General features: G+C 33.9%; 3 long non-coding RNA genes across 3 annotated transcripts; 2 read left to right on the forward strand and 1 right to left on the reverse strand.

Moving 5' to 3' along the window:
• The first annotated feature begins 22,254 nt into the window (after positions 1–22,254).
• On the forward strand, positions 22,255–22,956 carry LOC108475851 (uncharacterized). The gene is made up of 2 exons (XR_001870023.2): positions 22,255–22,614; positions 22,728–22,956. It is a non-coding gene; the product is annotated as an uncharacterized LOC108475851 (long non-coding RNA).
• A 9,356-nt stretch (positions 22,957–32,312) lies between these two features.
• LOC128290094 (uncharacterized) lies at positions 32,313–33,674 on the reverse strand. Its single transcript, XR_008279736.1, has 2 exons — positions 33,559–33,674; positions 32,313–32,645 (listed from the first exon to the last, which is right to left on the reverse strand). It is a non-coding gene; the product is annotated as an uncharacterized LOC128290094 (long non-coding RNA).
• Positions 33,675–55,225: 21,551 nt separating this feature from the next.
• LOC128290356 (uncharacterized) lies at positions 55,226–56,869 on the forward strand. Its single transcript, XR_008280119.1, has 2 exons — positions 55,226–55,407; positions 56,609–56,869. It is a non-coding gene; the product is annotated as an uncharacterized LOC128290356 (long non-coding RNA).
• Positions 56,870–59,839: the final 2,970 nt, after the last annotated feature.

A 59,839-nucleotide genomic window follows, 5' to 3' on the forward strand; every position in this document is an offset into this window, starting at 1 on the left:
TCGCTTCGCCCAAAATAACTTCGGTAAGTTGGCATTTGACAACATACATCGAACCTTCTCCATGATCGTTCGTTCATTCGCTCGCAACGCCGTTTTTTGTGGAGTATGACGAATCGTCAAGTGTCTCATGATCCCTTCGACTTGCACAATCTATTAAACTCATCGAGCGTAACTCTAAGCCATTGTGCTGCACGGAGGTATTTTATCTGCTTTTCCGTCTGCTTTTTCAATCATAATTTTCCAAGACTTAAATGTGGAAAACACATCGCTTTTCGCTTGTGAAGAACGCCCAAACTTTTCGGAAAAATCATCAATAAAGGTTAGCATATAATTAGCTCCACCTCTCGAAGGCACTCTGGACGGCCCCACGATCGTAATGGATATACTCCAACGTTTCCTTCGTGTTATGGATTCCTCTAGTGAATCGAACTCTTTTGCTTCCCAAAACACAAGCTCACAGAAATTCGGTTTGCAAATTCCTTGCCCATTAAGAAGTCCTCTTTGCTTAATTACGCCATGCCATTCTCACTCATATGCCCTAGGCGCATATGCCAAAGTTTAGTAATATCATCATCGACAAGGAAGAGGAAGCGACAATGCATCACCAATAATAAGAGAGAACCTCAGAAAACATATAACTTGGCAATCTTTCTTTGCCCTTTCATCACAACAAGGGACCCTTTGGAAATCTTTAAAACCCCACTTTCACCGTGTATCTGCACTTTTGAATCAAGAGTACTCAACGAAATTAAATTTCTTTTCAATTCGGAACATGCCGCGTCACTAAGTATTCGACAACTCCATCAAACATCTTAACTTTAATTGTTCCAACACCGCGATTTTACATGAAGCATTATTTCCCATCAAAACAACACCTTCAGACATCTTGTTTCATAAGTTGTAAACCAATCCCGATTGGGACTCATGTGGAAGGTGCAACTGAATCAAGTATCCACTCTCGCACTTTAGAATCATTGATGAAGCAACTAGAAGTTCACCATCGCGTAGTCTTCTACAACATCGCCTTCACCGAATTTTCCGTTGTTTTCCTTTTGATTCGCACCTCCCTTTTAATCTTATTTTGTAGCTTATAGCACTCAGATTTAATGTGCCCTTTCTTCTTGCAGAAGTTGCAAGTTTTACCTCTGTTTGAAGATTTCGATCTACCCTTAGATTTACCACAAGGATTCCGTTCCTGTGTTCTACCACGATCATCATCAACATTCCGGTTTTGTCTCCCACGAACAATGAGACCCTCTCCACGAGAGTTGGGTTTAACCACAAGATGCTTTATCTTATCATACGAGGTTAAAGAATCATAAACCTCATCAACCGTGAGAGACTCAGGCTATATAAAATCGTGTCTCTAAAGGTTGAATAAGACGGGGCAACGAACAAAGTAGAATCAACCCTAGATCTTCCTTATCATCTTGAACCTCCATGGCCTCCAAGTTTGAGAGAATTTCTTTAAACACCATTAAGTGTTCGTGTCTGACGCACCTTCCTCCAAGCGATGAGCATAAAGACGCCGCTTCATATGCAACTTGCTTGTTAGAGTTTTCGACATACATATTTGTTCTAGCCTCTTCCATAATGCGTGGCGGTTTTCTCTTTCATCACATCCTGCAAAATTTCGTTGGACAAATGCGATGTAATTGTGTTAATGCCTTCGATCCTTACGCTTCTTCTCTTCATCTGTTAATGTCAAGGCATCTTATCTATCCTAGCGGGGCATCCTCTAGATCCATCTGCAAGAACGCTTGCATCTTAATTTGCCACAACGCAAAATCTGTGTTGCGATCCAACAATGAATTTCATACTTCAAAGACGCCATTACCGTGATCGAGATGAATAACCGGAAGCTCGATACCAATTTGTGAAAAATAAAATAGAATAAAATAAATAAAAATAAAGAACACATAAATTTTACGTGGAAACCCTTTCGGAAAAAAACCACGGGCGAGGAGAAGAAAATTCACTATGTCGAAAAATTTTTTACTCAAATACAAGAGGAATAGACTATGTCTATTTATAGGCTTGCAAAGCCATATTCTAGTAGGATTGAAACACCTTATCCTAATCAATATAAAATAGATGGAGTTTAATAAGGTTTAAAACCTTATTCTAAAATAAAATAAAAGAAGTCTAGTTCTATATGGATTTTACTTTTATTTTATTTTCCATCGTATTTTATTTAAATAAAATTTGGGTCACTTAATTCTAACAATTATTATTATTATTATTATTATTATTATTATTATTATTGTTATTGAAATACATTAGTGTATATCTTCATGTATGTATATATATATATGTAGTAATGTTTCTATTACTTTATTTTAATATTTTTATTATAATGGCTTTTGTGTTTCAATATTATTATTATTATTATTATTATTATTATTATTATTATTATTATTATTATATATCCTTGTTAGGTGTATACATATGTATATTACTGTTTTTAATACTTTTATTTTAATATCATTTTATTATATTTACCTTTTGGTATCGTATTACATGGTTATTATTATTATATTTATTAGTGTATGCCGCTTACCCCGTATATATTTTTAGTACGTATTAATAGTCAATTTTTTAATATATATTATATGAATAATTCATATATAATATTATGTATATATTTTAATATTATCAGTTATATATACTATATGATTTCTAATACTATTATTTATATATATATTTTTTTTCTTAGTACCACATTATGTATATATCATGTATATATTTATTTTTACCCATATTGTATTTATTATTAATTTTAATACATTTATTTTATAATCCGTATTGTAACGCCTCAATTTTACGGAATTACGTGAATGTTGACAAAATTTCATGCTTTGGTTTTGTCATTTGTGAGTGAAATTATGAAATAGGACCTATGTGAAAATGTTTGAAAATGCTATAGGCTAAATTGAAGTGGCCAAATAAATAGGAGTGCAAAATAGGAGGATTTGCATGACAAACCTCCCATTTTACATGAAGTGGCCAACCATCATGTTGTTGTAGACAAAATGTACACTTGATATCCATAATTTATGGTACAAATTGATACAAATTGATAATAGGTTAGGTAAATGTTCCATGATAATGGGTTAGGTAAATGTTTCATGATAATAGGTTAAGTAAATGTTCCATGATAATGGGTTAGGTAAATGTTTCATGATAATGGGTTAGGTAAATGTTTCATGATAAAAATATCATGTCTTTTGTATTAAAGAATTAAATGGATGAAATATGAAGTTTTATTAAAAGAAAAAGGGGTGAAAAGAACAAAGTTTTGTCCATCTTTGTTCATCATAGCTGAAAGTTAGAGAAGAGAAAGGAGAGGAGAAAGCTCTTGAGTATTCGGTCATTAGGAGGAGGAAAATTGAAGGTAAGTTCTTGGTACCTTGCTTCTATTTTGAGGTTCATGAGTTCATCTTGATTCTACCTTAACTCTTGAAGTATATTTTGATTTTTAGTTGTGTTGTGAGCATTTAGTCATGAATTAAAATGAAGGAAATGGCTGTTGTTTCATGTTCTTTTGATGAAAAATGGAAGATAGGTGAAGTTGAGCCAAAAAATGAACATGCATGTGCCTTAGATGCTAAAGGAAAAATCGGCTAACATGTTGTGCTTTAAAATGATGAAATGGAGATTATGCTTAAGTAAAAATCATAGATATGTGATGATTGATTGGTGATATACATGTTTAAATAACATGCATGCAAGATAGGTGTATGAAAGAGTGATTTGGTAATAAATCTGCTTGGGACAGCAGCAGTAATGTGACTTTGGAAAATCACCATAAATTGTGGGAGATGAATTAGAAGCTGAATAAATTATGTAATTAAAGCTTATTGAGTCTAGTTTCTAATGAAATAAGCAAGAACATATTTTGATTCTGTACAATGAGAAATTTGATTCGTAATGAAGAGTGGTCAGATTAGTCAAACGGTGAAACATGGAAACTTTAAGAAAAATCTGGTATTGATTGGCCATAAAAAAAATTCTGAAAATTTTATGGATAGAAGATATATGAGTCTATTTTCAGGGAAAATTAACGGAACTTGATTTGGAGTTTCGTAGCTCCAGTTATAAATGATTTAGTGACTGTTGCTCAGGAAGACAACTTTCAGTGAAATTATGTTTATGTGGTAAACATTGACAAAAATTTGTTAATGAGTTGCTTATTGATTTCTTATAAGCTTACTATGATCTGTAGGTGTGGTTGGCCGAATATTGTAAGGGGTTAATAGTAGTTTGTATTTGAATAGTTAGATTAACGTGTTAGTAATCCAATTGTAGGCGGTTCATGTGTGGATCTCGTCAAGATATCGTCAAACAAATGTGTGTAACTAACACCCTCTTTCTTAGTCTAGATCGGCAAAAGCCGAAAAGCCGAAATGTTGAAAATCGGTATTTTGTAGATTTGCGAGTGTGCGAATGCTCGTGAGGTAAATCGATTAATGTTTTTGGTAAGCTGCAAAATTTGGACTGCAAAGTGTATGATTTCTGTGCCCTCGATATTTTTGGGCTTAATGGGCCAAAATTTGAAATGATGGGCCAACGGCCCAATTCAGTAGAACCCTCGACGTGATTCTGTTAGTACGTGAAAAGTAAGAATATGCATGAAAAACCCTAAAAGCAGCTAAATTACTATAATACCCCTATGTATAGAAAATTACTGTTATACCCCTAGGTGCAAAATTACCGAAATACCCCTAGGGTTAAATTGACCTAAATGCATGTTTGATTTGTTATTTATTGCATGCCATGTTGTTATTATCGATGCATGGGATTGGGATATTGACGAGGAAGTATCGAAAGTGGCTTGTCCACGTCTTGGAGGCTTTGCCTCAATTTATGATAACTGAGCAAAGCAAGGTTTGCAAGCTGTGGAGTGTTAATGGGTGGGTTGAACTATTCCCCACATGGAGTGTATGGTGATGCGGTGGAGTGTAGTGGTTGGTGGGTTGAGTAGTCTCCCAAATGGGCTTGCATATATTATTGATGTTGCATGTATTTTGAAATGGGCCTATGGGCCATCTTGTTATCTGAATAAGGGGCTAAGGCCCGTTTATTATAATCTGAAAAGGGCTCGCCTTAGTACCACTTTTTACCCAAATGGGCTTGCATATGTTATTGATGTTGCATGTATTTTGAAATGGGCCTATGGGCCATCACATTATCTGAATAAGGGCTAAGGCCCGGTTTATTATAATCTGAAAAGGGCTCGCCCTGCACCACTGCATTACTGAATGGGCTTAGGCCCAATAGGCTTGAGTGACTTGGGCTTTGAATGGGTTTTCCTTACACATCGAGTTTCCCCAAACTCACCCCTTTTACTTTCATCCACGCAGAAATCCCTTACCCATAGTGGGCTTCGAAATGAGGGAATTGAGTGGCCACCGCTCAAAGTTTGATTTTCTTCCGTGAACTGGACATCCTTTTAATTACGTTTGAGGTTTTGGGCTTTTAAATGTAATAAGGCCGCTTATTTATTTTTGATGGTTTTAATATGTATTACTAAGATAGGTATTACTTATTTTAACTGTTGAAACTGGATAGCTTTAGGGCTCGTTTTCAAAAACAACAGTTGATTTCAAAATAACACGACAACAAGCAAAGCTTCCGCAATGAAAGTATTTTCCAAAATTAATCACTTTTCTTAAAATGACTTAATCAAATCGGTTTCCTAGAAATATCCATGACGTTAAGGTGTGGCAATGGCGTATGCATGTCTAGGATTGGATCCGAAGGAGCTTGGTACTTAAGCGATCCGATGGACTCACCACCTCTTTCCTGGTTTCCTACCGGTGCACGACTTCCATTCACTTTAACCCTTAATGAATTAATCTTTTGAACATTAAGTACGATTTTCGGACTTAGAATGGAAATTTTTTTTTACGTTTTGATGTGGCGTGCGGATCCTACCATAACTTCTGGGCTGGGTTTAGGGTGCTACATTTAGTGGTATCAGAGCCTAGGTTACAACAACTCGGCTGTGGAATGGGTTTACAAAATTTAGATCTTTGAAAATAAAATTTTTATAAAGATTGCGAAAAACGCGATTTTCAAAATTTAGATCTTTAGAAGGTGGCATTCCGAATCTCCGGCCCAAGCCTGTAAGTATTACTCTGAACTCTTCTGAATATTTTTTTGACTTATCTGTCTGTACTAAAATCCTGCTAGGATACTCTAGATAGGATGATACTGAAACCATAGGAAAATCTGATAAGAGACTGAAATTGTAGCTAGACTTCTATTCTGCGAAAACAAACTCTGAACTACTGTCTAATTCATAAAACATCTATAATAAACACTGGAATATTAATTGATGCATAAAAATTCAGAATCAAGATAATACGATATGAGTACAAGAGGCCGTGGACGGAGCCGAGGAAGTGCTCGAGCGAGATCTTCGTCTTCGAGACATATGCCGGCGGTGGATGCACCGGTACCACCGACAACAGAGGTAGAGTCTCATGACCGCGATGCCGAGGATGATGCCCTATCACAGGCAATGCTTCGTGTTCTGGAAAGGGTTGCCGGAGCAAGTTCGGGCAACGAAATTCAGGGATCTATTTCTGAATGATTTTGGGACTAACGGAACGGAGATCTTTAAGGGTGTGTCTAGTATAGCCCCGAATGTGGCAGAATATTGGTTGGAGGCCACAGAACGGATTATGGACAACTTGGACTGCTCTGAGGAGATTGTGAGTGGGGTATCTGTACTAAGTCATTTGAGTCACTTTGGTTAGGGTAGACAAACTGTATAGGGATGTACCCTTAGAAACTCAAGGTAAGATTTTCCCTGGAGATCTGATGGAGTTACCGTTCGGAGAGTTTGATCTTATTTTGGGAATGGACTGGCTTGTTAAGCATAAAGTGACTCTGGATTGTACTGCTAAACGAATGGTGTTAAGGACCACAAAGGATGAGGAGGTTATGGTGATAGGTGAGCGAAGGGATTATTTGTCCAATGTGGTGTCGACATTAAGAGCCGAAAAGTGGATTCGGAAAGGTTGTGAGGTCTATTTGGCATTTGTAAGTCAGTTAGAAGAGGAGGGGCTGACAGTGAATAAGGTTAGGACCGTAAAGGAGTTCCAAGATGTTTTTCCGGAGGAGCTTCCAGGATTGCCTCCGAATCGAGAAGTTGAGTTTGGAATAGATTTGTTGCCTGGAACGGCGCCCGTGTCCATCGCACCGTATAGGATGGCATCGAAGGAGTTAGTGGAGTTAAAGGCTCAAATTCAAGAGTTGTTGGATAGAGACTTTATTAGGCCAAGCGTGTCTCCATGGGGAGTACCGGTGCTATTCGTGAAAAAGAAGGATGGTAATGCGGATGTGCATTGATTATCGCCAGTTGAACAAACTGACGGTTAAGAATAAGTATCCACTGCCAAGGATTGATGATCTGTTCAACCAGCTTAGAGGAGCTTCTGTTTTTCCAAGATCGACCTTCGATCTGGATATCATCAGTTAAGGGTCAAGGAGGCAGATATCCATAAGACGGCATTCAGGACTCGGTATGGTCATTACGAGTTTCTGGTTATGCCATTTGGACTGACGAAAGCTCCTGCAGCGTTTATGGATCTGATGAATCGTGTGTTCCAACCATTTTTAGATCAGTTCGTAGTCGTCTTTATTGACGATATCCCGGTATATTCGAAAATGAAACGAAACATGATGAGTATCTCCGTATAGTCTTTGCAGATTAAGGAGAAGGAACTCTTTGCGAAGTTCACAGAAGTGTGAATTTTGGTTGAAGGAGGTAACCTTCTTAGGACATGTGGTCTCTGCGAGGGGATTAAGGTGGACCCTCGGAAAATTGAAGCGATTTTGGAGTGGAAGCCGCCTAGGTCAGTGTCAGAAATACGGAGTTTTCTAGGACTGGCATGATACTACAGAAGGTTTGTGGAAGGTTTTTCTGTGATGGCAGCACCTTTGACAAAACACATAAGGAAAGGAGTACCGTTTGTATGGACTAAGAAATAGCAGGAAGCTTTTGAGAAGTTGAAGAAAGTTCTGACTGAAGCACTTGTGTTAATTCAGTTGGAGTCTGGGAATGATTTTACTGTGTATAGTGATGAATCACACGTGGGTTTGGGCTGCGTGTTAATGCAAGAGGGTAAGGTGGTTGCATATGCATCACGATAGCTTAAGCCTCATGAGGGAAACTATTTGACTCATGATTTAGAGTGGCAGCAGTGATATTTGCACTTAAGATTTGGAGATATTACTTGTACGGAGAAAGGTGTATTATATACACTGACCATAAGAGTCTTAAGTATTTGTTGACTCAGAAGGAGCTGAACCTTAGGCAAAGGAGATGGATTGAGTTGCTTAAGGATTGTGACTGCTTCGATCGAGTATCACCCAAGTAAGGCTCTTGTGGTAGCCGATGCTCTAAGTCGTAGAGTCAGATCGATCCGAGAGCAATGTTTGCTCGTCTGAGTCTCAGATGATGATGGAAGTCTGTTGGTGAGTTGCAAGTGAGGCCAACCTGGGTGGATCGATTAAGGAAAAATAGCTGAACGATGAGTCTTTGGTCGCTCGTTCTCAACAAGTTAAGGAAGGAAACTTCGAGTTTGGGAGCCGAAGAGACGATGCAACAAAGAATACCCTCATCTGTTTGGATTAGGTAAATTTCGAGGACGAAATTTCTTTAAGGAGGGTAGAGTTGTAACGCCCCAATTTTCTGGAATTCTGTGAATATTGACAAAATTTCATGCTTTGGTTTTGTCATTTGTGAGTGAAATTATGAAATAGGACCTATGTGAAAATGTTTGAAAATGCTATAGGCTAAATTGAAGTGGCCAAATAAATAGGAGTGCAAAATAGGAGGATTTGCATGACAAACCTCCCATTTTACATGAAGTGGCCAACCATCATGTTGTTGTAGACAAAATGTACACTTGATATCCATAATTTATGGTACAAATTGATACAAATTGATAATAGGTTAGGTAAATGTTCCATGATAATGGGTTAGGTAAATGTTTCATGATAATAGGTTAAGTAAATGTTCCATGATAATGGGTTAGGTAAATATTTCATGATAATGGGTTAGGTAAATGTTTCATGATAAAAATATCATGTCTTTTGTATTAAAGAATTAAATGGATGAAATATGAAGTTTTATTAAAAGAAAAAGGGTGAAAAGAACAAAGTTTTGTCCATCTTTGTTCATCATAGCTGAAAGTTAGAGAAGAGAAAGGAGAGGAGAAAGCTCTTGAGTATTCGGTCATTAGGAGGAGGAAAATTGAAGGTAAGTTCTTGGTACCTTGCTTCTATTTTGAGGTTCATGAGTTCATCTTGATTCTACCTTAACTCTTGAAGTATATTTTGATTTTTAGTTGTGTTGTGAGCATTTAGTCATGAATTAAAATGAAGGAAATGGCTGTTGTTTCATGTTCTTTTGATGAAAAATGGAAGATAGGTGAAGTTGAGCCAAAAAAAATGAACATGCATGTGCCTTAGATGCTAAAGGGAAAAATCGGCTAACATGTTGTGCTTTAAAATGATGAAATGGAGATTATGCTTAAGTAAAAATCATAGATATGTGATGATTGATTGGTGATATACATGTTTAAATAACATGCATGCAAGATAGGTGTATGAAAGAGTAATTTGGTAATAAATCTGCTTGGGACAGCAGCAGTAATGTGACTTTGGAAAATCACCATAAATTGTGGGAGATGAATTAGAAGCTGAATAAATTATGTAATTAAAGCTTATTGAGTCTAGTTTCTAATGAAATAAGAAAGAACATATTTTGATTCTGTACAATGAGAAATTTGATTCGTAATGAAGAGTGGTCAGATTAGTCAAACGGTGAAACATGGGAAACTTTAAGAAAAATCTGGTATTGATTGGCCATAAAAAAAATTCTGAAAATTTTATGGATAGAAGATATATGAGTCTATTTTCAGGGAAAATTAACGGAACTTGATTTGGAGTTTCGTAGCTCCAGTTATAAATGATTTAGTGACTGTTGCTCAGGAAGACAGCTTTCAGTGAAATTATGATTATGTGGTAAACATTGACAAAAATTTGTTAAGGAGTTGCTTATTGATTTCTTATAAGCTTACTATGATCTGTAGGTGTGGTTGGCCGAATATTGTAAGGGGTTAATAGTAGTTTGTATTTGAATAGTTAGATTAACGTGTTAGTAATCCAATTGTAGGCGGTTCGTGTGTGGATCTCGTCAGCATATCGTCGCAAATAGGTGTGTAACTAACACCCTCTTTCTTAGTCTAGATCGGCAAAAGCCGAAAAGCCGAAATGTTGAAAATCGGTATTTTGTAGATTTGCGAGTGTGCGAATGCTCGTGAGGTAAATCGATTAATGTTTTTGGTAAGCTGCAAAATTTGGACTGCAAAGTCTATGATTTCGTGCCTCGATATTTTTGGGCTTAATGGGCCAAAATTTGAAATGATGGGCCAATCTGCCCAATTCGTAAAGAACCCTCGATGCGTGATTCTGTTAGTACGTGAAAAGTAAGAATATGCATGAAAAACCCTAAAAGCAGCTAAATTACTATAATACCCCTATGTATAGAAAATTACTGTTATACCCCTAGGTGCAAAATTACCGAAATACCCCTAGGGTTAAATTGACCTAAATGCATGTTTGATCATTTGTTATTTATCGCATGCCATGTTGTTATTATCGATGCATGGGATTGGGATATTGACGGAGGAAGTACTGGAAAGTGGCTTGTCCACGTCTTGGAGGCTTTGCCTCAATTTATTGTTAATTGAGCAGCAAGGCTGCAACTGTGGAGTGTTGGGCTGGGTGGGTTGAACTATTCCCCACATGGAGTGTATGGCTGGTACGGTGGAGTGTAGTGGTTGGTGGGTTGAGTAGTCTCCCAAATGGGCTTGCATATATTATTGATGTTGCATGTATTTTGAAATGGGCCTATGGGCCATACCGTTATCTGAATAAGGGCTAAGGCCCGGTTTATTGTATCTGAAAAGGGCTCGCCTAGTACCACTATTACCCAAATGGGCTTGCATATGTTATTGATGTTGCATGTATTTTGAAATGGGCCTATGGGCCATACTGTTATCTGAATAAGGGCTAAGGCCCGGTTTATTATGTCTGAAAAGGGCTCGCCCTGCACCACTTATTACTGAATGGGCTTAGGCCCAATAGGCTTGAGTGACTTGGGCTTTGAATGGGTTTTCCTTACACCGAGTTTCCCAAACTCACCCTTTTACTTTCATCCACGCAGGAAATCCCTTACCCATAGTGGGCTTGGAGCTGTGAGGGAATTCGGAGTGGCCACCCGTTCTGAAAGTTTGATTTTCTTCTGGTGAACTGGACATCCTTTTAATTACGTTTGAGGTTTTGGGCTTTTAAATGTAATAAGGCCGCTTATTTATTTTTGATGGTTTTAATATGTATTACTAAGATAGGTATTACTTATTTTAACTGTTGAAACTGGATAGCTTTAGGGCTCGTTTTCAAAAACAACAGTTGATTTCAAAATAACACGACAACAAGCAAAGCTTCCGCAATGAAAGTATTTTCCAAAATTAATCACTTTTCTTAAAAATGACTTAATCAAATCGGTTTCCTAGAAATATCCATGACGTTAAGGTGTGGCAATGGCAGTATGCATGTCTAGGATTGGATCCGAAGGGAGCTTGGTATTTAAGCAGTCCGATGGACTCACCACCTCTTTTCCGGTTTCCTACCTGGTGCACAGCTTCCATTCACTTTAACCCTTAATGAATTAATCTTTTGAACATTAAGTACGATTTTCTGGACTTAGAATGGAAATTTTTTTTTTTTTACGTTTTGATGTGGCGTGCCGGATCCGGCCATAACTTCTGGGCTGGGTTTAGGGTGCTACACGTATGTATATACCTTTTTTTATTTGTATTATTTGTGTATGTTGCATTATTGATTTTGTATTTATTATTTTCCCTATTGCTACTTATTATATTATTATTTGGTGTATATATATCTTTTACTATTATTAGTATAAATGTATTTTCCTTGTCCATAGTATTCCTAATATTATTGTATATGTTGAATTATACTATGTGTATTTGTATCTAGTATTTATATATTTAGTAATATTGCATATATATGTCTATTAGGCATTATATTTTCATACATCATGTATATATGTCATATATTATATTTTTGCATATTATCTTATGTATATATTACCTTATATTATTATTACTAAATGTACTTTATATTTGTTTACGTTTGGTTTTTATTTCTCTTTAAATATTATTATTGTTTTGCTACTTGCTCTAGTATTATGTTAATATTTTCATTTGAAAATGTCATTGTTTGCATATTTGATTTATTTCAAATTCTTATTTCATGAATAGTTTTCATGTTTTAATTATTAGTCGAGGCAATACACGATTTAACGTTAAGTCGTAAATTTCATCGCTATGTTGGATGGAATTTGTCTTTCGTGTTAAAACGGTATATCCTTCTCAAAAATCAAAATTGAAAGTTCTCGTCTTTTAAATTGGATCACGATTGGAATTTAAATTGAACTAGCATTTTTTGAAAATTAAGACAACACATGTTTAAAAGATACCAATTTTGGGCGTCACGAGGGTGCTCATACCTTCCTCGCGCGTAACTGACTCCCAAACCCTACTTTTTCTCTGATTTTAACGTAGACCTAAACTCGGCCTTCTTTTTTAAAAAAAAAAATAAATTTATTAGGTGTCCGATCATACCTATAAAAAGGATCGGTGGCGACTCCCATCTTTATTTCTGTTTTTTTCAGTTTATGTTTCAAAAAAATCAAACTTCAGTTTTAAAGTTCTCAATAAATTGCCACAATTAGCTACCCCAAAACAAATAATTTTTTTTTTACGTCGCTACAGCCGATTTTTCCCTTTAGCATCTAAGGCACATGCATGCTCATTTGTTTGGCTCAACTTCACATATCTTCCATTTTTCATCAAAAGAACATGAAACAACAACCATTTCCTTCATTTTAATTCATGACCAAATGCTCACAACACAACTAAAAATCAAAATATACTTCAAGAGTTAAGGTAGAATCAAGAAGAACTCATGAACCTCAAAATAGAAGCAAGGTACCAAGAACTTACCTTCAATTTTCCTCCTCCTAATGACCGAATACTCAAGAGCTTTCTCCTCTCCTTTCTCTTCTCTAACTTTCAGCTATGATGAACAAAGATGGACAAAACTTTGTTCTTTTCACCCCTTTTTCTTTTAATAAAACTTCATATTTCATCCATTTAATTCTTTAATACAAAAGACATGATATTCTTATCATGAAACATTTACCTAACACATTATCATGAAACATTTACCTAACCCATTATCATGGAACATTTACCTAACCTATTATCATGAAACATTTACCTAACCCATTATCATGGAACATTTACCTAACCTATTATCAATTTGTATCAATTTGTACCATAAATTATGGATATCAAGTGTACATTTTGTCTACAACAACATGATGGCTGGCCACTTCATGTAAAATGGGAGGTTTGCCATGCAAATCCTCCTATTTTGCACTCCTATTTATTTGGCCACTTTAATTTAGCCTATAGCATTTCCAAACATTTTCACATAGGTCCTATTTCATAATTTCACTCCATTTTTCTTATGGAACAAAAATTAACTAAAATTACCAGGTTCTATCTTAAGCTTGGGCTTTCTAGAGGCCCACTAATATAATTAAACCTATGCCAACATTCACAGGATTCCTGAAAATTGGGGCGTTACATAGGTTTTGTTTTAATTTTGGGCCATGTATTGGACTATTTTTTGTTTATTTGGTTTGGGTTCTTTTTAGGCCAAAATTGACTATTACAAGTTGCAATTTGTGTATAATTATTATTCTAATACCTCTTTTAATTTAAACCGGAGATAAATTTTCAATTTTTGTCTTCTCAATCATTAACAATTACAAAAAAAGGTCATAGAGAATCCAAACTATTCCAGTCTCAAAAACTTGCAGCACACAATAAACTCTACCAAAGCCAATAAAAATCAACTCTGCAAAATCCCTATACATAGTAGCAGAAATAAAACAACTCCCATTCTCTTCAACACTCTCACCACCATGCTTTAAAGGTATCCGAATGCTTAACCCTTGCTATTGTCATTGCAAAAGCCATTTCGTTCCCCATATGTTTTGCTTTCCCAAATGACAGATATGATCTTCTCCCAATTTCAGCAAAAAAATAGAATAACTTTTCCGATCTTGACTCTGTTTCTGAAAGCCATTTAAACCAATTTCAATCAATAATGGACAACATAAGAAGGAATTATAGATCATTATATTGATTTTACATAAAGTAAAATAACTTAGAAATTTTATAATTTTGCTGCGTTGGTGTAGTGATTGATTTGGGAGAAATGTCATTGTGTAAAATAAATTGTTAAATATGAAAATATTAGCAACATCCTTAAAATGTTGTTACGTAATTTAATTTCTACTCACGAATCACAACATGTTTTGTTGGTGCGTATTCTTAATAAAATTTACACCGATAAAGTAAATTGTTATTAAACATTAAAATATTAACAACAACCTTAAAATATCGTCACATACTTTAATTTTCTTATTGCTAATTACAACAAAACAATTTTACCATTTACCACATAACAATTTGTAATTAATTACCTAGCAACAATACAATTTATTGTTATGAATTTTTAATCAAATACACACTAATAAAATGAGCTGTTGGTAAATATAACTATATTATCAACAATTTTAAAATATTGTTACAAAATTTAATTTTATTAGGAATTTACCCTTTTCACCCTAACCCTAAATTCAATTGAACTTTGAATTATTCTAAATTCAATGTTCAATGGAAAAATTACTTTATGGCTTCTTTCCAAAATGAAAAGATTAAATTTAATCTTATTTAACCTTTAATTAAATAAAATAAAAATAAATTATTTTAAATATTTTTAATTTAAAACTTAACTTTAATCCTTCAAATTTTATAATCTTATTTTAAGGTCCTTAAATAAAATTTCTTACTTCTTCCCTTCTTGCAAAATAGCTTGTAATTTCCACTGGTGTACAAGGGCAGAAGGCATCACATGAAGATGCTTACAATACATACAACATTCAATTTTTCCAACTTAGAAATGCTTACAATACTTGGGCTCTAATGCATTCTTGGGATACTTGGGATGGTGCAAATATTTGTCCTGGCTTGATATTTCCTGTGGGAGAATTTCCTTTTACGAATACATATAATCTAACAATAAAATTACTTCTTTTTATGAAAATTATATTATAGGTATTTTTTTACTCCATCTCTCGAACTTTCAAGACATTAAAAATAATAATGTTTTATGAGATTATTTTAATTTCTTCCAATATCTTACTATGATAGGCTATGAAATTCATTTAATTGTGAAAAATATTTTGATAAAAAATAATTTTTAAAAAGTAGCAAAGAAAAATGTTTATAAAATTTATGTTGTCTATCATAACCATGAAAATAAATTTATAAACTAAAATCATGCAATATTACCCTACTAATTAATTCATGTTTTCTCCATTATTTCACCTATATGGCATTCCTTCATTTTATCATTGAATTTTTATACATGATATTGATGTTTCAAAGTTCAAATAAAGTTATTGGAAGACTTATCAGCTAAGCAACAAAAATAAAATTGAGGTTTGTGATCAAATTTTTAAAGCCCAATTATTGGTATCAAATTTAATGATGATACATAAGGGTTTTTTTAATAAACTTGCTTAATTGTGTATAAAAAAATTAACATAATTAGGAGTAACAAATTTACTCCATGCAATTAAAGGAGTTGTAATTTTGTATAATTATTATTATTTAATATCTATGAGGCTGTTATATTTTACGTTGTTAATGGCAGTAGGAATAATCGCAAAACAATAAGAAAGAAAAATAAAAACATGTAGATTTTATGTGAAAAACCCTTATCGGGAAAAACATGGGTAGATGAGGAGAAACTCACTAATGTTGAAAAAACCACAATACAAGAGGTTTTTGACTACACATATTTTAAGGGTTAAACAACCATGTTATAATCAATGTTTAATAGAAGAAGTATAGTCCTATACGGATTCAACTTGGATCAGGATTTATACCGGGCTATGGCCTCGGGCCCTCTCTATTTTATTTATTTAAGAAGTGAGTTGCACCTCAACATTTTCAGGCCGGATCAAACAGGATTTCGGTCACACAACTCTAATACAAGCTTTGTCTAAGTTAAATTATAAACCAATGTTTAATTGAAGAAATTAATAATTATATTGATTTTAACTACTTATTAATTTTTGATTCAATTCAATTAGCGTCTACACCACTAAGTCAATTTGAGTTGGTTAATTATATTAAATTAGAAATACTCCCAACGTCACAACGACGAATGACTTCGTGACGAGGTGATTCGGAACATTGCAACATGTTTTCACATAAATCAAATTTTTTTCTAATTAAACTCTAATTATTTTAAGAATATTTAAGTCATATGTACACGAATATTTTCCATAACCATAAAAAGTTTTAAGAATATTTAAGTCATATGTACACGAATATTTTCCATAACCATAAGAAGTTGGTTCGAGCCAATACAAACATTGCTGGATACAATGTCTATCATTTTCCCTTCAAACATGGCCACATTTCGGGCCACCCACATCGACCAAACAGCCTCATTTGTAAACTTTGCGCGGCTGTTAGGTCTTGAAAGCAAGCAATCATGGTTAGCAAAGCATGGCAGACAGAATGAGCATTAAGCAACAGATGGATGACAGATTTTCAAGTGAATGCAATGCAATGCAGATAGTGATAGGATGGAACAAAGATTCATTTTAATTATCTGCTTCAAAGGTTGAAATATAGTATTACAAATTAGCTAGTGTTTAATTATTATATCATTACTTAATTCTAGTTGATTTACCAGCCTTTGGAGATATTTGACTGCTATCATCCACAAATCCATTGACATCTTATAAAAGTACATTGATTTGTGACAGATAAAATGCCCCATGTTTCATACATAACATAATCAAAACCACTACTAATATCTCAAAAACAAACTGAAAATAGTCATTTTATTAAATATAATAAATTTAAAATGAAAATAAACAAAAATAAATAAACAAAATTTGTGAAAAAGTTTCGATAAAAAAATCATTTAAAAAAAATTGTTTAATATGAAATTGATGTGCTTATTATGATTATGGAAATAATTTTATAAGGTAAAATCATGCAATATTGTCCTACTAAATTCATGTTATCTGCATTATTTCTAAACAAATATGATTTCTTTTCACCTATAACACATTCCTTTGTTTTATTATTAAATTGGAACAAAGGTAATTATGTATACAAAATTAGTTGAATAACCTTTTAAATATTTTTTTTATAATTTTTAATAATTTATTTAATTAAACCCCATGAATCAATCGAACTGTACAAATTGATCGAATCAGTAAATTGGTGATTTGACCGGTTTGTCTATTAGTCTAATTCTGAAAACCTTGATTACAATGACATATTTTTTGTTACATAACTATTAAATTAATATTTTATAAATTTTAAAATATTACACTAACTTAATCTTAAAGTATAATTTTAATAATTAAACCTGAATTTTTAAGTATTTTTAAATATAAAAATATAAGAAAATTTTTAAAATAAAAATAGGATGATTAAATTCTAAATATTAAAAATAAAATTTTATTTTTCATTTTTGTTTGTCGGCGAAACGAATTTTTATATATATTAAAAAATTGAAGGAACAGAATCTTATAAGCGTTGAGATTGAATACCAGCTTTTTTAATAACCGAATAATTTGATTTTTTTAATATTTTAATATGATTATATATTCCTTTCATATTTAGTATAACTTATTAATAATAATTTTAAATTTTAACTATATTTCAATATCTTATATTTTGTATATTTTATCATAATGGCATGATTAAAAAATTATGTATTTATATTCTATTTATCGTATCATTTCTTTGCGTAGCCAAATAATTATCATAAAAATAAGAGAATATATAATTTTTGATACATAATAAAGGTATATTTTAAAGGAAAATATCGGATAGTGAAGTTTTAGATATCACAAATAGAATAAGAGTTTGACAAGTGTCGTATAAAGTACAGTAAAATATTTTTTAAAATAATTATTTAAAAAAAACACATAAAATTTAAATTATTTTCAACATCATATACGCAATTTTGAAGGGTTTTTTTTTTGTAGCTCAACAATTTTGACCGTATTTAGTCAAACTCAAATAGTTTCGTATGTATTTTGATTTGGGTTCTGTAGCGACGTAAAAATTTTGGTTTGGGGTCGCTAATTGGGGCGATCTAGTGAAAAAGTTTGAAAACTGAAGTTCAATTTTGAAATAAAAAGGAGTCGCCACCGATCCTTTTTTATAGGTGTGATCGGACACCTATTAAATCTATTTTAAAACAAAAGAAGGCTAAGTTCGGTCTCACGTGAAATCCGGAGAAAAAGTAGGGCTCGAGTCGGTTCTGCGAGGAAGGTATTAGCACCCTCGCGACGCCCAAACTTGGTATCTCATAAACACGTGTTGTCTTGATTTTTTAAAAAATACGAGTTCAATATTAAAATTTAGTTGTGATCCGATTAAAAGAAGACGAGAAATTTTAGTTTATTCTGGTTTTTGAGAAGGGTATATCGCTTTAACACGAGTCAATTGACGTTCACCCAACATAGCGATGAACTCGATGACTTAATGTTAAATCAGTATATTGCCTTGATTGTTGAAATTAATTAGAAGGACATGGATAAGATTCTTGAAGTAATGTAAAACAAAATTGAGATGAACTAAAAAATAAATAAATGGAAAAATTAAAAATATGCTGAAGCAAATAACATATAGGGCAATAATGCAAAAATATTGAAAATATATAATATATATAACACATAGATGATTTATGCATATACATTAGAAATAACAACAATATAAAATGGACTTACTAACATACTACGTGAACATATACATTCATAGATATAAATAATAAGGATATTAGAAATACTAAGTATATAATGTTGGACTAAATACATAATATAAAAATTTGTAGAATGTAGTATTAAAATATGCATACGATATATATACTTATTTAAAAATAATAATAAAACTGTTGATAATATTTCACAAATATATATATATATATATATAACTAAAATATACATAACAATATATAAAGTATAATATATTAAAAAACGTATATAAAGCATATAAAACGAAAATACACATGTTAAATAATATTAAAATGTTTACATAATGCATACATATAGGGAACAAACAGTTAATAATACATGGATATGTACATAGGCATATTAAATATATATACATAAAATCGATATAGAAATATTAGAGTAAAGTAATTAAAAAGTAATGCTATGCACAAATAGATATATACATATATAACAAAATATATACTATGGTTAATGATAATAACAATGACGATATAAAGATGTATACATACAACAACACGTTCACTACATTAACAACCATAATAATAATGGCATTAAAATACGAAGAACAACAATGTGACACAAAAATACTATATATATATAAATCTATACACATAAATAAAAATATACACTATTGTAATAAAGATAATAATAATATATTATTAAAATATATAAAAGCAAGCATAACATTTAAATATTAAAATAAAGTAGCTAAAATACTAAACATAAATACATATATGTATATGCATATAATAAAAATATATAATAATATATAATAATAATAATAATAATAATAATAATAATAATAATATAAAAATACAAGAAAATTTAAATAAGAATTAAAGATAAGCGAAAAAGGACCAAAATTGGATTAAAATCAAGTTTTGGGGCCAAATCTAAAATAAAAATAAGCCACGGGGCCGCTTGCAACACGCTTGAAACATGGGGACTGAATCAATAATATTCCCGTTCTACCAGAACGCAGCGCATCAACAGGGAGTATATTGCAAGTCAGATTAAATTTTAGGGCCAGATTATAAACAAAAATAAACCTGATTTAAAACATTGAAAATGCGGAAGGATCTAATGCAAAATATACCATTGAATTAAAAAACACGCGGATCTGACCTGGTGCGGGTCGGGTAGACCCGACCCGCGTTCAAAACGACGTCGTTTTATGTATTATGGGGGGACCAAAACGGTGCGTTTTGGTCCCCTATAAAAGATAAAAAAATTTTAAAAAATTCATTAGGGAAGGGGAGAAAGAAAAAAAAGGAGAGGAGAAGAGAGAAAAGGGAGAGGAGAAAGGAGAGGGGATTTTCGGCCGGGGGTCGCGTCGGCCGGGGTTGCTGGTCATCGGAGGCTCATGGCCGGCCTTGCGTAAGCCCACCGCTGTGATGGCGGAAAGGTAAAATCTATTTTTTAGTTTTTTTTGCTTTTATTATTTATATTATATTTGTATATCTAAGTAAAAAATAGATTTTTGCGCGTAAAATAAAAAAGAAACAGAACGAAAAAATCAATAATCACCTCAGTTTTAACTTTCGATTTTTAGCACCTCGTATCTTCTGATTTGGTGCAATGTTTTGGTTTTTCGTTTGAGATTGATTTTGTATGCTTGCTGCTTTGAGGATTAACCACGTTTCTATTTTTGATTTTCTTTTGAAAAAATTTCCAAAAAAAAAAAAACCCCTTTTACAGTGTTTTGTTCGGCTTCTTTATAGCCCATTTGGTTACACATTTATTATTCTTTTTTGCTATTCTATGCTTCTGCTTTGCTTCTGTTGTTTTTGCAGGGTATGGGGCGTGATGGCCGAGGTCGGGCGTGCTAGTGGGGTTCGTCGCCGGTCAGACGGCATGGGGCGTGGTGGGTGAGTGGGGTTCGGCGCAAGTGGGCAAGTGGGGGGTAGGTGGCTAGGGTTAGTGGGATTAGGGTTTCTGAGTGCTGGGTTTAGGTTGTTGGGCTGGGGTAGTTGTTTAGGCTTAGTGGGCTTATTGGGTTAGGGGTTTTTGATTAGGGTAGGTTAGTTTAGGGTATTTGTAAAAGGCCCAAAATTGGCCTACAACAGGTTCATTGTGATTTTTGCAAGTTTTAAAGAAATATTTTTAATTTGTTTGATCAATAATTGAGATTTACAAATAAAAATAAAAATAAATAAGACGTGAAATGAACAACTAACTTTAGAAATTTTAAACCTTTTCTGTTTGCAATTCAATCCTTCTTGTATTTATTATTTTTCTTAGATGAAATTATGTTTTTCGTTTATGAATTATGTTATAGTGATAGCCATCATCCGTCTTGATCTGACCCACTATTTGGTTAAGATCAACCCGACATATTCTTGCTTATGATTATGTAGTTCTCATGCTATGCAGTTCATCTATGAGCTTCACTAACATGCAATTCTTCAACATGTTGGTGAACTCATGTAAAGAGGATACGTGTTGATCTTAGAAGAAGATACGTGTTAGCATACATGAGACTTATTTACATCTAGCACATTAAATCAAAGGATCATACCTTATAAATACAAGAAAATTGACCCTAAATAAAAAAGGGAGAGAAACAAATTGTATTTAATTTATAGGTTTAATTTTCATATATTTTCAACATCACATCACGTGTTAAATTGTATTTAACTTGTTCTCATGGATCACAACAGACGAGATCCTCTAGGTACAACCAGTGAAAGCATGTATATAAATAAAAATTCATTCTACTTTCTTTGAAAGTAATACTGGTGATAGTCTGTTGTGCTTTTTTAAAAAGTCGCGGTGGTTTCCCTAATTTTAATTTTAGTTTCTTTTCGTTGTTTAATTCTAATATATTTTATTTTAGTTTCTAAGATGATAAGAAAAAGATTGGACCATATGTTAATTGGTTTTGTGCATCACCGAAGCAGAAGGATCTTTTAAACCCTTTAGTATTATCATATTGGTTGATCAAAGTTTTTCCTCAATGTAGTCTAATAGTAACGAGCTTGGATGCACGTGGCACTAGTGTTGTAATTACTGCCAATTTGTTCAGAAGGGATACTACTCTTAAGGTAGTATCCTTTTCACTCTTTTGCTTTCTTGTAGTATTTTAACCATTGTTTATAATCCGTCCTATACCTATACATTAAAGTGAGGGACTAAATTTCCAAATCAAATATAGTACAAGGACGAAAACCATAATTTAACATATTTTTCTATAACGATATACAAAGAATAATCTTAGCAACTAGCCCTAAGACCCAGTCGTTGATTGAATACTTTACTCTTTTTAGCAAATCCCTCCCATACCGAATAGACTGACTTTAAATTTTAAATTTCAGATCTTGACATTTCAGCAGTCATGGATAATTAATTCTCATCTTATGGAGCTCATGGTTGTAATCAATATCAGTCTATAAATAGTAAGCTACAAAACCCCATTGTTGTCCATCATCATCCTATTGCCATTCTCCATACAATTTGAAGATTTGGGTTACTATTAGCATTTGGCCTTAAAATGGCTTTAACTCAGGCAAAGATAGTGCTGCTTTTCATAGCTATGATGGTCCTCATCTCATCTGCTGCAGCTGCTGTTGCCCCTCAGGATTTTATCATCAAACCTTCCAATCTCGGTTAGTTATCAGTTTAATTTGAATTTTGAAATCTCAAAAATAGAATGATCGAATTTCTTGAAATAAAAGTATAGAAATTAAATTCTAAATTTGTGGATATAATTTGCATGTAGGAAGGAAGCTATTAGCAAAGTATTATGGCACTCCCACTGCATATGCTGGTCGTAATGGAGGGGGAGGCTATCCATGCTGTAAATGATAAAGACATTGATCTGTTGGGGAAAAAGATCATCTATGTTGTTTGGAAAATTTTCTTAATAAATGTCGAAGACAAATGCAGTGTTGAAACCATAAATTCCTTTCACCATACTATATTTATCAAATGAACAGATACCTTTACCATATTGCGTCAATGCGTTGACTTTTTGTCCCAAAAATTTTATTCTTACATGTCTTTACTTATATGAGATGATTATAGGAGATGATGATCAAACCTTTTGTTAAACTTCTATTTAATACGGATTTAAACCATATGATCTTATCTTCCTCCTTTAATATTATATTAGAAAAAATACAATAAATATTTAAATGTGATTAATACGATAGGTTTAATTTACGTGTTGTATTTACTGAGTCATGAAAAAAAAAATCATAAAAAATGCAAAGTATTTCTAAGAAAAATTTCCCCAATTCTTACTACTAGTAAAACTAGAAACTAAACAAATGTAAGGAGGTTGGTAGTGGTATGGTGATTACATTTTATCTCTTCACCATGTAATAGAGATTTTGATTCTTGTTCATAGAAATGAAACATATTTTATGATCAATTACCTTTTCGGAAAATACTTATAATGAAGAGATTATTCACTATTGTCGGTAATAGATAACTTGATTGCAATGAAAAAAAATGCATGTGAAGTTGTTCATTTGGGTTAGTCTCTTCATGGGAACTCTATGAAACAATCAAAAGTGGGTATGTATAGTTGGCTAACTATAGAAGATAAATGGCTCATGGGTGATACTTTTCTTTAATTTGAGTCAATGGTGTAATAGGCATTTTGGTCTGGGCCCCAAAAAAATAATAACGAAAGTCAAAGGATGCAATCAGTCGGAAACAAGTTAAAAAATGGCCAAATTGAAAGACAATCATTAAATTGTGGCCAAATAAAAAAGATGGAGAAAGCCAAAGAGTTATCAAAATTTGTTGACTTGGTAAAAGGCTAAAAATAGGAAGATATGAATTTTATTTTATTTTATTATTAAATTATTTAAGCTATTTTTAGTAAACCCCATGTATATAAATAGGGGTCTTTTGTTCTTTGAAAGGGAACCAATTATTTTTTATAGGACTTTTGGTATTCCTACTTCAATTTGGAATTGAATTATTCTCTCTTTTCCTATTTCTATTGGAATTGAATTATTTTCTTTTCCATTTCATTTCAATTTCTTTGTTTTTTTCTAAATTCGTCCGATTGCTTTTAGCCCTTCTGTTTTTTTATTTGTTTTGCAATTAAGTTTTCATTATTCTTAACTTTGGCCTTAAAATTTGTTTTGACTACGTTTTAGTCTTCCTTGAAGCTGTGTGTTTTGGAGGGTGGGGATTATTTCCCTTTTGGTTCCTCATTGTTATTCGCACGTTCAAATTGGTCCATTTCTTTTATTTATTTTTGATTTGCCCCAGAACTTTGCTTTAAGGTTCGATTTAATCTTTTTTTTATTTTCGCTATCTTATTATCAAATTAACTAATTTAATATATTATTGCTATTATTTTTTTTCGCTCAGTAAAAGAGTATATAAGCACATAGTCGAGCAACAACGACAAATGCAACAAAGCTTTTACAATCAAATCATACCCAAACAATTTGGACACATCACCTAAACCAAAAACATCAAGAAACATTACTCAATTCCAAAAACCTATAACGATGTCTGATCAAAACATATCGCAGAACAAACCTCCAGCAGCGTTTTCCTTTGCATACACATCACCGTGAGAACAAACCTTGAAAAGCTCATAATATTCATAGACCAAACTCACCACCAAGCCTTAAACAAACAAGGTCTACTCATACCAAGAGAAGCTAAGGCATCGCCATTTCATTTCCACCCTCCTCAAGAAAAGAAAATGTTAACTTTCCAAACAGGCCTTCCTTCTATCAATTTCTGCAAAAACAGAATATTACGACCAAGGTCTACTTGATTTCTCTAAGATCCAATTAAAAACCTTCCTCGACCCCATCTCAATAATTAGAGAGCATGAAGCCTTCCATCCTATGTCATAAAAAACATCCATAGCTAGATAATTGCTTCCAATTCAGCAGACTCCGTATCACAAGCAACACTCGAACCCGAGAATAGAGCTCTAACAATACCTTCCTCGTCTCTCGTTACCCCTCCAACGTCAGATTCACCCTCAAGAGCAGCACCACTTACATTAAATTTCAAGCATCCAAGTGGAGGAGAGCGCCATCCAGCTGACCCTGAATTAGATAATCCACATCTATACGGACATAACCACCATAATCTCTCTTGAAACTCAGACTCTTCAAGAGCAGCCCTTACCCATAGTAAAGCCCTCATTTTGGAATGGAAAATCAAAGTGTCCATTGTCAACACTTAATTATCAAATACAATCTCCTTTCTGGCTAACCAAATCGACCAACAAGATGCAGCGATTGAAGTTAGCCACAAACTTTTACAAGAACCAATAATCTTCGCCTTGAAACATTGCATAAAAAATTCCTCAAAGTTGCTAACTGCTAACCAGTCGATGTCCCACCAGTTGAATATTCTCTTCTAGAATCTTGCAATAAAATTACAATTAAAAAATACATGATCCGCCCTCTCCAGCTCCCTATTGCACCACGGGCACACGTTCAAGCTGTCATGAATCTTCACCCCCCTTTTAATTAGAAAAACTTTCATAGGGACTCTATCAATGGCCAATAACCAAAGAAAATTCCGTACTCATGGAGGAACTTTTAGCTTCCATATTTTATCGAAGACAAAGACTGGCCCCTCCGCCTCACCCTCACTCAGAAGCTTGGATAATTGCTTTACTGAGAACTCGCCATCCTTTTCATGATCCTATAAAATCCTATCCTCCACCTCTGGAACCAGAACAACACAACTCACCCTATCGATAAGCCGGCTAAGGATCCCCATCTCCCTATCCAAAAGAGGTCTGACGAAAATATCTTCCCAATTTACATTGCTAAAACCATAGTTTGACGAATAATCAAACACTGAAGCATATTTGAGTTTAGCTAAACGAAAAAGCCTAGGGAAATCCACTTTTAATGGGTCCTTACCGCACCATTTATCCTCCCAAAATAACGTGGTCTTTCCATTCCCAATCTTCCAACTAAAATTTTTATCCCCTAACCATCGTACCACTCTAGCATCCAATGAATTCTCAAAAATTCCTCTCCACACCTTTGACATATCTTTTAAATTATTCGCACTGATTCTCCATCGGGCCACATTAGAACCATACTTTGCAAAAATCACTTTATACCACATCACATTTTTATCTATCATAAAGCGCCATCTCCATTTTGCTAAGAGGGCTTTGTTTTTATGTTTCTATTTCTATTTATTTTGTTATTCTAATACTATTTTTATTTATCTATTTATATTTCTACTATTATTATATTTCTATTTATTTTATTTTTATTTCTATTTATATACTAATATTATTTTCATTATTATTTTTTCTTATATATGTTTTTCACTCTTGTTATTAACATTCTATTTATTTATCTATTTTTTTTACTTTTTTGTTATTATCTATTTTAACTTTTTATATAATGCTCATTTCAAATTTTTATACATTATTTACTTTAATATTTTCATAGATTATATATTTCAAACTTTTTTACACATTATATATTTTGAATTGTTTATATATTATTTTTAAAGAGTTTTATATATTATTTTATCTTGAATGGATACTATTTTTTAAAATTATTTTATATACTTTAGATCACTTTTATAATCATCCTCATTTTAAAAAAAAAACTCTCAAAATAAGAAAATATTTCGTGTTTAGAAATTCGAGAAATTGTGCCCTACCGTGCTGGGTTTCGATTTTTCGTTCAACTGAATAACTGAATATCCTTTTGAAATTTCGTCCATGTTTTCTTAAATTAAAATGAGGCAATATTTTGTGTTTGGAAATTCGAGAAATCGTGCCCAATCGTGCTGGGTTTCGACTTACCGTTTGACCAGATAGCCAAGTATCCTTTTGAAATTTCAAATGCATGAGTTTTGGAAATTATAAGATGGTCTTGTATCGAGGGTTTAAAATGTTGTGTCCTATCGTGCTGGATATGATATTTTATTCCTTCTAAGCGAGAGAATCTCAATATCCAATTTTAGTTATCCAAACGTTTTAAAGGAATTGTATTTTAAAATATTTTTCAAATTTTCAATATTAGGACGTTAATTGATTAATACGGTACCAATTTTGGGCGTTGCGAGGGTGCAAATCCTTTCTTGAGCGTAACTGACTCCCGAATCTGTTTTCTAATTTTTCTTAGACCAAAAACGTTGTTTTAATAAACCGAAATACTTTATTAAAATGATCGATCACAAGGTGACCCGATCACACCTAAACAAAAAGGATTGGTGGCGACTCCATTTTCGTTTTAAAGTTGACCTCCGTTTTTCAAAATAAAAATGGTTTCGACAGATGGATTACTTAGATTTGGGGGATTTCTTTTTAATTTGTTAATTTTTTTGTATTATTTTAGTTAATATTATAAATTTAATGTAATTACATAGTAATTAAAACTTTAATGAAATATTTTTTATGAAAATTGAGAAATAAATCCAATTACTAGTAAATAAAAAAATTGAACTATTAATTTTTTTAATTTCTTACATGTAAATTTGTTGTATTATTGAATTTTATTAATTTCCTACGTATATGTTATTCAAGTGCTAATTTTCTAGTGATTTAACACTTATTCAATTTGATTACCTTCTCATTTTTCGTAAACTACAATGATTGAAAATTAACGTAAAAGGGTTAAATTTTCAATTTTTATAAAAAAGGGATGAAAATCAAAATTAAACCAATATATTCTCTTCTTTTTTTTCAATTGATAATAGTTGATGTAGCGACATAAAATTTTTTTAGCTTAGTCGGTAATTAGGGTGTTTGATTGAAAGTTTAAAGACCGATGTTTGATTTCGAATAAAAGGGAGTCGCCACCGATCTTTTTCTTAGGTATGATCGGACACCTAATGAATCCTCTTTTTCAAAGAAAAATTTATTTGTGAATAACAAAAAGGTCGAGTTTAGGTCTACGTCAAAATTCAGAGAAAAATTAGGGTTCGGGAGTCGGTTACGCGTGAGGAAGGTATTAGTACCCTCGCAATGCCCAAAATTGGTATCTTGTTAAACACGTGTTGTCTTGATTTTCAAAAATACTAACTCAATTTGAAATTTAATAGTGATCCGATTGAAAAGACGAGAAATTTTAGTTTTTCGGTTTTTGGAAGGGTGTTCCGTTTTTAACACGAGCTGGCAAATTTCATCCAACATAGCGATGAAATATATGGCTTAATGTTAAATCAGTACATTACCTTATTTATTAAAATTGATTAGAAAACACGAATATGATTTTTTAGTAATGCAAAGCAATATTGATAAAAATAAATGAATGAAAGAACTAGAAATATATTGAAGCAAATAATAAATGTGATAATGATGTTAAAAACAATAAAGATATATGCGATATTACACGTAATGCTAGAATTAAATATGAAATGGAAACAACGAATATATATACACAATAATGATATTAAGAGTATGTACGTAATATATATATATATATATATATATATATATATATATATATATGAATAGTGATAATGTTAGAAATATACTATATACAAGTGTGTTTGAAATATATGCCTAAGATAATAAAATATAGTTAGTAATGTTAAAATATATATACAATATATACATATATATGTAAAATAAATATTAAACAATATATGTACGTGACATATATGAAAAATGTATACATAATATTAAAATAATACAATAAGTGATAATACTGAAAATAATAGGTATAATAATAAATAAAATGAGGTACGAAAATAATACTATATATAAAATATATACATAAGAATAATAAAATATATGTAATAATATTAATAATAAATATAGTAGGAATAAAATAAATGTAATAATAATATATACATAATATGGTATTAAAATATACATACACATATAATAGTATTTAAGAATATATATAAGATGATATGGAAATATGTACATAGAATAGTATATAAAAACTATAACTAATAATATTGAAAATATATATACATGATATATATAACACATATATGATATATACATATACATTAGAAATGATAACAATATAAATGAATTTATTAAGAAGCTACATAGATGCGTGCACGTATATGGGTATAAATAATAAGGATATTAGAAATACTTAATATATAATATTTGAAATATACATAAAGTAGTAAAATATGTATAACTAGTATGAAAATATATATACATGATAAAATGCAAAAATATAGTATGGTATTAAAAATATATACATGATAAAAATACAACACTAAAAGGTATATATATACATAATATATAAAATGCATATATAATATAATGTTAAAATATTTACATAATATATACATAAGTAATAATAATGTTGGAAACATCTATTAATAAGGTCACATAAATATGTACCTATATATATGTATTAAAAAATACATAACGATATTAAAAATACGTACATAGTATATATATACATATAATATAGTTATTAAGAAAATACATACACTATAAAGTATTAAGAATATACACAATATATAGGGTATTAAAAATATAGTATTAAAAACATAATATATACATTTACATATAAAATATACACTATCATTAATACTAATAATAAATATAGTAATAATAACAAAAAAATATAATATAATAAAAATATTAAAATAAAGTGATTAAAATAATACCATGTATAAGTATATATATAATATAACATACACTAATATTGTATATAATAATAATAATAATAATAATAATAATAATAATAATAATAATAATACTAGCAATAATAATAAGATATAAAAATAATATAATATAATAATAATGTTAAAAATAGAGTAATAAATATTAATAGAGAAAATAACAAAGATAATAGTAATATAATAGTAAAAATGTAATATTAAAAATAATACTAAATATAACATAATAATAATAATATAAAATAATAATAATGATAATAGTAATAATATAAAAATAGCAATATATAATAAAAACTTAATCTAATATAAAAGAAGTGAGAATAAACAAAAAAGGATTAAAAAAAATTAACAACAGAATTCTGGGGCGGATTTGCAAATAAAAAAAAGGAAGGGCTTATTAGAACACGCATGAAAACAGTGAGGGCCAAAAGAGCAATTTTCCAACGCCTTTAAAACGGTGCGCATCATGGGGGATCAATTTGAGAACCATAACGAATTTCAAGGCCAATTTATAAATAAATATAAACTTGATTTAAAACACCAAAAATGCGGAAGGACCGCGCGAGCAATTTACCCTTTAATTAAAAACACGAGGATCCTATGCGGGTTTGGATCGGGTCGGGTCGGGTCGGGTAGGCTCAAAACGACGTCGTTTTGGGGTTAAAGAGCAGCCCCAAAACGACGTCGTTTTGGGGGGCTATATAAGGCCATTGACAAAAAAATCATTTGGTCAGGAGAGAAAGAGAAAAAAAAAAAAGAAGAAGAGAGAAAGAAGAGAGAAGGGGGGGGAGGGGATTCCCGGTGGTGGACCGGTCCTGGTCGAGTCGTCAGACTGTCGCTGGCGCCTGCGCCGACAACCGTGCACGGTGGCCAAAAAAGGTAAAAAAATTTTATTTTTATTTTTAAGTTAAATGATATAATATATATATATGTATATGGTTATAAGTAGGAAAAGAAAAAAAGAAAATAATTGATTCGAAAATATATAAAAAAAAGAAATCACCTTCGTTCTTTGATTTCGATTTTTGTTCTCTGTTTCTCTGATTTTGTGTTTGATTTGGTGATATTCTCTTGAATATTGATGGAATCGCTATCTTTTTTGCTTAAAAATTGAATGCTTTTCTTTGTATATATTTTTTAGAGTTGCCGAAAAAAAATCCCTACAAAGAATTTCCATTTGGTTTTTATAACCATTTACAAGTGTTAGTTGATGATTATTTCTTCTCTCTGCAGGTGCAAGTTGGTAGTGGTTAGAAGCGAGAGGGTCGACGTCAGTTGTAGCACCCCAAACCCGGCCAAGGTTATGGCGGGATCCAAAGATGCCACATCAAAACGTAAAAAAAATTCCATTCTAAGTCTAGAAAATCGTACTTGATGTTCAAAAGATTAATTCATTAAGGGTTAAAGTGAATGGAAGTCATGCACCGTAGGAAACCGGAAAAGAGGTGGTGAGTCCATCGGACCGCTAAAGTACCAACCTCCTTCGGATCCAATCCTAGACATGCATACCGCCATTGCCACACCTTAACGTCATGGATATTTCTAGAAACCGATTCGATTAAGTCATTTTAGGAAAAGTGATTAATTTTGGAAAATACTTTCATTGGAAGCTTTGCTTGTTGTCGTGTTATTTTGAAATCAACTGTTGTTTTTGAAAACGCGCCTAAAGCTATCTAATTTCAACAGTTAAAATAAGTATTACCTATCTTAGTAATACATAATAAAACCATCAAAAATAAATAAGCGGCTTTATTACATTTAAAAGCCCAAAACCTCAAACGTAATTAAAAGATGTCTAGTTCACCGAAGAAAATCAAACTTTCGAACGGGTGGCCACTCCGAATTCCCTCACGACTCCAAGCCCACTATGGTTGGGGATTTCTGCGTGGATGAAAATAAAAGGGTGAGTTTGGAGAAACTCGGTGTGTAAGGAAAACCCATTCAAAGCCCAAGTCACTCAAGCCTATTGGGCCTAAGCCCATTCAGTAACAGTGGTACTAGGCGAGCCCTTTTCAAATTACAATAAACCGGGCCTTAGCCCTTATTCAGATAATGAAGATGGCCCATAGGCCCATTTCAAAATACATGCAACATCAATAACATATGCAAGCCCATTTGGGTAATAGTGGTCTTGGGCGAGCCCTTTTCAGATTACAATAAACCGGGCCTTAGCCCTTATTCAGATAATGATATGGCCCATAGGCCCATTTCAAAATACATGCAACATCAATAACATATGCAAGCCCATTTGGGTAATAGTGGTCTTGGGCGAGCCCTTTTCAGATTATAATAAACTGGGCCTTAGCCCCTTATTCAGATAACAGTATGGCCCATAGGCCCATTTCAAAATACATGCAACATCAATAAACATATGCAAGCCCATTTGGGGAGACTACTCAACCCACCAACCACTACACTCCACCCGTACCAGCCATACACTCCATGTGGGGAATAGCTCAACCCACCCAAATTTAACACTCCACAGATTCTTGACATTGTTTGCTCGATTAACGAGAAATTGAGGCAAAGCCTCCAGTACGTGGACAAGCCACTTTCAGTACTTCCTCCGTCAATATCCCAATCCCATGCATCAGATAATAACAACATGGCATGCAGTAAATAACAACAGTCAAACATGCATTTAGGTCAATTTAACCCTAGGGGTATTTCGGTAATTTATCTCCCAGGGGTAAAACTGTAAATTTTCCACTTTTAAAGGTATTTCAGTAATTTATCTATTTTAGGGTTTTTCATGCATATTCCTACCTTTCACGTACTACAGAATCACGTACCGAGGGTTCTTACCGAATTGGGTCCGTTGGCCCATCATTCAAATTTTGGCCCATTAAGCCCAAAAATATCGAGGGCACAGAAATCATACACTTTGCAGTCCAAATTTTGCAGCTTACCAAAAACATTAATCGATTTACCTCACGAGCATTCGCACACTCGTAAATCTACAAAATACCGGTTTTCGGCATTTCGGCTTTTCGACTTTTGCCGATCCAGACTAAGAAAGAGGGTGTTAGTTACACACCTGTTTGCGACGATATGCTGACGAGATCCACACACGAACCGCCTACAATTGGATTACTAACACGTTAATCTAACTATTCAATTACAAACTACATATTAACCCCTTACAATATTCGGCCAACCACACCTACAGATCATAGTAAGCTTATAAGAAATCAATAAGCAACTCATTAACAAATTTTTGTCAATGTTTACCACATAATCATAATTTCACTGCAAGCTGTCTTCCTGAGCAACAGTCACTAAATCATTTATAACTGGAGCTACGAAACTCCAAATCAAGTTCCGTTAATTTTCCTGAAAATAGACTCATATATCTTATATCCATAAAATTTTCAGAATTTTGGTTTGGCCAATCAATACCAGATTTTTCTCAAAGCTTCGCATGTTTCACTGTTTGACTAATCTGACCACTCTTCATTACGAATCAAATTTCTCATTGTACAGAATTCAAAATATGTTCTTGTTTATTTCATTAGAAACTAGACTCAATAATCTTTAATTACATAATTTATTCAGCTTCTAATTCATCTCCCACAATTTATGGTGATTTTCCAAAGTCACGTTACTGCTGCTGTCCCAAGCAAATTTATTACCAAATCACTCTTTCACACCTAACTTGCATGCATGTTATTTAAACATGTATATCACCAATCAATCATCACATATCTATGATTTTACTTAAGTATAATCTCCATTTCATCATTTTAAAGCACAACATGTTAGCTGATTTTTCCCTTTAACATCTAAGGCACATGCATGCTCATTTGTTTGGCTCAACTTCACATATCTTCCATTTTCATCAAAAGAACATGAAACAACAACCATTTCCTTCATTTTAATTCATGACCAAATGCTCACAACACAACTAAAAATCAAAATATACTTCAAGAGTTAAGGTAGAATCAAGAAGAACTCATGAACCTCAAAATAGAAGCAAGGTACCAAGAACTTACCTTCAATTTTCCTCCTCCTAATGACCAAATACTCAAGAGCTTTCTCCTCTCTTTCTCTTCTCTAACTTTCAGCTATGATGAACAAAGATGGACAAAACTTTGTTCTTTTCACCCCTTTTCTTTTAATAAAACTTCATATTTCATCCATTTAATTCTTTAATATAAAAGACATGAAATTCTTATCATGAAACATTTACCTAAACCATTATCATGAAACATTTACCTAACCCATTATCATGGAATATTTACCTAATCCATTATCATGGAACATTTACCTAACCCATTATCAATTTGTATCAATTTGTACCATAAATTATGGATATCAAGTACTCATATTGTCTACAACAACATGATGGCTAGCCACTTCATGTAAAATGGGAGGTTTGTCATGCAAATCCTCCTATTTTGCACTCCTATTTATTTGGCCACTTCAATTTAGCCTATAGCATTTTCAAACATTTTCACATAAGTCCTATTTCATAATTTCACTCCCTTTTCTTATGGAACAAAATTAACTAAAATTACCGGTTCTATCTTAAGCTTGGGCTTTTTAGAGGCCCACTAACAAATTAAACCTATGCCAACATTCATAGGATTCCCGAAAATTGGGGCGTTACATCAGTGGCGTGCTGCAGGCGTGGCCGGTGGAGGAGTGGGTGGTGACAGAGGAGTCAGAGAGTTGGTCAAAGGGCAGAGGCGGCTAGGGTAGATTAGGATTTCAAAAAAAAATTTGTGTAATGGGTATTGGGCTTGGGCTAGGTAATTAGGTTTAGTTTTGGGTTAGGCTTTAGTGGGCTATTTGGGTTTGGGTGAAATTGGGTTTAATTTGTTGGATTTTAGTTTAATGTATTGGGTTTTGGGGTTTAGTATGAAGGGTTTTGGAGTTTAATATAAAGGAGCCAAAATTGGCCTACAACAGTTGAAAAAAGAGCAAAACCAGGTGTAATGAATTTCCTTCCTAGTTCTTAGATGTGCCATGAATTAGGGTTTTGAGCCTACTGTTGACCAAATGAACAAAAGTCAAAGAGTGCTGAGCCTCATTTCTCTGCAACAACCACAGTCGTGTTACATTAGGCACTGATAATAAAAGGTATTGATCAATATATGCCTTTTGTCTTTACTAGCTGTTGTAGGCCAATTTTGGCCCGTTTACAAAATACCCAGGCCCATTAAACCATTTAACCCATCCTCAAACCCAAAACCTAAAATTAACCTAACCCAACATCCAAGCCCAATTCCAAAACCCTAGACTCCCACTTGCCTCTTCCCACTCTCCCATGCTGTCTGCCACCAGCACCATTCCCACTCTCCCATGCTGTCTGCCACCAGCACCACTCCCACTCTCCCATGCTGTCTGCCACCAGCACCATCACACACCCCATTGTCCATGCACATGCCACAAACAAGCAAAAGCGAAGGAATAGAGAATAATAATAAAGTATGTAAAAATTAGGCTATATAAAGCCACCCAAACAACAAAAAAGGGAAAAAGGGATAAAAAAGTTTGTATCAAGAACACAAAAAAAAGGAAAGCTCAGAAGGTGAACTTCAATTTTTTCTCTGTTATCTCAATCTTTCTGTTTATCTTTGCTTTGTTTTATTTTTTTCTTTAACTTACTTTAAAACGAAAAAGAATCAAGGAAGAAAAGAGTATTACGGATCTACCACGTGGCGCTCCCTTTCCGTTCGCACGGGTGAATCACGGTGATGATGGGTGTTGAAACCTTAATCAAGAAAGGAGGAAGAGATAAAGAGGGAAGCAAAAAAAAATCCAGCAAAAATTCCAGCACCAAAAAAATTTCGAAAAAAATTTCCAGCAAAAAAACCAAAAAAACAATAGAACGACCCAAAACAAATTCAAATTAGAGATTGAAGAAACAAAAAATCTAAGGTGATTTTTTTATATTTTATTTTAATCCGATTTTAAGTTTTTAACCTATATATATTAAAACATAAAATATAAATAAAATAAAATAAAAACAAAAAAAAAATTTTTACCTTTAAGAATCAGGTATACGGTGGCCGGCGCCCAGACCGGCGAGCCTCCGATGACCAGGTCGCCCAACCGGATTTCCTTCCCCTCCCTTCTCTCTCCTTCTCTCTTCCTCTCTCTTCCTTTTTTCTTTCCCTCCTCCAAATGATTTTTTGGGTTATTTTTGGCCTTATATAGCCCTCCAAAACGCACGTCGTTTTGGGGTTGTCATTAACCCCAAACGACGTCGTTTTGACTTGGACCGGTTCGACCCGACCCGACCCGCCTAGGATCCGCGTGTTTTTTTAAAGGAAGGGCAAATTGCGCTTTTAGCCCTTCCGCTTTTTATTACTTTACAATTAAGTCATTTTTTGTTTTTTTAATTTGGCCCCGGAATTTGTCGCGATTTTCAATTTAGTCCACAATGATGTGCTGCATTTTATGGGAAGGAATATTTGCTGTTTTGGTCCCCTGATGTTTCGCGTGTGTTTAATATAGTCCTTTCCTTTTATTTTTATTTCAATCTTGCCCCAAATATTTTGTTTTTAGCTCAACTTAATCCTTTTAGTTATTTTACTATTTAAATCAATTATTTTAGTATTATTATTATATTTTATTCACTTATGTAGTGTGTTAATATTTTTATCATTTCTAATATGTATATATATATATATATATATATTATGTGTATTATATATATATATTATGTATATATGCCATTAGTTATATATTTCTTATGTATATATTCTTAAATACTATTATATACATATATATATATATATATATATATTTTAAATTCCATATTGTGTATATATTATTATTACAAATTATTACTATTGCTAGTATTATTATAACTATTATTATATTAGTGTATATTTTATATACATATGTATATATATATATATATATATATTTTTTTTGCACATATCATTATTTTATATTATTATTGTAAATTTTTATGTATATATTTTTTATGTACGTTTCCCAATATTTTCTTTTATTGTAGATATTATTATTATTATTACATACTTTTATTATATATATATACATATATATGTATTTTATGTACATATTATTATTTTATATTATTATTACCAAATATATCATTTTTCCTATTTTATTATTAGTACATGACTTGTTTCTATTTTGTAAATATCATTATTATTGTTATTTTAATATTCTAGTATTCCATGTTAATATTTTTCATTAATGATATCTTTTTTTTTTGCGTTCTTTATCTATTTTTAATTTCTCACTTTAGGAATATTTTCTCATATTTTAATTAATTTCAAAAATAAGGCAATGTACCGATTTAATATTAAGCTATCGATTTCATCGCTATGTTGGGTGAAATTAAATAAACTTGTGAAACGGGACACCCTTTCTAAAAAAATCGAAAACTAAAATTCCTATTTTTCAATCGGATCACGATTAAATATTATATTGAACTCGTATTTTTGAAAATCAAGTCAATACATGTTTATGAGATACCAATTTTGGGCGTCGTGAGGGTGCTAATACCTTCCTCACAGAATCGACTCCGAATCCCAATTTTTCTCCGAACTTTCACGTAGACCTAAATTTGGCCTTCTTTTTGTTTTAAAATAATTTTATTAGGTGTCCGATCACACCTATAAAAAGGATCGGTGGCGACTCCTTTGTTAATAAAATCGAAGTTGGTTTTCAAATGTTTAATAAATCACCATAATTAGCGACCAAGCGTAAAATTTTTTTTCGTCATAGCAATTTGGCGACTCCACTGGGACGCGCGTTTTTGAGAGTCGAGTCGAGTTAAGCATGTGTTGTTAAAATTTTCAAATTTCCTTGTTCAAAGTAAATATTTGGTCGTGATCCAAAAATCTCGTTTTCAAAATTCTGCATTTGTATCTCTTCTAACTTGCTTATTTGTTTGTTTTTCGTTTTCAACTTTTATGGTTTTGGTTTAGTTCCTTTAAGTAAAACACAAAGGTTTATGAGTTTTCTCCCACACACGTGCACTTGCATTTTGCATAACATAAACTCTCTACCCGGCTCGTCTGTTTAAGTGAAAGTAAACGCTATGCCTTCGTGAGTTAACTCGTCCCTCCGCATGAGCTAGTGAATACTTTGGGTTACATATGACTTATGCTTTCGTGAGTTAACTTGTCCCTCCGCATAAGCATAAGTAAATGTAATCCTCGAATTGAACTCGTGAGCTGTGATGGGTTATGACCGAGGCTTCGTGCTAATCTTAGTAGATGATAGTACGAGCAATTCGAGTACCTGTCTAGAACCGAGACTGCATATAATGAACCATACGAGCTATCCAATTAGAGCCATGACGAACCTTTGTCCGCTTATAGTCACCAAAATAAGTACACGGGAAAATGCCTTTTACCTTTCAAGAGAATTGGATTGGGTAGTTTAATTTGTTTTCAAATTATAATTGTTGTGTTTACTAACCGAGTTTGTTTGTTTTTATTTTTATTTTCATCATGCATCGTAGGCATCATATTAGGAAGGTGTTGATTAAAGGTTGGTTGCCAAAAAAACGGTTTTCTGATGGAGGAGTCAATTACACAAATGATCGAGAAGAATGCCGTGGTTCGAGACCGGTCTCTAAAAACTCGAGAGGACAAGGGGATAGTCTTGTGGAAAGGTGTCTGCCAATTTGCCCGAACAAATAATCTGTGAATGTTCGCGAAAATAACCTCGAAGATTTGGTTCAAATTTGGAATCAGTAGGATTCAGACATTAGAGACATTTTCACTGAGAGGTATGGAGATATAGCTCACCTGATCACCATCTGTGTAGATGAACAGTTGATTCAAGCCATGGTTCGGTTCTGGGACCCAGCTTATCAGTGTTTCACCTTCAATCAAGAAGACATGACTCCAACTATAGAAGAGTATGCTGCTTTACTCCGCATCGACAATGTACAATTCGGTAAAATATATGTGAAGGAGCCTAAGCCGATGACCTTCAAGAAAAAGTTAGTGAGACTGACAGACATGACCGATGCATGGGCTGAAAGACAGATAAAGAAGAAGAACGAAACCATTTGCATTCCATGGTCCTCCCTACGAGATTTGACTCTGAACCATCCTGACATGCTGAAAAGGGTAAATCTATTCGCTTTGGCCATTTATGGTTTGGTTATTTTCCCAAAGGTTATCGGACATCTCGAAGTGGCAGTAGTTGATTTCTTCGAAAGGTTAAAACAAGGAGTCAACCCTGTCCCAACCATCCTAGCAGAAACCTTCAGGTCCCTGAGTAGTTGTCGAAGAAAAGGGGAGGGACGATTTATCAGGATGCGCGCAGTTGCTCAATGTTTGGATTTTGAGTCACTTCTGGAAGGTAGAGCGCACTCCATTCCATATGTTTTCTAAAACATTCTCCCCGCTAGAAGCTTTCCTCAAGAAAGAATGGCCGAAGGAAGTCACCGAGCAACATTGGGTATCAGTCTTTTAGAATCTTCGCGCCGAGGATATAACATGGAGAGCACCCTGGATTCGTCCTTCAGTTCTGCTATACAAATGTGGAAGCCAAGATTGGGTACCTTTACTTGGGTTATGGGGAGGAGTTGGATATGCTCCGCTATTGGTCCAAAGGCAATTTTCTTCACGACAATTCCTCCCATAGCTGGAGGATTAGCACGATTCGAGTTAAGCTTTCGCGGGTGAAGGATATATGAAGAGAGTCCGAGACACTGCAAAGTCTTGGAAGGAAATTCATTTCATGGAATTAACTTTGTATGCTGATACCCTTACCCAAGATTACGGCGTATGGAGGAAGCAACGGGTACATAGTCAGCAAATCTCGTCAACAAACCACCCCATCCAGAATCCTTTCTCGAAGGAAACGCCGTCTGAGCTAGAAGTGGCAAGACAAGAATTCGAACGAGAAAAGGCCAAGATGTCTCGGGACCTTAGTGCCCTTCAAGAAGAAAACTATCAACTGAAGATTGAAGTTCAGGTTGAAAGGTCCAGAACTGAAAAAGTACAAAGAGAAGCCGAGATTGTGAGAAACGACTTAAGGGACCTTCATTTGGAAAACAAGAAATTAAGAAGCACTATAAAGAATAGCGGGTTGGGCAAGTCAACAGTAGAATGGAAGGAAGAAATTAGCAATATCAAAGAAGGAATGGAGTTTTGGAAGGGAAAAGCAAAGAAAGAGGATTTAAAATGGCTGCTGCTACCTGTGATAGAGTTAAGAAGGAAAAACGCCGAGTATGAAATAGTGACTGCAGAATTGGCGAATAGTCAATCCGAACATCAAGAATTAAAAAGAAAAACACGAGATCTAGAAAATATACTGCAATCTCGTCAACAACAATTAGATAACCTCCAAAGACTCTAGAAGAAAAGAGTGAGCGATCGATAGGGACATTCACGCGTATGAAGGAACTCTCAAAGAAAAAGAAATGCAACTCGACTTCTTGATCAATGAAATTGCATAAGCGGCTATACAAGTTGTTCAATTATCGATGAAGCCAAGCTCTCGGTTGCCAATTCCTCCGAAATGAAGATCGAGCATATCGAGTTTTTAGAGCAAGTGAAGAAACAAGGCAATGTGGCTAGGAAATTTGTGTAACCGTTGGAAAATGGAAACTTTGTGTAATAGACTATGTTGATAAATGAAATGCCTAAATATGGGGCTACCTTGAAATTAACACCAATTTTTGCATTCCTTGCATAATTAACATATTAACATTTTGACATTCGTGCATTCATTCATGCATTCATCCATACATTGCATATCCCATATTCGGTCATTGAAGACAAAATATATAATTCGCAGTTGTAATACCACAAGATCGAACCACGTCATCAAGATAAAACGCGCCGACAAGCTAGAGTGATGGAAGTGAATTCAATGAGAGAATTGAAAGGATGGAAAAGGCTCAAAGAGAATTGCAAGAGTAATCGCCAAATCGCAACAAGAGACGAGAGACCTAATGGTGAGATCTCGAGAGGAATCACTCGAGCAAAGAGATCAAATGGCCAAGATGATGGAGATGATGTCACTCTAGTTAAAGGAAAAGGACCCATGCGAGCCACGACATCGAGGAGTCTCGATCAAGAATTCACCACGATCGGGATCCACTCTATCCCCAGATTCACTCCACCGCCGCATATACAACACGAGAGGGTATACTCAAGGGAACCCACCGGATTGGAACATCGACCTATGCCACCGCTCCACCCACTAATTTGGGGCAAGGAATATTCGCGTCAAACCGGGGCTAGTCCCGCTAATCCACTAGTCCCGATCTGGATGACCCAGAGAGGTAGCCAAGTTGAAATCGGATAACCATGACGCAAAATATAGGGGTCTAGAGGAAAGACTCAAAGCGATAGAAGGCATCAAGTCTTCTCCGCACTAGGTGCCAAAGAACTCGCTTTGGTACTGATCCGATTTTGCCCCAAGTTCAAAGTGCCCGATTTTGAGAAGTATGATGGGACAAGATGTCCAAAGGCGCATCTGGTCATGTTTTGCCGAAAAATGATGGTTATGTGAATGAGGATAAACTACTCATACATTGCTTTCAAGATAGTCTAACAGGTCACTCTTGATTGGTACAATCAACTTAGTAGAAAAGATTCGATCTTGGAAGGACTTGGCGTCGACATTTTGCAGCGATACAAGCATGTATCGGATATGGTGCCGCACCGTATGACCTTGCAGATGATGGAGAAGAAACCAGAGAATCCTTTAGACAAGACGCAAAGATGGAGAGATATCTCGCCCAAGTGGAGCCTCCATCGACTAAGACCGAGATAACGGTCCTTTTCATCAATACTCTGAAAGCACCATTCTATGACAAGTGGTGGGAAGTGCTACGAAGGATTTTTGGATATCGTAATATCCGGTGAACTCATAGAGAATACCGTCAAAAGTGGTAGAATGGAAGGATCAAAGGCTCAAAGAAAGCAAAGAACCGTAAGGAAGAAAGAACCAGAAGCCCACATGGTGGGAACCGAGTCGTTACATTCCCAATTCGTATCCTAACCAACCTCGACCTCAAAATTATCTACCCCTAAATTTCTATTATCCCCCTCAAACCCCTTACTACCAAGCACCACATCCGTCCTACCCCGTATACGCCACCAACAACCAAAGACCCATCACCACATTCCCACAAAACACTCTACCCACTCAAAGCCAACCCAGAAATGAACCAAGACCAACAAGGCCCAATCCCGAGAGACAGCAATTCACCCCTATTCACAGATCATATGGGGAATTGTACCCAAAACTTTGGAGAAGCAATTAATATCACCCCATTACATGGCACCCCTTAAACCTCCATACCCGAAATGGTACGATCCAAACGCTAGTTGTGCATATCACGCAGGAAACCAAGGGCACTCTACTGAGAACTGTCTTGCTTTCAAAAGAAGAGTTCAAGGACTCATTGACGCGGGTATCCTACGATTCGATAGTGCCAGTAACGCCACGGGGAACCCGTTTCCTAACCATACCGAAGGGAATGTGAACACAGTGGGGAAAGAGGATGAATGGAAAAATAGAAGATGGGTTTCTGAAGTACGAACACCTCTGCAGAGAATCTGGGAGATACTAAGTGAGAAAGGGTTGCTCTGTCGTTTTAACGGAGTATCCAAAGGAAAAAATACAAAAGGTCACAGTTTTTGCGAGCTCCATAGTATTGGGGAGCATAACATTCAGTCCTGCGAGGAATTCAGAAGTTTACTGCAAAGTATAATGGACAATAAGGAGATTGGGATTTTTTGTAAAGCCAAAGAGGCCGATAGTGGAGAAATATGTGCCTCTGACAATCAATCATCAGGTTTCCCATATAGCGCCGAATCGAATCGTTAATAATCTATTATGACACAAAGAAAGAACCGGTGAAACCAAAAATGATAATTGAAGTACCATCTCCTTTCCCTTATAAGGACAATACAACAGTACCGTGGAAGTACGATGTCAACATCGTTACACCTGAAGGTGAAAAGCTTGAAGCCACAACTGAAGACATTGAGGAAGTAGGTCATTTTACCCGCAGTGGACGGTGCTATTCTAAAGAAGTTGAACCGGTAAAGAAAAGTAGCGACTTGAAGCAAAAAAGGAAAGCAGTGATACACGAAGTCGAAGTCGAGCAAGAAATTCCACCCGTGCAAGAAACTAAAAAGCTTGTAAATGAGGAAGAAGCTCAAGAATTCTTGAAATTTATTAAGCACAGTGAGTATAGTGTGGTGGAACAATTGAGCAAGCGACCAATAGCGAATCTCGATTCTATCTCTCTTGTTAAATTGAGCCACACCGAATGCTTTATTGAAGGTGTTAAATCAAGCTTATGTGGCCAACAACATATCTCGTCGAGAAGCTTGATAGGTGGGTAAACAATCAATGCGACAATTTCATCTCTTTTAGTGACGATGAGATACCGCCAAATGGTAGAGGCTTGGTGAAAGCGCTGCATATCACGACTCGTTGTAAGGGATACATAATACCAAACGTACTCATCGATAATGGGTCAGCGTTAAATGTTATGCCATTGGCCACGCTTTCTAGAATACCGATGGATTTGTCCTACTTAAGGCCCTTCATTCCATGGTAAGGGCATTCGACGGGACGAGGCGCGAAGTCATGGGAAAGATCGAAATCCCTTTGGAAGTGGGCCCTTACATTTATGATGTCGAGTTCCAAGTCATGGACATTACACCTTCTTATAATTGCCTTTTGGGAAGACCTTGGATCCATTCTGCTGGAGCAGTCCCATCATCCCTCCATCAAAAGGTGAAATTTATCATGGATGGCTGTTTGGTCACAGTCGAGGGCGAAGAAGACATTGTCGCATCTATCTCTGCTGATGCGCCATACCTGGAAGTAAGCAAGGACGCAGTGGAATGTTCCTTTCGATCCCTTGAATTCGTCAATGCCATTTTCGTCGCTGAGGGAAACAGAATTCCAATGCCAAAACTGTCGAGAAATACCAGAATGGGTGTCAAGTTGACTGTAGGAAGGGGAGCTCGTGCGAGAAGAGGTTTAGGGAGACATCTGCAAGGAATAGTTAGGGCTTTAAAGCCAGTGCACCACAAGGCCCGATACGGTTTGGGGTTCCAGCCTGACATGCGTCAAAGAAGAAGACAGTGGAAGAAGGATCAAGAGAGAAGAATTGCAAGAACTTTGGGCCGAGAACCAGAAGGGGAACCAATAGAGTACTCTCCTTTGTCAAAAACATTTACATCTGCGGGAATGATGTACACTGGACAAGATGATCCACGAAACATACTGGGGTTAATTGAAAGGGGTTTTCAGAATGTCAGTATAAACGTCATTGACAAAGGGGCTGGTGTAAGTAAAGGTGTCTCGAGGATACGCCCTTGTCCCCTGGGTTTCAAGTTGAACAATTGGACTGCCGAGGAACTTCTTGTAGTTTATAAGTCTTCAGAGTAATGCTCAAACGTTAACATTCTGTTATGTCTTTAGATATAATAGAATTCTTTTGTAAACTCAGATTCGCTCTTTATCATTCAAATGAATATCAATGAAGATGCATTTCGTCATAATCTTTCACATTATCACTAATTTCATAATCATTTTCTCATTTCATAGCTAATATTTACATTTGCCTCATCCCATGCCATAACATTTCATTTGTTGGTTTCAATACTTGGATGCCCCTCTATAGTTCCTTTTTCATTCAACTTTCAGTGCTCGGATGTCAACAAAGATGAACAAACCCGTTACAAGTCCGAAATCGATTTTGAGAAGGCTGTTTGTTTAGGAGAATTCGAAGCCGAAGAAAATGCTGAAGACTATGTCTCGTCTCCTGATTTGCTAAGAATGGTAGAAAAAGAGGATAAACAAATTTTGCCTCATCAAGAATTCGTTGAAACAATAAATCTGGGAACTGAAGAAAGGAAACAAGAAGTGAAGATTGGGACTTCTATTTCAAAGAGTACCAGGCATAGTTTGATCACTTTACTCCGCGAATACAAAGATGTTTTCGCATGGTCATACCAGGACATGCCAGGGCTAGATGAAGATTTAGTGGTCCATATGCTCCCATTAAAGCCAGAATGCAAGCCCATACAGCAAAAATTAAGACGGATGAGACCCGAAATACTGCTAAAAATAAAAGAGGAAGTCAAGAAACAATTTGATGTTGGCTTCCTACAAGCCTCAAATATCCGAATGGGTGGCTAACATAGTCCCAGACTAAAGAAAGATGGCAAAGTACGAATGTGCATGGATTATCGTGACTGAATCGAGCAAGCCCAAAAGATAATTTTCCCTTGCTACATATTGACACGTTGGTGGGCAACACAGCAAAACATTCATTGTTTTCTTTTATGGACGGATTCTCGGGGTATAATCGGATCAAGATGGCCCCGAGGATATGGAGAAACTACCTTCATAACAATGTGGGGAATGTTCATTACAAGGTGATGCCATTCGGGTTAAAGAATCTTTGGGGCAACATATCGAGGGCTATGGTGACGTTATTCCATGACATGATGCATAAAGAAATAGAGGTCTACGTCGACGACATGATTGCTAAATCAGGGAAGAAGAGCATGTAATGCACCTCAAGAAGTTGTTCGAAAGGCTGAGAAAGTTTCAGCTAAAGCTTAATCCAGCCAAATACACATTTGGGGCTACCTCGGGAAAGTTGCTAGGCTTCATTGTCAGTGAAAGAGGTATCGAAGTTGATCCAGATAAAATAAAAGCTATCCAAGAGTTACCACCTCCGCGCACGCAAAAGGAAGTTAGAGGATTTTTAGGGAGATTAAACTACATCGCCCGATTTATCGCTCAACTTACCAACCAATGTGACCCAATCTTTCGGCTTCTTCGAAAACATAACCCGGGAGAATGGAACGAGGAATGCCAGGTGGCCTTTGATAAGATAAAACGATATTTGTCCAGTCCTCCAGTGCTAGTACCACCAACTCCTGGAAGACCACTGATTTTGTATTTAACTGTGTTCGAAAATTCAATGGGTTGCGTACTGGGGCAACACGACGAGTCAGAAAAGAAGGAAAAGGCGATCTACTACCTCAGTAAAAAGTTCACTGAATATGAGGTAAAGTATTCATCCATTGAAAAATTTTGTTGCGCTCTGGTTTGGGCAGCTCGGAGACTCAGACAATACATGTTGTACCATACGACATGGTTGATTTCAAAGCTGGACCCAATAAAATACATGATGGAGTCGCTGGCACTATCAGGAAGAATGGCACGATGGCAGATCCTCCTTTCGGAATATGACATTGCCTATGTAAGTCAGAAGTCGATAAAAGGGAGCGCAATAGCTGACTTCTTAGCAACTCGAACGACAAAAGAATATGAGCCTTTAAGATTCGATTTCCCGACGAAGACTTAATGTGCATCACGTAAATAGAATTCGAGTCATCAAAAGAGAAGTCATGGAAGATGTGCTTTGATGGTGCGTCAAATGCTTTAGGGCATGGAATTGGCGCAATCTCGTATCACCAGACGGAATCATTATCCGTTCAACGCAAGACGAACTTCTTCTGTACCAAAAATATCGCAGAATATGAGGCCTGTATCATGGGGCTTCGTGCAGCTATCAAACGAAACATCGAAATCTTGGAGGTGTACGGGGACTCAACCCTAGTGATTTACCAAATCCGTGGAGAGTGGGAAGTGAGAGACTCAAAATTGATTAAGTACAGCGATTTAGTGGCTGGATTGATCAAGAAATTCAAAGAAATAACTTTTCATTACTTCCCACGAGAAGAGAACCAATGGTGATGCCACAGCCACTTTGGCTTCAATGTTCAAAGCAAGTAGAAGCGAAATAATGCCCCTCAAAATGAGCATATACGAGGTCCCTGCACACTGTTGTAACATTGAGAAAGAAGTAGACAGACGGCCTTGGTTCCATGATATCTTAGAATATATCAAGAATCAAAGGTATCCCGAACAAGCAAATGAGAACGATAAAAGAACAATTAGAAGAATGGCAGCGGGATTTGTTCTTGATGGGGATATCCTGTATAAAAGAGGAAAGGATCAGACGCTTTTGAGATGTGTGGATGATGTTGAAGCCAGAAAAATACTTGAAGAGGTCCATGAGGGAATTTGCGGAACGCATGCCAATGGTTTCAATATGGCCAGAAAGATCATGAGACTCGGTTATTATTGGCTGACAATGGAAAGTGACTGCATCAATTTTTCCAGAAAATGCCACAAATGTCAAATCTACGGCGATAAAATTCATGTAGCCCCTTCACCCCTTCATGTCATGACTTCTCCGTGGCCTTTTTCTATGTGGGGCATGGATGTTATAGGCCAATTTCTCCAAAAGCATCAAATGGACATCGATTCATTTTGTGGTTATCGATTACTTTACAAAATGGATAGAAGCCGCTTGCTTGCCAATGTGACGAGGACTGCAGTTTGCAAGTTTTGAAAAAGGAAATTATTTGCCGATATGGTTTGCTGAAAGAATCATTTCAGATAACGCCACGAATCGAACAATAAGATGATGAAAGAAGTATGCGAGCGCCCAAATAAAGCATCATAACTCCTCGCCCTATCGCCTAAAGATGAACGGGTCATTGAAGCGACCAACAAAAATATCAAGAGGATCATTGGGAAAATGATCGAGACATATAAAGATTGGCACGAAAGCTACCGTTTGCTTTGTATGCATATCGTGCAATTTGTCGCGAACATCTACGGAGCAACTCCTTTCTCTCGCCTATGGAATGGAAGTCGTGCTACCTATTGAGGTTGAAATCCCTCACCGAGAGTCTTAATGGAATCAAAGTTAGAAAAAGCGAATGGGTTGGAGCTCGATCGATCATTGAACCTCATCAAGAAAAACGCGTCTAAGGGCAATTTGTCACGGGCAGATGTACCAGAAGAGAATGATCGCGGCTCATGATAAGAAGGTACGGCCAAGAGAATTCCACGAAGGAGAACTCGTGTTGAGAAATATTCTCCCAATACAAAGAGACCTGCGAGGGAAATGGACACCGAATTGGGAAGGACCATACGTCATAAAGAAGGCATTCTCGGGTGGAGCTTTGATTCTCACCGAAATGGATGGGAAAGAGTTACGAATCCAGTGAACTCGAGATCTTTGTGAAGAAATATTATGCCTAAAAAATCAAGATAAAACCCGAAAAAGGCATCTTAAAAAAAATCAAGGTGAAAACCCGAAAAGGCGTCTTGATTAACACAAAAGATTAGGATGAAAACCCGAGAGGGCGTCCTAATGAAGTAAACCTGGCCCGAAGAGCGTGGCATTTCGAACAATGGGTCAAACAATGAGACTACAGTATTTGAAGCACTTCTGAAAGCTCGAAATTTTCTACGCAAAAGCCATTCTCGAAAGATTCTTGATTGAGGAACGTGGAAGAGTTCATGTGTTGAATATCTAGAGCATTTGTTGAATACGATCCTTTCTTTCTTTTTGACATTTTTACTCTCGTTGGTTAACTTGTTTTGTTTGCCACATTTGAAGTCAATGAATATGAGACATTATTTTTGTTCCTACTTGACCTTTTCATGCATCTCATTATGTGTTTATTTACATGATAAATAGTGAAATGACATACTCTAAACAAAAGAAATGTTAAACATTACGGATAAAAATTTGATAAGCACAAGAGTCTCAAAGTAAGAACAAAGTTCAATCGAGGGCAGAAGAGTGATATCTGAGAAACGTCGATCACTCGAAGACGGCACGAGGCTGAAGAGGAAGTCGAGAATCAAAGCAATGAACGCAGATCCTCAACAATCGTAGGCGAAAAGGACATACGACGATATGCTTAAGGAGCACCGCATAATCACGTAGGCATAAAGGCATTTAAGACAAACATGTGCATATCATGATGACATCATGCATGGCATATCTGAGTAATCCAAGAAAGCAAGAGGACGTGATGATAGCTGCACTGAATCAAAGGAAAAGACACCTGAGTTCTACCAAGTGACAAAAAATCAACTCACATTGCGAGAGGTGAGTTGAGCCTCAAGACACGTTGAGGTAATTTCAATTTATGTTTCAAAATCAACTCATATTGCGAGAGGTGAGTTGAGCCTCAAGACACGTTGAGGTAATTTCAATTTATGTTTCAAAATCAACTCATATTGCGAGAGGTGAGTTAAGCCTCAAGACACGTTGAGGTAATTTCAATTTATGTTTCAAAATCAACTCATATTGCGAGAGGTGAGTTGAGCCTCAAAACACGTTGAGGTAATTTCAATTTTCAATTTATGTTTCAAAATCAACTCATATGGCGAGAGGTGAGTTGAGCCTCAAGACACGTTGAGGTAATTTCAATTTATGTTTCAAAATCAACTCATATTGCGAGAGGTGAGTTAAGCCTCAAGACACGTTGAGGTAATTTCAATTTATGTTTCAAAATCAACTCATATTGTGAGAGGTGGGTTGAGCCTCAAAACACGTTGAGGTAATTTCAATTTTCAATTTATGTTTCAAAATCAACTCATATGGCGAGAGGTGAGTTGAGCCTCAAGACACGTTGAGGTAATTTCAATTTATGTTTCAAAAATCAACTCATAGGTGAGTTGAGCCTCGAGAACACGCCGAGGTATTTTCAGTCTCTACTTTCCAATTCTGTTTTCAAAAATCAACTCACATTGCGAGAGGTGAGTTGAGCACATAATTCTGTCTTTCAAAAAGCAACTCATATTGCGAGAGGTGAGTTGTACCTTTTGTTTTTCAAAAATCAACTCATATTATGAGAAATGAGTTAAGCCTTAGGTCATATGTCGAGGTATTTTCAAAATCTCTTTTTCAAATTAAGTTTCAAAAGACTAGCTCATGTTGTGAGAGATGAGTTGAGCTTTGGCTCACGTCTTTGAGTTATTTTCAATTTCTGCTTTTAATGTTTGCTTTTAAAGAGTCAATTCCTATTGCGAGAAATGAGTTGAGCTCAAGATCACATGCTGAATAAAGAATAAAAATTAGAGTGATGGAAGACACAGATTTGGCCTCCTCAAGAGAAGACCCAAACCTTATTTCATCAAGCAATAGAAGAGCGATTGAAGTTGTAGATCTTATCTTCTTGAAGTGGCGATGAAGCGATCGAAGCCACAAATTTCATATCCTCGAAGTTACTTTGGAATAGATTAAAGCTACGAGGCACATATTAGAAGGTGCAGTGGATTGAATCAAAGCTACAGGATGCAATGGACTAGAAGGAGACTACCGAGCAAGAAGAGCTGAGGAGGTCAAGATTCGCAAAGACGGGCAAAATTGGCCTTTCTTTGTATCTTTGCTCTATTCCGTTACGACAATAAGCAAAGAGGGCATTGTTGTTGTAGGCCAATTTTGGCCCGCTTACAAAATACCCAGCCCATTAAACCATTTAACCCATCCTCAAACCCAAAACCTAAAATTAACCTAGCCCAACATCCAAGCCCAATTCCAAAACCCTAGACTCCCACTTGCCTCTTCCCACTCTCCCATGTCATGCGCCACCAAAGACCATTCCCACTCTCCCATGCTTTATCGCCACCAAAGACCATCACACACCCCATTGTCCATGCCCATGCCCCGCAAACAAGCAAAAGCAGAAGCAAGAATAGAGAATAATAATAAAGTATGTAAAAATTAGGCTATATAAAGCCACCCAAACAACAAAAAAGGGAAAAAGGATAAAAAGTTTGTATCAAGAACACAAAAAAAGGAAAGCTCGGAAGGTGAACTTCAATTTTTCTCTGTTATCTCAATCTTTCATTTATCTTTGCTTTGTTTTATTTTTTTTCTTTAACTTACTTTAAAACGAAAAAGAATCAAGGAAGAAAAGAGTATTACGGATCTACCACGTGGCGCTCCCTTTCCGTTCAAGACGGTGAATCATAGGTGATAATGGGTGTTGAAACCTTAATCAAGAAAGGAGGAAGAGATAAAGAGGGAAGCAAAAAAAAAATCCAGCAAAAATTCCAGACTAAAAAAATTTCCGAAAAAATTTCCAGCAAAAAAAAACAAAAAAAACAATAGAACGACCCAAAACAAATTCAAATTAGAGATGAAGAAACAAAAAATCTAAGGTGATTTTTTTATATTTTATTTTAATCCTATTTTAAGTTTTTAACCTATATATATTAAAACATAAAATATAAATAAAATAAAATAAAAACAAAAAAAAATTTTTTTTACCTTTCCTAAGAATCAGTGTGCGGTGGCGGCGCCCGGCAACCATGAAGCCTCCGTGACCGGTCGCCTGACCGGATTTCCTTCCCCTCCCTTCTCTCTCCTTCTCTCTCCCTCTCTCTTCCTTTTTTCTTTCCCTCCTCCAAATGATTTTTTGGGTTATTTTGGCCTTATATAGCCCTCAAAACGCACGTCGTTTTGGGGTTGTCATTAACCCCAAAACGACGTCGTTTTGACTTGGACCGGTTCGACCCGACCCGATCCGCCTAGGATCCGCGTGTTTTTTAAAGGAAGGGCAAATTGCGCTTTTAGCCCTTCCGCTTTTATTACTTACAATTAAGTCATTTTTATTTTTAATTTGGCCCCGAATTTGTCGCGATTTTCAATTTAGTCCACAATGATGTGCTGCATTTTATGGGAAGGAATATTTGCTGTTTTGGTCCCCGATGTTTCAGCGTGTGTTTAATATAGTCCTTTCCTTTTATTTTTATTTCAATTTTGCCCCAAATATTTTGTTTTAGCTCAACTTAATCTTTTTAGTTATTTTACTATTTAAATCAATTATTTTAGTATTATTATTATATTTTATTCACTTATGTAGTGTGTTAATATTTTTATCATTTCTAATATGTATATATATATATTATGTGTATTATATATATATTATGTATATATGCCATTAGTTATATATTTCTTATGTATATATTCTTAAATACTATTATATACATATATATATATATATATATGTATATTTTAAATTCCATATTGTGTATATATTATTATTACAAATTATTACTATTGCTAGTATTATTATAACTATTATTATATTAGTGTATATTTTATATACATATGTATATATATATATATATATATATATTTGCACATATCATTATTTTATATTATTGTTGTAAATTTTTATGTATATATTTTTTATGTACGTTTCCCAATATTTTCTTTTATTGTAGATATTATTATTATTATTATTACATACTTTTATTATATATATATACATATATATGTATTTTTATGTACATATTATTATTTTATATTATTATTACCAAATATATCATTTTTCCTATTTTATTATTAGTACATGACTTGTTTCTATTTTGTAAATATCATTATTATTGTTATTTTAATATTCTAGTATTCCATGTTAATATTTTTCATTAATGATATCATTTTTTTGCGTTCTTTATCTATTTTAATTTCTCACTTTAGGAATATTTTTCTCATGTTTTAATTAATTTCAAAAATAAGGCAATGTACCGATTTAATATTAAGCTATCGATTTCATCGCTATGTTGGGTGAAATTAAATTGGCTTGTGAAACGGGACACCCTTTCTAAAAAAATCGAAAACTAAAATTCCTATTTTTCAATCGGATCACGATTAAATATTATATTGAACTCGTATTTTTGAAAATCAAGTCAATACATGTTTATGAGATACCAATTTTGGGCGTCGTGAGGGTGCTAATACCTTCCTCAGCGAATCGACTCGAACCCCAATTTTTCTCTGAACTTTCACGTAGACCTAAATTTGGCCTTCTTTTTGTTTTAAAATAATTTTATTAGGTGTCCGATCACACCTATAAAAAGGATCGGTGGCGACTCCCTTTGTTAATAAAATCGGAAGTTGGTTTTCAAATGTTTAATAAATCACCATAATTAGCGACCAAGCGTAAAATTTTTTTTCGTCGCAACACTAGGTATTCAAGGGAAGGAGAACGAGAAAGAGGAGACTAAGCTACCACTTAGGTTTTTTTTGGACAGGAAAGATCTCCCGTCACTCGTTCTCTGGGGTAGATATAGGGGGTCACTTCTTGTCAGGTAGTTGACAATACAAGAGGTAAGTAAGATGTTGTGGTCAGCTAGGTGGCAAGGTCATTATATGTTAGTTGTCAAGTCATATAGTGTATTGTGTAGTCCTACTTTGACATTCTCTCACTTGAGATTTTATGATGTTGTTATGTCTCAGTGATCCCTATAGAAGGTACACATTAAGTGATCTCTCAATAGTTTTTATAAAGGTGCATAGCGAATCATCTTTAAGTTAATTCAACTAGGATACGAGGAGGGTTCCTCTAGACAATCTTAGGCGAGGGATCGTCTCAAACGGTCCTCAGTCAAGGAGAGTTTGTATATTGGTCGTTCTTAGTGAAGGGTGGTCTATATAGATTATAAAATGACTTGCTTCAAGACCTTCCGAACAACTACCACAAACAAAGAGTAAAACATATGAATTATGCTGCAAAGGGTTTGACAGGCGGAAAGTTGCATTGTTTTGTGCATGTTGGTGACATTTTAAAAAACGAAGGATGCATCGAAAGATCTGGAATGGATGCATTAATGATAGAACATTACAGGTAGGAAGCTACGTCAACGATGGAGCAAGATTTTGAGATCTTTTCGTGAAACACTTGTTCAATAGAGGTTGGTCGGTGAAATGTTAATTATGTCGGGCTTAAATCGAATTGTTTTTAAGAATCCCTTTAAATACACTCATGGCCAGAGGTTTAAGGTTCACTTGCTTCACTTTTCAAACTTTCTAAACGTTGGGTTGAGGTTACGGATAAGTGTTAGATGGAATCAAGTGAAATAATTTCGATTTAATTGAGTCGATAAATCCTATTTTATCTTCCCAATTTAATTTAAAAAAATTTCAAATTGAGTCGAGTGAAATGAAATTCGAGTTGAATCGAATGAAATTGTTCGAGTTAAATTAAAAATTAAACATGTCTAATTAAAATCTTATTACAATATAACTAATTCTATGTTAGCTAGAGCAATTAAATAAATTTAAAACCATATATATTTTGAAACTTTTTCAAAGCAAAATAAAAAAATATTTTAATATAATAAACTTGAATCATTAATTAACTTATTTAAGTCCCCAAAATTATTATTCGGAGAATTTCTAATGTTTTAACTTTTTTTATATATTTTTTAGATTTTTTAGAATTTTTGAAAACATATAAAATTTGAAATTTTATAAATATTTTGAAATTTAAAATTTATTTTGAATAATTTTGTAATTTTGTTGAGAGAGACCAATGTATTAATTTTCAAACTTGATAAGGACCAAAAGAGTATTTACACTAATCATTATTTGAATTGTAAAATTTAACTTGGTTCGAACTCGAAACTCGAATTACTTATTTGAGTTGACTTGAATCATTCGAATAACCCAATTCAATTAATTCAAAATTTAAATTTTTTTCGAATCTGAATCAAGTTTTAGTCACCTTGCGGAGATTGATTAGTAAAATGTTAATTTTACAGGTGGCGTCACATCCTACCACGTGTCTTTCTAGTATAATAAAGTATTAACCGTATATTTTTACAACAAATAATAGAATTTTTACTGTTTTGGGGAATCGTTTTATAATTACTACAATACAAAAGATAAAAAGCTTAAATTAATATTATTTTTACGGATTCAACAATAAGATGAAACCATTATTTTCTTCAATTTTTCAACTTATTATTATTTTTAGATATTTTGACAAAGCATTTTTGAATTAATCACATTTACCTTCATTTTTATAATGCACCCGATTATGAAATCTAACTAATTTTACATGTCACCCATATTTTAATAAACATATGATTACTTAGTAATTGTTGTGCGAGGATGTCTATTTTATTGTACATGTTTGATATCTGTAATTGTCCTTTCTAATAAGATTATTTCTAAAATTTAAACACTGTTCTTTTTTTAGGAGTGTAATATGTTTTACCACTACATGTACTTAACATTTGTTGGTGACGGTGTATGTTATTATTATTGTTGTTAAATCAATGGATTTGTATGTGCTAATCAATGTTTCTACAGCTGAAAAGGTGGTTGAATTGGTCATGTTACTAATTTTCGATTTGACTGAATTGATTAAATAAATTAATGAGTTCAACTTTTTTCCCCGAATTGGTGTACCAATTGATTCGGTTTCAACAACGTTGATACTAACCGTCCTTCTTAGCTATTGGGATTAAAAACAAATACGTTAGAAACAATTTGTGCATTCTAAAATGAATGTAAGCATTGTGATTGGAATTCGATCAAATCAATTAGACAAGTTGATTGGAGTGAAAATTAATCAATATTTCAACCAAATGAAAAAAGTTAAATCGACTTATAAGCAAACTGTTTGAAATCCGTAAAAACACTGAAAATTAAGATAAAAGAATGAACAATTGAACCAATTTTATAAATTTAATTAGTTATTATTTAATCATGAATCAAACTAATCAAACTATAAATCGATCATTTGATCGATTCGATAATCAATGTGGTTATTAAAACATTAAATATAAGAATATTATATTTCATTTTTTTTCCCTTTGCAAAGAATACACATACAAGATACGTCATAGGTAGGACAAGTAAGTAACTAACCCCAAGACCCAGTCATCGATTGAATTCTTCACTCTTTTTTCAGTAAACCTTTAAACATCGAGTAGGCTGTGACTTTAAATTTCAAATTTTCAGCAGTCTTTTATTAATTAATTATCATGTAATGGAACTCATGGCTTTAAACATATCAGTCTATAAATACTATGCTACAAAATCCCATTCTTCTCCATCATCATCCTATTGCCAATTTTCCATTCATTTGAAGATTTCATTTACTATCAGAATTCGGCCTTAAAAATGGGTTTAACACAGGCGAAGATGATGCTGCTGTTCATAGCCATGATGGTCCTCATCTCATTTGCTGCCGCCATTGTTACCCCTCACGATTTGATTCTCAAACCTTCCAATCTCGGTTAGTTCTTCTTATATGTTATAGCTAGGGTCTCTGAAATTTTCTTCTTCTTCTTCTTCTTTTCTATTGCTTTTATGTTGATAGGTCAGAATTAAGTTGTATAATTTTATGAGAGTTGAAATGCAATTTCATCATTTTAATAGTTTATATCTTTATAGTTTTTTAAAAAATTAAATCAAAATTTTATCATTTTTAAAAAGTCGGAATGCAAAATTTTACTATTTTTCAAATTAAAGTCTTGTAAAATTTAAAGAGTCAAAAGTAAAATTTTACATTTTAAGAATAGACCGCCGGCCAACACTCACTATGGTCGCCTCCGATTCAATAATTATAGAACTTTCAAAATTTTAGTGATTAATAAAAATTTTCAAAAAAAAAGTAGAGTTAGAGGCTCTTTTTCTAAAATTAGGGTTAGGTGGAACAAGACTCTCTAGCTCCAATAACGTTCTGTCTCTATGTCGTGTTGAGTTGAGTTTAGATTTAATTTACTTAAGAACATTTTAACTTTTTTAATATATTTTAAATAAATTTTCTTTTAATATATTCTAATTAAAATTAAAATTTTATAATATATAGTAATATAAGAAAAATCGTTTTGTTATCCCTACATATGAATAATTATATATAAAAGGAAAGTTTTAAAGCCTTCCATATTGAGAATATTATGGGTAAATTTCAATTTCAATCCTTCTACTTTTTAGATTTTAAGAGTAGTTAAATTTTAATTTAATCCTTATATTTCGCTTACATTTGAGACTTAATCTATATACTTTAAATTTGGCTTAATACGTTACGTCAAGTTTTATAATGTTATTAGTTAATCTAAATACTTTATTCTAATTAAAATGATTATGTGAATTTTTAAGAATGTTAACACTGTTAAAATTCTTTATTAAATTCAGGTCCTAAAATATTATTTTTTGTTACGTCAATACCAAGTGTATTTTATTTTTTCAAAATGTCACACCAACATAAAAGAATTCTAATATTGTTAACAAATGGATATAAATTTTAAATTCAAAAATAGAAAAACTAAATTCTTAAAAATAAAAGTATAGAGATTAAATTCTAAATATACTGAAAAGTATAAAAATTTGAATAAATTATAATTTTAAATTTTTATACTATAATTTAAATTAATAAATAATAAATTAATCCAAACCATGCTAATAATATTAATGATGATGATATTTGCATGTAGGACGAAAGATTCTTGGGTATTATGACCCTCCTAGCACATATGGCCCACCAAGTGGAGGGGGAGGCACTACATGCTGTAAATAAGAAGCCATCGAGAATAGGACCATATATAGCGTAAGAGACTAAGAAGTTAGTGTGTTGTATGTGAGTATATGCATTTTTTTTTTATAATATTGATGCTACGTTTGATAAGAATATTATATTTTGAATGTGAGATACGATATTTGTTGTCAGAGCAATTTAGATTAACTTATACCTTGAATCTAAAGTGAAAATCGAACATGAATCTATTCTTATCAAGCTACTTCAATTGATTAAATTCTTCATTAAGAGTTTTAAAATAATTTTTAGGTGTTTGGAGGTGATTGAGATTGATTAAATGTCTCTGAGGGTCGAAACAAGTTAAAATAAGGGAGGAATATTATTCTGTCATAGTTGTATCGATATACCAAAAGTTTGTCTAAACAACTGTTTAAACATAAGAATGAACATGACGATCAAAATTGCAGTTTAAAGAAATGTTCGAACATGAGGAGCAACTTCATACACAAGGATAACTAAACTCTTATTTTGGTTGAGGAAAAAAAAAAAAACTAAGCTCTTAACAATCTCTCCCTTTGGATTTTTGACAAAATTTATCGGCAAATGACTAAAACAACTTTACCTTTCACCATGCATAAAATTAAGATATCAAGGAAAGAAAACTTCAAAGCAACAACAAAAATGGAAATAGTAAAACGATGATGATGATGACAACAACAACAAAAAATTGGTAGTAATAATCATCAATAAACCAGCAAATTATCAACTTATCTCCCCCTTTTTGTCAAAAGGCCAAAAGACTCCCCTTGTCAGTTCTATTCTGTTCCAGTCTCTGGTTGAATAGGATTTTGAACATCCGTGTATGTTTCAGCTCAACCTCTTCTTCCAAAATAGTACTAATGAGCCTCAAACCATGAATAGAAATTTATCTACATGTACTTCCAATCATCAAATTCGAATGTTTGCTAAATAAAAACAACCCCCAAGTTAAATCATCCCAAATGCATAAACCATAATTAGCATAAACATAAACCAAACCATATCAAAATCAACAAACTTACTCCCCCCTCACTCTATGCTCCCCTTGCTCATTTGCTTCAAATTTATTTAAGGGGATGAGGTGCTACATCTTCAACAATAGAGATTGTAGCTTGTGGAACAACAAGTACCTTCTCCACAAAATGAAGTATGTGTGATCTTTGAAATATTCTCAATATGATCCACTTAAGTTGTAACCTTATGCTTCACATGAGCATCAATAAATTGTTGATCTTCATAGCTCAAATGTGATCGATCTTTTCTCACCCAATTTTTTTTTTTTTTGTGGTCTTCTTGTTCCATTCTGATATGAACTTCTAATATTGAATCCTTTTAAACACAGTGAGGTTTGATGTGCCCTTTTTTTCCCCCACAATAAAAGCATATGTGTTTACCTTCCTTCTTGCCACATATATGATGCTGCCTAGGTGATGTTCTGATCAATGTTACAACATTACATTGAACAAGACTTGTTTGTCTCCACATTTGATTTTTCATTACCTTGTAACAACGAGATCTAATTTGTCTGGCCTTTCCACAATAGTATAAACATGTTTTCTATTCATCTTTTTACCTGTCTCAAAGGGAGAAGTAGTAACCATCTCTTTAGATTTAATAAACTTCGTGGGAGATATAAGTTTCTTAACAAGTTCATTACAACCAGGTTCCAATCTCCCAACATCAGAGATATCATCATTTTGGTTTTCATATTTCTTGAGAGTGGCTTTGACATCATTTAACTTTTTCTCGTTTGGTTTCAAAGTTACATCCATTTTAACAATCATCTTATCATTTTCTTTGACTGTTTCATCAAGCATCTCGTTAACCTTTTTCAAATAAAAAAATCACATCATTTTTCTTTTTGAGCACGGTTTTGACCCTTTCTTTTTCTCCTCTGAAAATGATAAGCTTATTCAATTGACACAGTGCTTTCATGTTCTTCAACATATGACTGAATGCATCCTCTAGGTTGTTGCTAGGAACATCACTGTCATTGTTTGAATTTAATGCTTTAATCACCATAGGTAGACGTGAGATATAACAATATTTCTTCTTAGACTTCATTATTGCAAATCATAGCTCAAGATCCCTTTCAAATATGTCTGAAGTCAAGCTTTGATAACAATTGTTAGAGTCTCGATTTACTTTCTGTCCAATTTGATGTTCAGACATATGTTTGAATAGAGGTGTGGATAGAACAAAGGCAATCAACAAATAAGAGAAGAGAAATAGACACGAGATTTATTAACGCAACTCGAATTCACCATTTCTATTATGCAAACCCTCACTTAGTGAATGATTTTATTTAAAAATTATCTAGATCACCTATTGGTTTTAGTCTAATCTACCCTTACCTAAAAAGGTAATTGCGAACCCAATAATGAACCCAATTGTTACAAATACTCGCCACAAATAACCTCACTTACAATAAGGTTTTGCTTTCCAATGAGAGCTTCACACAAGAACGTAAAAACACAAAACAAAGATAAGCAAATAAACAACCAAAAGCTCCACAAGCACACCAAGGATATGCGACAATGTAGCCTATTTATAGGCTAAAAATCGACAACTTCTCCAAGTAGTTTTGATAAGGTAAAACTCATGGTTGAATTTATCTCTTGAACAATCTTCAATAATTGTCCCTTCAAGTAAAATAGGTAAGTTTGGTCTCCAAGTTCGATTTGTTCTTCTTTTCTTTACCCAAATTCGATCAACAACATTAATGATAACCTAAAACATGGCTTGAGGATCATTTGCCAATTGTGTAACACATTATGAAGATCAAAGTAAAAAAAATGCCAACTTTATATTGTACTTAGTTGTCTTGAAAGCATGTCCATATTGTTATCGAAAGATCTGTCTAAACATAATAATCAAACTTGCAGTTTAAAGTAATGTTCGGACATGTGGAACAACTTCAGACACAAAAACAACTAAGGTCCTAACAAACATGTTCTAAAATTTATTCTTCTCATGTGTTTAGAAAAAGAGTCATTTTAAATCCAAATCGACATTTAACTAAAAAGTTTAGGCTATACTCGGACATGAAGCAAGAACTTTTGGGACCTAAGATAAAAAGTTAAATTATAATTTTTTTTAGTGTTAAAATAATTTTGTATTATTTTTAAGTATAAAAATATTAAATTTTTAT

This window comes from Gossypium arboreum, chromosome 3 (assembly GCF_025698485.1).
Source record: "Gossypium arboreum isolate Shixiya-1 chromosome 3, ASM2569848v2, whole genome shotgun sequence".
Taxonomy (NCBI): Eukaryota; Viridiplantae; Streptophyta; class Magnoliopsida; order Malvales; family Malvaceae; genus Gossypium; species Gossypium arboreum.